The sequence below is a fragment of the Diabrotica undecimpunctata genome, chromosome 1 (genome assembly GCF_040954645.1).
Source record: "Diabrotica undecimpunctata isolate CICGRU chromosome 1, icDiaUnde3, whole genome shotgun sequence".
Taxonomy (NCBI): Eukaryota; Metazoa; Arthropoda; class Insecta; order Coleoptera; family Chrysomelidae; genus Diabrotica; species Diabrotica undecimpunctata.
The window spans coordinates 20,575,838-20,627,383 of record NC_092803.1 but is presented as its reverse complement, the minus strand read 5'-3'; the positions used below and the strand labels follow the sequence as shown (position 1 = coordinate 20,627,383).

At 32.9% G+C, this 51,546-nt stretch overlaps 1 protein-coding gene and 1 long non-coding RNA gene across 2 annotated transcripts; one reads left to right on the top strand and one right to left on the bottom strand.

Moving 5' to 3' along the window:
- The first annotated feature begins 1,675 nt into the window (after positions 1 to 1,675).
- On the top strand, positions 1,676 to 5,906 carry LOC140446072 (uncharacterized). Its single transcript, XR_011951458.1, has 2 exons — positions 1,676 to 2,209; positions 5,836 to 5,906. It is a non-coding gene; the product is annotated as an uncharacterized lncRNA (long non-coding RNA).
- A 4,164-nt stretch (positions 5,907 to 10,070) lies between these two features.
- Ir93a (Ionotropic receptor 93a) lies at positions 10,071 to 49,508 on the bottom strand. Its single transcript, XM_072538582.1, has 15 exons — positions 49,355 to 49,508; positions 48,968 to 49,120; positions 48,809 to 48,904; positions 47,850 to 47,999; positions 47,325 to 47,695; positions 42,326 to 42,493; positions 37,891 to 38,115; positions 35,394 to 35,535; positions 34,892 to 35,136; positions 33,840 to 34,002; positions 29,358 to 29,578; positions 24,407 to 24,590; positions 24,269 to 24,347; positions 13,358 to 13,515; positions 10,071 to 10,277 (listed from the first exon to the last, which is right to left on the bottom strand). The coding sequence occupies exons 1-15, from the start codon at positions 49,452 to 49,454 to the stop codon at positions 10,180 to 10,182; spliced, it is 2,553 nt and encodes an 850-aa protein (XP_072394683.1). The 5' UTR covers positions 49,455 to 49,508; the 3' UTR covers positions 10,071 to 10,179.
- Between the last annotated feature and the right edge of the window lie 2,038 nt (positions 49,509 to 51,546).

The window sequence follows — 51,546 nt, the reverse complement described above, 5'->3', positions numbered from 1 at the left end:
ACTTACCTTACGTACAATTTTATTATTTATTTTATTATTACTGTAATACTTCCAATCAAATTAAGGTTCCATATATTTACTTTACTTACTTAATCAGTAGACCCATTTGTACCTTTCGGTGTTGGGCCGTTTAAAATACAATTCATTAAATAACAATATTTGACAGTCTTCTGAGATATCCTAGCTCTTAACGAACTTTTTCCATTCCTTCCTATTGGATGCCATCTGTGTTGCTTCCTGCCAAGTCTTACCCTTACTCTGCAGTATCTGCGAGATGGCACTGTTCCATTCTTTAATGGGTCTTCCTCTTCTGTTCTTCCCTATTGGTTTGGCGTCCCACACTCTTTTTACTTGTCTATTATTGTCCATCCGGGTTAGATGTCCGAACCATGCCAATTTTTTCTTCTTGATTGACTCGAGTATCGGTTTGATTTTGAGTCTTTCTCTTATTTCTTCATTTCTGATTCTAACCATATATTTAAATAGTATTAAATAAAGGTCATGTTTTTATACAAATAGTTTAAAATTTACTTATACTTTGATCATAAGGTAAATAAAAATCTGAGCCAACGCAGATTTGTTGTAAAATCATGATCCAATTACTCCACTTACCCTACTCGTATATTGATTTTACTTAAAAATTGTTTAATTCCATTTTTTTTAAGAATGGAGTGGAGTAACGAACAGTGCTTACAGTTAATTGACGAATATGAACAACATCCAATTTTATAAAAAGCCAAACATCCTCAGTATTTTTCACCAAATAAGAAATTCGATGCATGGCAAAGTATTGCAAATAATTTAAAAGTAAAAAAACATAAAGCAAAACAGAAAATGAGCAGTCTGTTAAGATCATTTCGAAGAGAAAAGGGTAAAGGAGTCTGCATATCGATTTTTTCGTTTTCCCCCTTTGGGGTCGAATTTCCGGTAATTCGTAATAAGGAATAGTATTTTACTTTTTTACTACTTTCATTACAATTAATTAGTACATTACACCTACCTATTTAGTTTTAAATTTATTTATATTGTTTACTAATTATTACAATAAACATTAATTAATATACCATTATTAAATATATGTTTCCATTAACAGTATGCATATTTTCTAAAAGAAATGCATATTTAATGCATATTTTTGACTAGATTAGTGCATCTTTATGCACATGTTTTCACTTTTTTTGCATATTTGCCGTATGAGACCGTGACACTTACAGAGTTATCGCCAATAGGTTAAGAACAACACAGATGGCCATCGAACGAGCTATGTTAGGAGTTTCTCTGAGAGAACATATACGAAATGAGGACGTGTGAAGCAGGACGAAGGTGGAAAATATAATTTGAAGAATTGCGCAAATGATATGGACCTGGGTAGGGCACGGGGCATGACAAAACAGATGGACGAGAAAAATTATACATTGAAGACCACGTGAGCACAGTCGTAGTAGAAGACCACAAAAACGGTGCCTAGACGACATCAAAGCAAAAGTGGTGAGAAACTGGCACCAAATAGCATAAAAAAGAGAAGAGTGGAGAACTCATGCGAAGACCTTTGTCCAGGAGTGGATGCAAACAGACTAAAGAAAAAGAAGAGAAGTCTGCCCTACAACTCAGGCGTTGTTTTGTACAGTGTTTTTTACCGTGTACGTCTTTCTCTTTAATTTAAAGAATAAATTTGTTTTTTATAACAGACTTGTAAATATTTTAATAAAAACAGTTTAAAAATATTGTTCTTCTTGATATTGTCACGGCTCATATTGCAATCTACGCCCAATAATATTTTATCAATTAAAATAAACAAGAGAGACCTCGCCTTAACATGTAATGTTGCAGTGATCAAACAATGAAACGATCTACGCCATATTTTAACACTTGAATTTTTATCTTTTCTTTTTTTAACTCTTTGTAAGACATGGGTTATTTGAAACCAAACAATACACTGAGATTCTTCAGAATTTTCAGAAAATGCTTCCAAGAGGTTATCTCTTTCCCCGAATGATCATCAATTCCAGGTCAAAAAATCCCTTGTTATCAGTTTCTTTACGTCACATATGCGCTCTTTCTTATAAAACTCTTTGAAAGCTCGGAGTGTACTCAGTTTTAGAATAATATTCACATAGTGCGAGTGGGATTCTTGTGAAAGTTATAAATATTTTTATGTGTCAATGAGAATTTTTGAGTTTTTATTAAACTCTAGACACCAGGGAATAAGGTGAGTAGACAGAAGTAAAAACACCACTGCCATTTTAAAGGGAGCTACTTGGAAAAATATTTTTTCGTCTTAAACCACATGTTTTTACTTATGTTCTGCAACTAAGTTTTTTTATTTCTGCATTTTGAAAATTTCTATTCAATTAAATTTCGTTTAAAAATTATTGATAGCACAGTTTTTCTTATACAGTTCAGGGCCGGACTGGCTCAAAAAAGACGCCAACGTTAACTCTAAATGGAAGGCGTCAGGCTCTCTCTCTTTAATTTTAATTTTAATATTAGCCAATATGAGACGTTTCTCACTGTCTCTATACTTTTTGTACTCCCTGGATAATATAGTGTATATTCCCAAATAAATTTTTAATAAGTGTGAAAAATTTTTCAACGGTTTCAACATTGGGGAAAAACATGGTTATTGATAGTCAATAGATCTCTCTTTCTTAATTTATTTAGATTTTGTAGTGCGCTCCAGGGCACTATAAAAAATACTTTCGAAAATGGGAGTATTTTATGATTCTATATAGGAATCTACTCTTTTACAAAATCTTAAAAAAGTCATATCGATTGGTGGTTGGTATAACTCCTTTTCTGAATTCTCAATAGTTTAAATTGACCATCTCTTTCTCTATACCGTTTTTTTTTTCAAAATTTGCTTTATAAGTTTTTAGAGCTATTATATTCATAACTTTGTTTATGTGCGCTCCTAAATTTTTATAATAGTTACATAATAGCATTATTTCTAAAAAATTTCCATGAATTACTATAGGATCGTCAAAACTGTAGGCATTTTCAACTTGTGCCCTTATTGCAACACCTTGTTTCCCCGTCAACTTCAAAATATTAATGATAGTATGTATATGCAAAATTCCGAATACTTCTTTTTTCCGTTTTACGAATTGTTTTTCAAACAACATTAAGTCAACAGTTGTTTCCTCATTATAAGTTTACTTTCATAAGTGTTTTCATGCTCATTTGCTGTTTGAATTAAATGTCTAAATCCGTTAAAACTTTCAGAAAAAATTGAGGAACCATCAGAAAATAACAAACAAATACTGCAGTATAGCTTTTTTCATTTCAGTTGTAGTAAGCTAGTGCTTACTTTCGCCACAAAAGCAATAGCTTATTATTGGATTTGCTTAGAATAAAATGGAATTAAAAAAGTCGTTTATCTGACACGCGAGGTTTTTTGAAATAATTTTGGGAATTTTTTTCATCAAAAAGTATTTCTTTTATTTCTACTTCTCCTTCATACCCTTCTTCTTCTTCTGAACCTATTTTTTTGTATTTCTACGACATACTGTTTATTTAAAACAAAGAAAAAATTACTATCATCCATATTTTGAACAATGTTTTCTTTCTAGAAGGTTTATAGTAAAAATATAGTAATATAAGATAATTTATTTGCATTTTTTTTATCATGGTGAATGTCTTTTGTGCAACAAAAATATAATATTCTATACGCTATCTGATATCTTCATATATTTTCAAATATACCCATATTATATGAAGGTTTTCCAAACACTCGTTAAATATTTTCCTTTAAAAAAATACAAGTTTTTTTAAAAACAACTCTTGAAATTATTATGTCCAAGGATGCTGCTGTACATCATCGAAGAACGTGATATATATTATGACCTTTGTTATCTCTTTACGTAGTTAATGTTTTAATATCATCACTAAGTACCGATAAAATAGTTTATGAACAATGTTTTCTTTAAATTATTTTGACAAACACTAAAAATGTTTTGTTTATCAAAAAACATTTTGATAAATAACATTTTAATATATATATATATATATATATATATATATATATATATAATATGTATATAGGCCACAAATCGTAGAATCCACAATAGGAACATTCCATTTCTGTCCGCAATTCCGATTCAATTCCTCTAGCTTCAGCTTGATATAGGTCAACGCCATCTTTATACAGGTCACAAAATTGATTTTGTGACCCAAGGTCAAACTAGGCTGTGGTGCCCCCCGTTGACCATCAACATCACAGACCCTGATGGACAGGTTACCAAAGTAATCAAATACCCCGCTTTCTCGTCTACTAGGGTTTCCGAGGACTCAGAATCCCGAGGACCCAGACGCTACTTCACTGGTCACTGATCAATGCATTACGGCTATTAAAACAGCGGACGGTTCATTTATACCGTCGATGATGACATTTTGGGTGGAGTGGAGTGGACATGGTTTGGGTGGAGGATGGCGGGGGTTTGGCGTGGTGATTGATGATTAATTTAAGTATATTGAGATTTCTGGCTCCCCTCACCATAAGTATCTGGGTGTGGTTTTAGACAAAAAACTAACCTGGACACTTGAAAAAGTTTTAAACATGCTTCGTTGCATATGTAAAGCTAGATGGGGTGCTGACCCAAAAATAACATTAATGTTTTATAAGTTGTATATCCGTTCAATCATTGATTACGGATGCCTCTTATATGGTTCATCGTCAAAATCTAATTTATCAGAAATCGATAAAATTGAGTATAAAGCAATACGTATATGCCTTAGTGCGTTTAAGTCTTCTCCGTGTGCTGCAGTTCTAGCAGAAGCACAGGAGCCTCCTCTAAACCTTAGAAGAGAATTCTTGTCTAATAATTTTCTAATAAAGACCAGGACTTCCAACTCACATCAATTATTAAAAAAAATGAACACTCTCACCGAATATAACTTAACACATTCTTATTGGAGAATTAAAACTTCTCCTCCTCTTACAGATGCTTATATAGAAACTAACAACTTTGGAAATATTACTAAACAAATATTACCTATATTATAAGCTTTCTATTGAAGAAATAGTGATCTTTCCAAAGATCATAAAACCTGCATACAGAAACTTACACATATCACACAATATCACAACCAATAACCAAAAAACATAACAATGAGTTGTTATGTCATATTAAGAAGTTAATCTCTCGATTTAAATATAATAGCAATGACTTAGTCTTTATCTGGGTAAAAGGTCATGCCGGAATAAAAAAAATGAGGTAGTGGATGAAATGGAAAAAAATTCGTCTAATTTAAATAAAACAGAAAATTTAATAATCTCCAGCGACTACATTCCAAAATTGCATATAAAATTAAGAAAAAAATGGGAAACTATTTGGCTCAAGTTTGTACAAAGCTCGATTATTCCCACAACTTCCGCAAAACATCCCACGCATATTTGATTATCACGTTAGCTGATTCTACTCATCATCCCTAAGCCGTTTAAGATTAAACCAAAGAATATAGACGCATATAGACAAAAAATATGTATGCATCTATGTATATTCTTTGAATAAACATTTGCAACTTTCCTGCACATTTCGCTAAAATCGGAATGCGTATCAACTATCTTTGTTCATGTAAGAACAACTCTACCGCAGACTTTCATATAATCTTTAATTGCGAACTTAATGAATACCCTATAAAAGTACCTACTAATTGCCCTACTTCGAGAGCAGAATCTATGAATGAAATTATCATAGTTCCTTATAGACTCTAAAATAAATATTTAATATGACATCCTTAACTTCTGAACATACACACATACCCACTCAATATAGAGTTCAACCGCACAATCAAAGCTTTTAATTCTTACTAATTTAGATTTGTTTTTTTTTTCAGTTTGGACAGAAATCTAGGCACAAAGAAAGACAGCAGGAGAGGTAACTCCGGCAACTACAAGGAACAACAAATTCTAACCAGAATACATCACGTACCTTAGATTTTTGTTTCGCTTGTTTAATCTTAACGTCGTCAACATGGTAGTAACCATTTTAACAGCCTCTAAAAAAGCTACTGACAGTTGGTGTGTCACTCCAAAGTAAGTCGATAGCATTAGCACAGAATAAATAACAATCAGAATGCCCACTCTCAGAAGCCGCCTTTTGAAGTTTGTCAGCACGCGATCGCCATATTTTAAACGAAAACATAGACTCGAATTGAGAAATTTGTGACAAGCTACGACAGAACTGTAATTTAAATTTTTAGAGATTAATAATTTAGTAAATTTGAAATAATTTAATCTATTCTTCAACTAAAAGTACCATAAAATAGTGCACATTATGTGTATGGTTGACGTAAATAAATTAAACCAGGTTAATTTGTCTATGCACAACAAATAAAATTTCACTGCACAGCACTGGTTCCGTTTAAAACATGACTGATTCCGTCTGCGCGAACGAGATGCGCGTACTTATCTTGGCAAGCAGAGTGGGCATTCTGATTGTTTATTATTCTGTGGCATTAGTTTTAGTGTTTAGTTATTAAAAACATTACAATGCATTCGTAATAGAAAGTAGCGTTTATCATAGACCGTGCTGTTTTTTTTTTCAAATTCAGTCTCAAAACTTTTAAAATCAAAGTAATTGTTTATAATGTAATCCTGGATCAAAATAAAAAAGAGGATTTACTGCAAAATCAATATCCAAACTCTTTTAAAACTTCACAGTAATTGAATTATCTTGGCTATATTATAATAAAATGTAAGTATATGTCAAGAAGTTTAAGTATATATTAACAATACACGCTTTTCATGTTATGGTCATTATTATAACAAGCCTATGAAATATTTCTCGGTAACTGATTTTGTGCTTTGTCTCACTAACCACTATCTTTTTTTTGCAGCAACTTCAACGAAAAGAAGGAAAAATCAGACCCCTTTCAATCCAAGAAAGACATCAAACCACAACCGAAGACAAACTCCTACGGGGCTTGGGGACCAACTTTTAAAAATAAAGACCATTTTGCTAATCTTCACTATTGTTAGTCTGTAGGATTTTGGATGAAATATAAATTTTTTTGGTTGGCTATGTAATTCAGAGGCTTAGAAATAAATATATTTTTATAAGTTTATAAACTTTATAAATTAATTTCAATTGCAATGTAAAATTAATTAAAGTATTTATGGGCAAAATGTGCTTTTTTGAGGGTATGAGTGAAATAAAAAGAATTTTATCATTATCTGTCGTCTTGTATCATCTGCCATCTGTTGGAGATATATGTTAATATGTTTGAAGAGGAAGATAACAATACCAACTTTTGTCCATAGAGCTGGGGTTCAAAATCTACAAAACTAATTGAAGCGTCATATTACAGTGCTTGTCGAAATCTGGATTCCCTTAAAATCGACCAACGACAATTTAGTAGATATAATTACTGCCTTGCATATTAATACTGCCTTCTGCATCAACCAAAAATATATTGCAATTTATTTTGATTTGCACAAAGCATTTGCTTGGCGTCACAAGATAATATCAATACTGCAATCATGGGGCGATCAAGGAAATATACTGGCTTTTGTTAAAAATTTTCTCTTAACTAGAAAATTTCAAAATAGAAGTAAACGGTCTTCTAGCTGTGTTATATCAAAAAAATGGCAAACCTCAAGGCTCGGTAATCAGTACGAGAATGATCTTATAATATTCTTAAAGGGGAACAATATACAGAGCATGGCCAAGTTACTACACGATCAGCTTATAGCATGGTCTCAAAGGAGTGGTTTTTCGATTTGCTTTATCTAAAACTCGCTGCATCATATTTTCAAAGAGATCAAAGCAACATTTCCAAAGAGATCAAGCTCTAACCTGGAAGTACCACATCAAATATATTTCAGCAACATGTCAAAAAAGACTAAACCTCTCGAAATGTCTTTTGGGTACGAATTGAAGCGGACGGTAGAACTCTACTCACATTATATAAAAATCTGATCCACTTCAAGATCGATTATGGATGCCATGCTTACTCGTCTGCTTCAACAACAATTTTAGACACCATCAAAATAACGCTCTTACGTTATGCAGTGCATTTAGAATAACTCCTATCACAAGTTTTCAGGCCGAACTAGGTGAACTTAGATTTAAGAAGACATAAATTAATACTCTCATATGCAGTGAAGCGGTACTCCCTATAATCTCACCAAACCATTCACTCCTCGAATATTCAGCATGCAAAATCCTACATTCCTTTTTTATGAAAATGCAGACGAATCATTAATGAATTAAACCTTGAAGTATCGAAATCTGTCCTAGCAAGATGCCAACTCCCCCTACCTGGCTAATATCTTGTCTTCTGTTCATATAAATCTGGATCTATTATCATCGTCAATAAAAGAATGAAACCAATCGACATATAATAAATTCCAAATATCAAACCTTAATTTCTCAATGTTCTTCCTTCAAACAGTTATTCACGCATGGATCTAAGACGGAACATGGTGTAGCATCTGCCTTTGTAACAAAGGATAAAATAAATAAATATTAACTTTTTCTTCGTCGTCTTCCTCTTTATAAGAAATCCTGCTTGTTCATTGGCGGATTAATACCTCTATGATCTTAATGATTATGACCTCTACGACACGGGTCTCCTTCATATTCTGCTTGTGTGGTTATTTCATTCCTTTTTTCTATTTTGTGTCCATTTATTTTTACAATGTAGGCACATTACATTTTCTTCTAATGTCTTCACTTCTCTTTCGATCTCTCAGCGTACTTCCTACAATTCTTCTCAGTACTCTCATCTCTGCCGTTTCCAGTAGCCTTTGCGTTGTGGCTGTGTCAGCTAGATAGTGTAATTCTCAGGTAATATAAACTTTCGAAGACTAATACTATCTTAATAGGAGAACTCTTGCAACATATAAATTCTCTAGAAATCGTCTCGAAAATCCATCCTACAGAATGGGAAGAATAGATTTTACTTATTAGACACTTATTAGAAACTTATTAGACAAGAATTGCGCAATCAAAATTATAGAAACATTGCTTTCGGTTAGGTGCCATCTCATATTGGAATCAAGGAAAACGATCTGGCAGATAAACATCCACTAGAAGCCTTAGAGGACGAAACTATTGAGATCTATCCAAAAACTCCAGCGACAGATCTCAAACCATATTTCCACACCAAAATAGTTGACATATGGAATAGCAGATGGCAAAAAAAAAACAGTCGAAATTACTTGTGATTAAACAAACATTTCAACCATGGTCCAATAGTTCCACCAATCGTTTTTCTTAGGAGATCATAAAACGGCTGCGTCTTGGTTATAATCGCCTTACGCATGGACATGTGATGACACTAGATCCCAACCGGAGTGTTATGCTTGCGAGACCCAGCTAACAATCAAACACCTTCTAGTGGAGTGACCGTTACACAGTGAGGAAAGAGGTGAATTCGGCATTCCGGAGAATTTAAAAAATCTATTCTTAAAGTACGGTACCGAAGTAATTATTCAATATTTAAAAGAAATAAACTATTTATAAAAACCTTGTTTGTTGTACCATTCTATGGATGTTAATATTTATTTCTTTCGTTAATAGCTATATAGGTTGATGCGATGTAAATAAAAAAGTACTTGTTGAACAAGATTTTTTGAATTTCCATTTTTGTGAAACATAATATTGTTGAATTATCTCTATCTTTGATCCCCTCTCTTTTAGCACATAATTTTGACAATCCAGTTATTCAGAGGTGACAATATTGGTCTCTATAAATGTTTATGGATCGAAATATGTGGCTCGCTCAACATAGAGTGTTTTTTTTTCAAAAAAATTTCAACTTAAAAAATTAACATTTTCGACAAAAGTTTCACTCGAAAGTCTATAATTTTCAGCACCTGAAATATTACATATTTTCAGACCTTCAGGACATAAAGTAGATTATGAATCGGTTATCCAAATTTTTCTAGCTGTCATAGCGATTAACTTTACAATTACAGTTTTGGGTCACAAAATCATAAAACTAAAACATCGAAATTTTTTATAAATCGTTATATTGATCCAATTAGTACCCTTCTTTATGAATAATCCTGCAAATGATTGGGACCAAAACAAAAACTGAGAATATGTTATTTCTGACACTTTAATACTTATATTATACAATATTTTTTTTTATCTTAATACATCTAAATACACTAACAAATTCCACGATTTCAGTTATGATATCAAACTGAAATTATTAAACTTTTCTAGTAGTTTACGTCACAAATGGCTGAATAGTTTGTTGCTTGTGTTTGCTGAAATGTTTATTCCACAGTTTTTCGAACAATAGAATCAGTAGAGCTGCTGTAAAACCTACAAAACACACAATGAATTCGACAATTCTCTTAACAAAGAAAAGAAAACTAAAAAATAGTTAGCTATACATTATTTATTCCCAAGTCAAAGCCACATCGACTTCACGTAGATAAGTACAGGTTGGCCATTATAGAAAGTATTCGAATAAAACACACGGATGGAAATATTACACAATTTTAATGGGAATAAGCTACAACTGAAGTTTAAGATAAGTTTATTGACGTTTCAATTTCCACTTTGGGAATCGTTCTCAAAATACAAACATTAATAAATTACACAAATTTTGTTTTTTGCTACTTGTGAAAAATTCTTTTAATAATTTTACCCGACTCATTTATATTGACAATTCAGACATATATTATACATTTTAAAGTAGACGACTTAAAAATAATATTGCAAATGTTGCTGAGTTGCGTTCCTGGGACGACTTCATTGTAAGATAGTTCATTCTATTACATGAAATCAACTTTAACTTGAGAATATCCGTCAGAATAAATCATAGCATGTGATTCGTCTTTAAAAAGACAACCACATGCCATGATGACAGTAAATGTTTCGTGTTAGTGATTCCATAGTAAATCATGAGGAAAAAACCAGGAAAAAAAACTCATAGTTCTAGCCCGACATGGTAAGTATTTGGTCTTACATTTAGTATATTCTCAATAAACACCAAATTCTGATTTTATATGTACGTTATTTAAAAATTATAAATAATGTATCCTCGATATGTTACCGAATTAATAGTGGTATTTTCCTTTTATTAACTTCGTCTTTTAATATGGGTAACCAGATCCTACTGCATTCTGCCGAGGAATTTGCGACACAATTGGTCTCATTTAGCATAATTATGCTCATGAATTGAATGTGCGAATGGACTTCAGGAACAGGTTTGAATCTGGATCCGTATCGATAAGTAAGCTTTTCAATGGTTCAGGTGACCATTAACTTCTTGTAGTTGCACTTTTCCTGACGCGACTAATAAATACTGCCCTTCAGGGATGATTTTTAAAAAATAATTATTTATTTAAATTTCAGAAATACGAGAGAATGTCGTGAAATTTAAACTTTCGTTCTTATTGGTTACAATCTGACTGAATAATAATTAATTAAATGAAAAATATCAGGAGATGCTAGGTATTCCCAGACATAACGCAGACGAAATTGTCGAAAACCCGCAGAATATAGACTTGCATATTTCTTGCGAGGCCCCTTCCAAAACGGAGATAATAGCAGCTATCAAATCTCTGAGAAACAAGTCACCGGGAATCGATAACATTGCTGCTGAAATACTTTAAGCTGATCCGCATCTAACTGCTGAACTTTTGCTCCCCATAATCCGAGAGGTGTGGGAAACAAACCACATTCCAGCGGGCTGGAAAAAAGGTAACATTATCAAGCTTCCAAAAAAAGGTAACCTCACACTGTGCAAAAATTGGAGAGGAATAACCTTGGTTACTGTCATAAATAAAATTTTCACTACCATCATACTGAAAAGAATAACGAACAAGGTTGAGTTTCGAGCTAATCAAGCAGGCTTTAGACCAGAACCCTCCTGCATAGACCACATAAATACTGTGAGGGTAACAATGGAACAATCGGTTGAATGGAACACACCCCTATACATGGTTTTTGTTGATTTTGAATGTGCTTTTGATAGCTTGTCTCACGCTGCTGTATGGAAAATTTTAGAGCTAAGAAACATCCCGCAAAAAATAATTTCTATTATAGTCACTATATACTGATGCGAAATGCAGCGTGACACACAATGGGATCAACAGTGATGAATTCGACGTACTTACTGGAGTTAGACAGGGATGCGTGCTTTCTCCGTTTCTTTTTTACATAGCTAGACTATGTTCTCTCCAAACTAGACTCCGACACAAGAGGGATACAATGGACGTTAACCACATGCCTAAGCGCTCTAGAATACGCGGACGATATCTGCCTTTAGGTCAAAGGTTCCAAGATCTGGCTTACCAATTGGAAACACTTTCCACTGAAGCCAATAAAATAGGTTTGAAAATCAATATTAGTAAAACTAAGTCCATGAGAATAAATGCAAGGAACAACACGCTATTTACTATGTAAAATGTGGAAAACTTTACGTATCTTGGAAGTGTCATAACAGAAAACGGAGGTACAGAAGACGATATTCGTATGAGGATACGAAGCTTTCAGCACGCTCAACCCTGTTTGGAGATCTTTCGAGTATACTGCAAGGACAAAGATCCGAATATTCCGATCAAATGTCATGTCTGTTCTACTCTACGGATGTGAAACCTGGAAAGTGACAAACACCCTCACAGACAAACTGCAGGTCTTTGTTAACAAATGTCTACGAAGAATTGTTCGTATATTCTGGCCTAACACCATCAGAAACGAAGATCTGCTACACCTGACCGAACAAAAGAGGGTACAAAATGAAATTAAGTCTAGAAAGTGGGGTTGGATCGGTCACACACTCCGAAAAAATAGTTCCAGTATCGCAAAGACTGCCCTAGAGTGAAATCCCCAAGGGAAAAGAAAAAGAGGTCGCCCAGTACAAACTTGGAGAAGATCCATAATGGACGAGATAAGAGGCCAAGGAAAGTCTTGGAATGAGGTGAAGGCCTTAGCGCAAAATAGAACCCGATGGCGCGTTTTCACTGAAGCTCTATGCTCCACTTAGGAGTTCAAGAACCTTATATATATATATATATATATATATATATATATATATATATATATATATATATATAATGAAAAATATATAGTTTTCGATTCAGGTCGATCCATAGTCCAAGCGCTGACTATGCTAGACGAGTTCTTTGCCCATGTAAGGCCTAGAGCTTTACGAAACTAAAAAACGATTATGATTATGAATATTTTGCCTAACAACAATCTTTTTTGTATTTAAATTTATGAATACAAATTTTTCATTATAATTCAAATTCTTTTTTTTGTCGTTGAAATATTTCTTCTTTGGCTAAATCTTCAGTAAAATAAAAGTTAATAGTAATTTAGGTACTTAATAATTGTTGTAGGAAAATAGTCGCTAAAAAACAGTATTAATATGAAAATTGTATAATATTTCATACCCATGAAGAGTACAAAAAAGCTTCCCTGCATATCATCCAAATTCACTGTATGATTGTTGACTTCAATGAGATGTCTGTTCTTCCAACATCTGTCCCTCTTTGGTAAATAATCCTTCAGCCATTTCTCAATCAATCCCATTTGATGTAATTTTTTAATCCTAAAAATACAAGAGATATATTCGTGTGTTTTATCCAATGGTGGACATTTTTTTACCATACCAAGCACAATACCGGTTGGGGACATAATTGCTAGTGTTTGAGTTGGGAGTTAGTAAATTATCGTAGGATGTCACAGACGAAATCTAAATGGAAACTTCACGAATATTAAGACGAGCCAAACCATCTAAAAGCAATCCCACGGCACGAAAAAGAAAAGAATCAAAACCTAAATGCTGACGAAAACATTTTTAGTTAATTTATTAATTTTCAACGTGCTGCTGCCCAATAAGAATAATAATGTTACCAATAGTTATATTCAAATATACTTATTTAGAAGAAATTTTCAATGTATATCTATCTAAAAAATTTTCAATGAATATGTGTGCTAATTGAAAATACAATAAAACAAAATAAAATATAAACATCACAAATTTAATCACGTAATTTAGGTTTACATATCAAAATGATGACTAAAATTTTTACCTATTCCACAGCCACTCAAATAAATAAATACATGCCTGAGATCAGAAATGAATTCGGCCTTCGGTGCAAAAAAACTAGAACTGGGTGAATATTTGCCCATCTTAGTGCTCGAGATAAGAAACTATTATATATATATATATATATATATATATATATATATATATATATATATATATATATATATATATATATATATATATAACTGTTTTGGATGGGTTGGAGTCAATAAAAGGGCTATTGGTTAACTTTTTTTTTAATCTCGAGCTTTCAATTGTGTTTACAATTATTATCAAGAGCTAAAAAAGACAAAATATCTTACAAGTTTGAACTAAAAAGAAAAAACAATTTTTGTTAACTTACCAAATAAAAATTAGTTTAGTAAGTAAAAATTACTGCTAATACATCTTTTATAATTTGTATTAAAAAAATGTTTTCAAAATTATAAAAATTTTCGGAGAAACATTTATTAGATTAAAACATTTTTATATTAAATATTTTGAAGATGTATTAGCAGTAATTTTTACTTACTAAACTAATTTTTATTTGATAAGTTAACAAAAATTGTTTTTTCTTTTTAGTTCAACCTTGTAAGATATTTTGTCTTTTTTAGCTCTTGATAATAATTGTAAACACAATTGAAAGCTCGAGATTAAAAAAATAGTTAACCAATAGCCCCTTTTATTGACTCCAACCCATCCAAAACAGTTATATATTTGTTCCAAACGAGTCACAAGTACTTCTTTTTTTTCTTATATATATATATATATATATATATACACCTATATATATATATATACCTATATATATATATATATATATATATATATATATATATATATATATATATATATATATATATATATATATATGATATGATTGGTGTTTAAAGAAAATAAAGTTATATACCTACTAGATAATTTTAGATATAACAAGTATTTGGTTATTTTAAGAAGTTATATACTAAAGAATTTAATAAAAATATATTTATGTGAGGGCATTATTAAGAAATTAGCATATAAAAAGTATTTTTTTAGTAATTATGATGTTGTAGATATATTTAAGTGAGCCATGTGACTAGGCAACCAGATATACATACTATGAAGTGACGTTTAAGAATAATTACGAATATAAAGTGGGGTTATAATGATAATATGTTGTTTAAAATGTGTAATTTATTAAATTAAAATGTTTAATTTATATAAGTTACTGATTTAAATGTATACTCTGATCTGAAAAGCCTAAATGCCAACAAAATTCTCGATAGATAAGTAAGGAATTCTCTAGATCACCGGAGATGGCTTTGTTTGCGAAATGGTTTGTTCCAGAAAATTCAGACATGTATTTAATAGAACAAATGGAACATGATTTCTTACCAGATGGTTCTGGAACATCCAAAAAGATATAAATACCCGGTGATTTGGATTCAAAGGAGTCAGAAAGTTTAAGTCAAGCAGTCAGAAAGTTTAGTAAGAAAGTCGATTCAGTTAGTTATGAGTTTTTTTAGTATGAAAATTAGTTAGAGGCAGTCAATCAGTTACAATTGTTCAATATAGTGAGTTGAATCAATATTAAGAAACAGTATAAAGAAAATAATATTGAAGATTAAAAATTATGTTATGTATAAATGATGATAATGGAAGAAGTATTAATTGAATATTAAAATTAAATGATATTTTGGTGATTGGATATTGATATATTGAAAAGAAGAATAAAAATAAATGCTGTTGCTGATTTGCTTGGTGGTTTATAAATGCTGTGAAGAAAAATATCTTAAATTGGTGGAAGCTGATAATTGGAAAAAGTAATTTCACAAAAACAGGGATAACCGAAGCTGAGAAGAAGACATTTGAGTGGTGATTATAATCTATATAGTGGAAAACAGTTCATTTAGGCATTCAGTGACAGAAAGGTACAAAATTTTGTTAATATAATTTAGTTAGTGTCATAACAATTTCAATTCTGAAGATATTTTGTTTAAATTTTACATTGTCTATAGAATTTAATTAGTTTCATAAGAATTTCAATTCAAAGATAGTTTATTTTAAATTTACATTGGCTAGGTTAGATATATATGTGTGTTTCATAATAGATATAATAAAGATAATTTAAAAAAGTACTTACAAACTAATTCTTTGAGAACCGCGATAAAAACCCTATATTATTAAAAAATACTCATTGCTCATCATTCAAACAAACAATACGTCATAACAATATATATATATATGTATATATATATATATATATATATATATATATATATATATATATATATATATATATATATATATATATATATAGATCCAATCCCAAGGTTTTCATTACTCTCTCTATCGAAAACCCACACATACCAATCGTTACTTGCATACCAACTCTCACCATCCACCTTCACAAATTAATTCAGTCATTAATACCCTTGTCTCCAGAGCAATATGCCTTTTCGATGATGCAAATAGATCCGCTGAGCTCTCTTGTTTGAAACAAGCCCTCAACGAAAACGGTTATCGCGAAAATCACATCAATAGGAGCATCCACAAACATCAATCTCCCACTCAATCTCAATCCAAAGACTCAGACCCTTATCATACGAAAGCTTTTCTTCCTTACATCAAAGGTGTCACTGACCAAATCGACAAAATTCTTAAACCAAGAGGAATAAAAACAATATTTATCCCCCAACAAAAACTTTCATCTCTTGTCCGATCAATCAAAGACAATATTCCAAATGAACAGCACGGAGTTTAAGAAATTCCTTGTGTAGACTGTCCCCGATCCTATATAGGCCAAACAAATCGTAGAATTCAAAATAGGATTTATGAACATCTCATTTCTGTTCGCAATTCCGCCTCAATTTCAGCTCTCGGTCAACACCATCTTCATACAGGTCACAAAATTGATTTTGAAAACTCCAGAATCATAGCCTCCATCCGCTTCTATAAACCAAGAATTATCCGAGAAGCCATAGAAATAGAAAAAAGGCCAAATTGCCTTAATAAAAGATATGACGCCATACGGTTACCTTCTACATGAAGACCTCTCATAAAGAAAATATCGCCCCCCTCCATCCTCGAATCAAAATCCCACTATCGGAAATGTTCGCGCCAACTCTCGCGCCAATCCCCACCCTAACCCTCACCTAGGCAACGCCACCATCGACAGTATAAATGAACCGTCCCCTGGTCCCAGTCGTAGTAGTGGAATAGTGAGTGAACTAGAAGTGACTAGTGAGTGTAGTAGTGTCTGGGGGATCGGGATACTGAGACCTCGGAAGCCCTGCAGAAGAAATCGGAGAGGATGTCGAAAGCTCGGCCCAATGGATATCGACGCGGTTCAACCCGGAAGACTGGTGAGTTTAATATTAATTTTTATAATAGTATTAATCTTAGCTCTAGGTTTAATTGTACTAACCGCGGAAATCTTTCCGAAGCTTTAGTTAGTTAGTTTTGTGAAGAGGAACATAAAAAAGTTTGCTTTAATCGTGTTCGACAGAGAGGTACATGCATACCAACCTGCTCAAGTAGCTGATGACACAAGACTGTCGAATTAATCATGCCATAAAGCATCTTTGTATCTTTAATTAATCGTCGGTCATACAATGAGAGAATACCAAGTTGGGTTTCAATTTGATCATAATTTACTTGATTAAATTTAAAATGTATACCCTGTTTATATGCTACATATTTCAAGAACTTGTGTTGGACTGTCACGATTTTTAATATCTAAATATTATAAGATGGAGACCATACACAAGAACAATACTCTAGATGAGGTCTAACTAAAGAACAATATAGCAATTTAATCGCTTCAATATTCTGAAAATTTCTAGTGCATCTTTTTATAAAGCCAAGCATTTGTAGAGACTCGAAAATTATTGACCTATAATGCGATTCAAATAAAAGTTTAGAGTCTAAATTAATGCCTAGATCACGAATTTTGGTAACCCAGTTAACAATAATGTTCTGTATATTATGATTATATTCCATTGGGTCTCTCGATCGTCCAAAAGAAACAGCGTGACACTTAGATGCGTTCAGGGCCATGGCATTCAACAGACACCCTCTCACCCTCACTCAACCGATCAAGATCGTGCTAAAGATTAACACAATCTTCTGTATTGATAATTGTGTAGAACTTTAGATATTTCGCAAAAAGAAGAAGCTGTGCTGGAAGCAATGATGTATATCATTGATGAATATGTTAAATAACAGGGGTCCCAAATGAGAACCCTGGGGTATTCCTGAATGAACCATAATCCCACTGGAAACAAAATCCCTGATACGCACCATCTGAACTCAATCAATCAAGTATATTCTCAGCCATCGAGTGGACCATTAACACCCATTTTTTTAATTTGAATATTAAAATATTATCGTTGAACCGAGAAACAGTGGAGAAATCAGTGTCTAGTGCATGTACCTTACAGCTCCTCTCCAAAGCCTTTCTCAGGAAGTCCAGAAATATAAGTATATTACATTCGGTTAATCTTATATTCCGAAATCCAAATTGTTGGTCTACCAGTGACAAACCTAGGGGGGTTTTGGGGTTTATCCCCCAGGGCCCTATTCCGACACTGTTACTCACAAATTTTAAGGACTTAAATGGAGGTAGCATCATAAAAAAAATTTCGGTGCCCAACCAAAAACCCCCCTCCCCACAGAAAAATTCTAGGTGTGCTACTCTGGTCTACTAGCTGTTTTTTAAGTGAAACTTTAAGATAGTCATACACAAAAAAGTGAAATATCTTTGGTATTACACTAATTATACTAATGGGTCTGTAATTATTCACCAAAGAATTATTTCCCGGTTTAAAAATAGGTGTTAAAAATTATTTTTCCAGCATCCAGCATTTTCTGGAAATTCATTCTTATTTCAGAATAGATTAAAAATTTATGTAAAAAAGAAGTCTGGATAATATAAAACAACAATTCTCGAGAAAGCTGGGAGGTCATCCATCAGGACCAGGATCCTTATTCGCATCCAGTTTTGATAATTTAAAATAACATCAGATATAGTTATGTTGAAACTATTTAAGTTAGTAAGATCAAGTGAAGGTGGGTCACTGGGTATGAAACATTTTTGAGTGGAATAAACCGTAGAAAAATATTCTGCAAAAAGATTTACAATATCTGACCCGTGACTGGATTCAACACCACCATACCTTAACACATCGGACAAGAAAGGCTTTCCCTTCCATGAATTCATAAACGACCAAAATCCAAAAAGATATTTTTTTGGGCTTTCTTTTTCTCAACTATCAGGTCCTTCAACTCTGAGGGAGACCAAGAAGGAAATCTACGTTTTGAGTAATTTTTTAGGGGGATAAATCATTATATAGCCAAGTAAACTATATCATAAAAAATATTTACAATTTGATTCAGTAGTTTTTCTAAAAATAAATTATTCCAACAGAACTGTGACAAAAAATCAGTTATTTTCACATAGTCAGCCGACTTAAAGTCCTTAGAGAAACCATCATTAAACAAACCACTATGATGGGCACCTTTTGGTCATCTTTATCTCAAATTCCAGGGGTGGATGAAGCATACCCTCCCTCAAAAGAGCTTCATCTGACCTGGATACAGTTACATCAGCATTATCAACCAGCACCAAGTCGAGAATATTACCAGTGGAATTCACAATAGTGTTGGACTGAAACATATTGTGATATGCACACATACCAGACACAATGTGCAGGGCAGATCTGCACATTGAATGATCATCGTCAGCGTATGCCATAATTTGCGTTTTTAATCAAAAATAATTCTCCTGTTATATGACTCGACCATAGATAGAATTTCAACGTATTTAATTATTTATATTGATTCTGATTACGGATGGTTATTTCAACAATTAAAACTTAGCTTACAAGAAAATAGCTTCAAAAGAATATAAAGACATTTTTTTTTTAAACAGTAATACGATTAGTTGCTTATTAGGTAATTTGAGTATATTTCCATAATATATTGCACAAACTGTCTTAATTTATTGATAACGCTACAAAAATAACAATTTTAGAAAGATATAACTACAAAAATATGAAATTTTTCTAAACAACAAATCGGAATAAATAAATCAAAAAGTGGAAAAGCCAAGTTCTAACAGAGGTCAAGCTACTGATAAAATATAAACAGATGTAAAAATAACTTAACAGATGTTAAAAACAAACAAATCATGCTATAGAGCATAATAAACACGTTTCTATGTAGAATGAAGATGTCAAAATAGGGAAAGGCGGTGGGTCGGCTTCTGCTCTTACATTTCTCCATTAGTTTTTATTTTGGGTCATATCAATATTAATTTCTTTCATAGATCAAACCGTCTCCCACCATCTCTTCTTTGTGATTGCTCTCCTAAACCGTCCAGTAGTTTGATATTCAGCGATTTTTCATGCTACGTGGTTATTATTTTATCATTGAACTTACCTTAGTCATCTCAATATGTGCTCTCGTTGGTACCCCACCCAGATATTCATCCCGTAGAATATTTATTTTCAATTTTCCTTTTTTTTAAGTTCACTCATCTATCGAAAGGTGCATTTAAATCAAAGCGAACACAAACGAATGAACGAATTCGTAGGTGTTCGCTTGGTCATTTGTACTCTGTTCTCTACAAAGTAAGACCATTTACGTTATAGCGAACGTTCGCATTGGTTGATGATCCCTCCGCAATGTAGGATACAGATGATGTAATTATTAGTGCTGCTAGTTTTATTGTTATTGCAGGACTATACGAAACAAAAAGGAAGAAGAGAGTGTGGTGTTTAAATTTGTTACAAAGAGAAAAAAAGAGATGACACCTTGTTAATTGATTTAAAGACTGAAATTTAGATCAAGGTACAGATTTCTGTAGAATGTCTATGGATGATTTTGAAATGAAATTTAAAAGCAAACTACGTAGAATTATAAATTGTGCCAGTCCCACTACTTGACTTTTTTGAGGAGCCCTCTTTTTGCCTTTCTCGTCTAAATGATTTTAGAAGCGAATTAATCTTTTTTTTTGCTTCAGAGACATCACAATTCATATCAATAGAAATTTTGTTCCAGGCATCAGTTTTTTTGGTCGGTCAGATAGCCAAGCGGGCTGGGCGGCCGGATTCTCATTCGCTTCACTGCGAGTGGTTCAGTGGATGTGGGTTCGGTCCCCAGCTCGGTGTACAGAAAAACAAAAAGTCTAACGCAGCAGTTTAAAACTCTAGATGAATCTGCGGCTTAGACTAGAATATGCTGGTGTCTGATCGGCCTATGGTGGAGCAGTACGGCAAGAGATAAGGGCTTGCGGCTCGGTGATACTCCTCTATAGATCCCTATCGGAAGGGCGTGACGTCTAAAATACCCGGTATATATATATATATATATATATATATATATATATATATATATATATATATATATATATCAGTTTTTTTATTTATTATTTAATATAATTTTGGATTCGATAGTCATTCTTCGTTTCCAAATAATTCGATTAATTGAAGCGTCTTTTCATTCGTACATTCCATATTGCAAAATTATCTACGCATACAAGTTCTGAGCACTACACAACAAACAGCCCTCTCAAACTAATTTGTAAATAAATTAGTATTAAAACAGCACTTCCCAACGAATTCGTTCGCTACGTTCTATCCACTGAACACCGATTTTCTTTGATGATTCGCTGTTTTACCGACATCGGTTTGAACATGTCCGAACTCGAACGACTTCGTTCGGTTGTGTTTGATTCGCTGTTTAATCGAATAATTTTAACGAACGAATTCGTTTGTTCGTTTGTATTCGCTTTGATTTAAATCATCGAGTTAGAATGTATGAAGAGGGTATCACGTGACTAAAAACATATCGACATTAACACTTTTGACATATCGTATATGTTTGTTTACGTTTGTTGTTTTTCGAATATTTTTAGTTTTATAATACTTTTATAGAAACTGTAATATTATATTGTGATAGTGCATAATAATGGTTTCTTGTTCTCAACGTAATTGCAGTAGCAGAAGCAATGTTAATAAAAAATCTTCAGGAATAACGTTCTACAGGTTAGTATACAAATATGTAAACAAAGTAATGGCCCGTACTTCAGAGAATAACTTAATAGTATTTAACTGTATTAATTTATCTTTATGTATAATATATCGTGTTTTTAGTGTTTACCGCGAGATAAATAAATCATAGTTTATTAAAAATGTATTGCACTTTTTTAGATTATGATTAAATCTTCTGAATAACTAGTCATATTTTTATAGTAGTTTTAATATTATTGAGTCCGGCCATGATCCCACCGCCATATTGGTATCATCGTTAGTCACGCCTACCTACGCCGTTTTTAATACACACGTTAATACGCTCATAATGAATGTTGAGGATTATATGGGTACAAAGAGTTACTAATGTTGAGGTACTTCGTCGCATGTGTAAACAAAAAGAATTACTAAGAATAATCAAAGAGAGGAAAATGCAATACTTAGGTCATGTGTTGAGAGGCAAAAGATATGAATTACTTCAAGTTATACTGGAAGGAAAAGTACAGGACAAAACATCAGTAGGAAGACGCCAGAACTCGTGGCTGAAAGACCTGAGGAGATGGTTCGACCGCTCATCCGCAGAGATCTTTCGCGCAGCAGTTTCCAAAACTACAATTGCCATTTGGATCGCCGATCTTCGAAAGGAGACGATGCAATGAAAAGAAGAAGAATATGCTCATAGCTTCTCCATAGATTCTAACTCGATGATTTAAATGCACCTTAAGAATTCTAATTTTGCGTCATGCACTTGTTGTTCTTTCTTTTAATGATGTAATTTTCAGTTTCCACGTACTCTGCCTCATTACAGTTTCTTCTTTCGTGCAACCTTACGCAAATGTCTTAGCGTTTGAAGGTAAGGTTCACATACAGAAACAGCGTTTAGTTTGAAAGGCCCTAGCAATGATACGTTTTAAAGAGTTTTCACCATTTTGGTAATTCGCAATATGATCCTGACAAATTTGTGTGGTATAAACCAAATGAAATATTACATTCTTCGATCATCTTACAAAAGATTAGAGTGCCAATAATCATCTGTGGTCGTTCTGAACAATATCGGGGGTTGTTTGCTCATGATCTCAGCTTTCCTCATACCGCCTGAACCACCGACTCCGACTGAAAAATTTGCCTTTAAAAAGTAAAAATAGTCAAAAATGCTCTAAACTAGATCTCACACCAAAGGTCGTTCTACAAAACAGTTGTAACGAAAGTAATTAAAACGAAAAAGAGACAGTACAATTTTTGTAACAAAATGTGTACAACTAAAGTTGCTAATAGTACTTTGCTTAGTCAATATCTTATATTCTTAAAGAAGAATATCAATATTTTGTTTATTTAGAATTATTAGTACGGATTAGGTAGCTGCAACCAAGTTAGCTCAGAAGTGAGTCTATCCGCCTTTGGTGTCGAATGAAGTGAGTTCAATTTCCACTACAAAAAAAAAGTATTGCTAAAGCGGGACTTCTAAGTCTCATACAAACCAAAATAGTCGTTATATGTCTTGTAGAGCTCCTCCACGCTTAGTCAGACTCGACGTTAAGCTGTAGGTCCCAAATATAGCCATAATATTTCCAAAGCGGCAACGTTTAAGTCCCATACAAACCAAAATAGTCGTAATATGTCTTATAGAGCTCCTCCATAATTAGTCAAACTTGACGTTAAGCTGTAGGTCCCAAATATGTGTTTACAGGTAATGTTTTATGACACATATATATAAGTAGAGTAGCTGCCTACGCTCAAAATTGTGCATGGTACATTAAGAAAAGAAGAAGAATTACTTAAAAAACTCGAACACTGAAGTAAACGCTTCTATTGTAAGTAGTATAATATTTAATTAAAAAATTAAAAAAATACAAATCGACTATAATAAAGTTCAGAACGTTTTCAGACTCATCAGTCAATCTTCACTGAACTTTTGGAGTACTTGCGTAACTAACCGCAAGTTGGTTTGAGTTTCCCAACTCCCGTACTCACGTGTGGATGTAAAAATTCTGCTTCGAGTAGGGACATATGATTTCCGGTTAGTTATCCAATAACATCGGCATTTTGCCGTATAATTTAATACTTTTCAGTATGTTATCTTCAATGTAAAAAGTTCTGATCAATCCGAAAACGTTCTAAACTTTATTATAATCTATTTGGATTTTTAATTTAATTTTTTAATTAAATATTATACCACTTTTTATTTCGATGTTTTTGAACTAATATGGTATACAGCCAACTCCCAGGAATTATCCCATTTTCAGCAAACAATTACTTACTCTTCATTAATTTTAGGTAGATATGGGGATTCTGGAGCCACTACTAGAGATAATTTTTCATCAAAGAACTCCTCAAGACCTAGAATATAAAATTTTAGTAACACCAAAGCAAATAAAGACTATAATCAATATACCTACCTAAGACAAAATCACAGCGACCTGTCCTAAGAAACTGTTTCTTCATAATGAACTGAAGTTTCATCTTCCAATCGATGTAAACATGTTTCCCCTCTTCTATATTTCGTATAATAGTATCATCATCGGTAGATGCATGCTTTGACCTTTCTTCAAAGATAGTCCTGTACCTAGGTTCATTTGATGCCTGGAAACAAACAAAATAAAAAGAATCCCCAAATTGAAGATTACGTAACAAAGGAATTTAAAGAGAGAAAAATGAAAAGAAAGAAAGAGAATAAAAGGTAGATATAAATGTAAATGACCCATAACTTTCGTTAGACAAGAACAATGGTATTAAGAAAAAGTTTCCAAACTTATCGTGCAAAAGTAGGAAATTTCACTACCAGACCAAAAGTATGTTCTGGAAAATCGATGATGCTGGGTACATTTCTCGATATGTAGGAAACATTTGATAATACTGCATACGCAGCAATCTTCTTCTTCTTCTTCCTACTCTTTATAAGCAATTCTGCTTGTTCATTGACGGAGTAAGACCTCTATGGAAGGTTGCCACTCTATCTTTTGCGCGGTCGTCGGATACTTCTTCTGCCGATTGGTGACTTATCTCTTGCTATTTTGACGACACGGGTCTCCCACATTTTGCCTATGTGGTTATTCCATTCTTCTTTTCTATTTTGTGTCCATTTATTTATTCACTGTGCGTTACATTTTCTTCTAATGTCTTCACTTCTCTTTCGATCTCTCAGCGTATTTCCTGTAATTCTTCTCAGTACTCTCATCTCTGCCGTTTTCAGTAGCCTTTGCGTTGTGGCTGTGTCGAGTCTTGTTTCTGAGGCATATGTCATTCTTCTTCTTCTTGTGGTGCCTATCCGTTACGGATTTTGGCTACTAGCATGGCAATTTATTGACTGCAGCTCAAAATAGTCCTGAAGTGGCCAAGGAAAACTATTTTCGTAAGTTCTGGAGCCAAGATATTCTTCTTCTGCCTGGTCCTCTCTTTCCGTAGCCCTTTCCCTGTAATATAAGTTGCAGCATTTTATATCTATGATCTTTTCGCATTATATGTCCAAGATATTCTAGCTTGGCTGTTTCACATTTGTCATTATTGGTCTTATACTGGCTTTATAAATTTTTGACTTCATCTCAGTGTTAATGTGTCTGTTTCGCCATATAGTGTTATTAAGGCATCCTGCCAGTCTATTTGCTTTTTGTATTTGATCTCTTACTTCTTTGTCCAGGTCTCCATTGCTAGACAGTGTAATTCTCAGGTATTTGATTTCCATTACTTGTTCAATACTGATGCCATCAATTGCTATATCTGGTTGGTTCTTTGCTGACTACTATCTGAGAGATTAGTAAATATGAGATTGTCATATTAAATTCTTTTGCTCTTATGTTAAATCTGTGGACCAGTCTTTGCAGACTATCTTCATCTTGGGCTATAAATATTGTGTCGTCTGCCTAACAGAGTATTTTTATTTCTTTGTTTCCCATTCAGTATCCTCTTCCTTTGTTAACGCTTTTGATGATTTCATCCATAATCAAATTGAAAAGCAAGGAGCTCAATGAATCTCCTTGTCTTATTCCGCTGCCAATTTCTATTTATAGGTTCTGTAAGTTGTTCATCTATTCTGACTTCCATTTTGTTGTTTTGGTAGATATTTTCGATAGTTTTTATAATATTTAGGGGAACTTCTCTATTATACAGAAGATGGATTACATTTTTGAGTGTTACTCTGTCAAACGCTTTGTTTAAGTCAATCAGACACAGAAATGCTGGTCTATTATACTCTAGTGATTTTTCAGTAATTTGCTTTATAACGAATATTGCATCTGTACACGATCTTCCACTACGAAAATCCTGTTGTTCATCTACTAAACTTATCCTCTGATTTATTAGCACTTGTAAAATTTTAGTTTTAAGTTTTAGGGTAGTATTTAACAAGTTTATACCTCTGTAGTTTTCTGGCTGTTTGAATCTCCTTTTTTGAATAGTAGATTTAGTTCGCGCGTTCTCCATTATTCCGGTATTTTATTGTGTTTTATAATTTTATTAATTAATGTTGTTAATTGTAATTAGTACAATTCCACTCCACTCCACAATATATTAGTAATTCGTTTGGCGTCCCGTCTTTACCTGCTGCTTTTCTGTTCTTCAGGTTTTCAAGTATTTTCCGAACTTCCTGTACATTTATATTAAGATCTTCATTTGTAGTAATTTTTGGCGTTTCCAGTTCTATCGTCCTGTGTTCTTTCTCTGCATAGAGCTTTTTAGGTAGTCAATCCACGTATCCTTTTCTATGTGTTTTGGTTCTATTAGTTTTTTTACCCCGTTCTTTGACCTCTTATGAAACGCTATACTTATTTCCTTTTTCAGACCGTAAAAATCATGTTCCATTTCTTTCGAAAAGCGTTCCCAGTGATAATTTTTTATTTTTATTACCAGTGCACGTTTCTAATTGTCTTTTAATTATGGTATGCTTATTGTGTTTTGGTTGACATGTATTTCAGGTAAGCTTTTTTCTTTTTTTTACAATTTTCCTTCACTTCTGTACAAAACCATGAAGTTTTCGCCTTGGGAACGATTTAATTTTATTTATATTTCTTTCACCAAGAACTTCCTTGGCGGAGGCTAAGATATTAGACTTAATTTTTGCCCAGCTTTCTTCGACTCCATCACTTTCTGTGATTTATGTGTTTCTGCTTTTTTCGGTTATTCTTTTTTAGTAAAGGTATCTTGTGGAGACATCCTGTAAGCTTTCGACTTTTATTTTTGTAGTGTATTCTGGTGTTTTGTTATCACATATATGTGTTTTTATTCGGATTTTGCACAATACCAATTTGTGATTGCTACCTATTTCTGCTGGTGTTAGTGCTCTTACATTCAAGATTTGAGAGGTCTTTGAGAAGAATAGACGAGGCAAGCTGTAAATGAATATACTGCATGCTGAAGAACCGTGTGATATACTCAACGTTATTATGAGTAAAGTGCTATCAAACCAGAGGCTGTCACAGGGGGAATCTTATCTCCCTTCTTATAACGACAGACATAATGCCGTGGGCTATGCGGATGACCTGGTCATCTTGGCCCAACACAAATTTAATAGCATAGCCAGTGATTATAGCTATAGAAAATACTTTAAACATACGGCTTAACATTAGCCCCAGAAGTCCAAATTCATAAAACTTTACAGAAGGAGAAATTTAAAGGGATTGTGTCCTCTAAATCTTAATAGTACAAATCTAAATAACCATAAGTAAATGGTAGCCAGATGCACTCATAAAATAATGTGGAGTTTAAAACCATACATGTTATATTAGATTTATAACAAGGTGATAAAATCAACAATAACAAGCATCAGTAGTGTGGTTACTAAAGAGGCGGCAAAAAAATGCCATCCTCAACTTTCGCGAGGTGCAAAGATTTGGTTACCGTGGAATTGCAGGAGCCTCAGAAGGTACACTAGCAACAGCTATGGAAGTCCTACTGGACCTCCGTTCTTTTCATATCGCTATAAGGGGGAGGCGATAATGAGATATTATAAACTGAGGGAAAACTGAGCAATCAGTCAATGGTTAGATCAGGACACAATAACATCATAAATCTTCTTCTTCTTAAGGTGCCATGCATTTCTGCGTAGGCGTCCACCGTACATCGTCTTGTCAGGTGAGATGTTAAATATTCTGGATTAAATAATTCTGTTTTTAGCAGCATTGCGAAGCATTTCATAGCTGTGGATTCCTGTCCATTGTCGAATATTGCGCAGCCATGATATTTTTTTACGTCCGAGACCTCTCCTACCCTCTATTTTCCCTTCGAGTATCAGTTGCTGAAAAGTGTATCGTTCTCCTCGTATAATGTGCCCCAAGTATGCAGTCTTCTTACTTTTTACATAATTAAAAAGTTCCCTATCCTGTAAGCCCGCTCTTCTGAGTACTTCCTCATTTCTGACTCTGTCCGTCCATGATATTCTGAGCATTCGACGCAGGCACCCTATTTCGAACACTTCAAGTTTGTTAATGGAACTGGCCTTTAACGTCCATGCTTCCATTCCGTACAGGAAAACAGGCCACACGTAACACTTAAGCATCTTGTATCGGAGGTTGAAGTCCAATTTGCGATCAGTCAGAAACTTACGAAGCCTCAAAAAGCATTTCTGGCTTGTTCAACTCTGCTCTTTATTTCATTCTCGGGGTCCCAACCCTCATTCAGCAAACATCCCAAGTATTTGAATTGCCTGACTTGTTCGATTTCTTCTCCAGAGACATATATCTTTGCGTTGGGGTAATCATTTCTACTTATAATCATTGATTTTGTCTTCTTGATATTTATTTTCAAACCCCGAGCTTCACTTGCAAGAGTTAGATCATTCAAAAGGCACTGAAGATCTTCGATGTTATCTGCCACTATGGCTGTATCATCGGCATACCTGATGTTATTAATAAATATGCCGTTAACTTTAATACCCTTTTTAGAGTCTTCCACTGCTTCTGCGAAGGCTTTTTCTACGTCTATCATAAATCAAATTAGGTATATAGTATGAAAGATAACTTCTGACCATATAGTTGGTATCCAGATACAGGACTAAATTACCTTTCCAGGTAGACATCTGCTCACGAGAGAGATGGGACAGATGATACACACAACTCAGATTGCAGGCTGGTACCTGATACACAGATGGGCCTAAAACTGCAGAAGAGTCGAGTGTAGGAATATGCAGTAGGAGTAAAAATAATAAATGAAAGTGTACAGCAAGCGAATTGGCTGCAGTATAAGTAGTTTCTAATAGACGGCTTCCATAAAAAAGGTAAGTAAAGATCCTCAAAGACAAGAAAATAAGATAAAAGGAAGAAAGGATAACAACTTAGAACAACACCGTTTTAGAAATAAAACTACCATCAGTCACAAAGCAGAGAGAAAAATATAAACGAATGAATTTTTTAGTCTCACCTTCAATTCCCTTTCCAAGTAACTACCTTCCCTGAAACTCCAACTAACTGTATCTTTGTGTGCTATTAGATCTTCCAAGGTAGTTATGGGGATATCAATTTTGGGGAAAGTGAGGAAGGCTACCAGATTACCGCAGTATGTGGTAGCCATTATAAGTACTACCAGCCACCAGGCTCCTACGAGTAATCTGGCACTGTCTGCGTACGGTAGGTGCATTCCGCCTGAAAATGAAATGGATTTACTTAACAATATAGTAAGTACGATAAACTAAATTCAAAATTCAGTGAACTATGTCTTAATCATCGAGCAAAAAGACAAAAGAGAGAATCTAATCGTTATGAAAAGGAGACCAAAAAAGTGGCCTCTGATGGCGGACATATCCGGAAATGCGAATGCACCAAATTTAAATTTCATGATACTTCACAATAATCATACAGTGGTGTGGGGGTTCTAATTTATCTATTTATTTATTTTATATTACATAATATTAATACATAATACACTTAAAATACTTTTTTTAACACTAGAACACAATAAAGTTTTAATTAAATAATAACAATAATAGTCTAAAATGTGAAACAATTAAAAAATTTCAATAGAAAATACAAATAATCTTTCATGTGACAGTTGGGACAAACAATAACATCAGCAATAACATAACCCAACTAAATTTGATTTTTTAAACAAGGAAAGAGACTCTGTTTCCTTGTTTAATGTGGCCTCTCAAGATGGCACTTCCTGTCTAACAATATTTTTGCTCCCACTACCTTTACATTCCCTATTTTGTCTTTCTGCTCGATGGTCTTAATGGACACTTGTATAGATATGGTATTATATATAAAAATAATAGTTACGGACAACTGGTTTTATTTTTCCGTCCAGAGACTTCCCTAAATTTTACTAAAAACAAATTTTATTTGAGTAAATACCTATAAAACAACATGCAGATGGGTATAATGTCGAAAATAATTAGGATTTCCCAAGACATTGTATAGCACGTAATTTATCTATTTAGACGCAATAATAATGATAAAACTGTTTACCTTCTTCTATCATAAATAGAACCAAAATAATCATTAGATGGGGACCATACCGATAAAGAGAGTTTCCCAAGAAATTGTATACGTGTATTCTATAATTACAATCAAATAGACCATGTGTTAATTTCCGAAAAAGTGTACACAAACAATACAAGATGTGAGATTATAGAGGAGCAAATGCGGACACTGAACAAATACTATTAATAACAAAATTAAAGATGAACATAATCAAAACAAATATTAGCAAGGAAAGAAAAAGAAAAAAATGGAACACAGATAAACTGAAAGCACAAGAAACAAACCAAAAATATGAAACTGAAAAGATGTAACAATAAGGATATAGAAAAAGAATGGAACAATATAAAAAACAGCATAATACAAACTACAGAATAAATAATAGTACCCAAAGAAAACAAAAAATCGAAAGCCTGGTTTGATGAAGAATGTCAAAAAAAAATCTACTTAAAAACCTCGCGAGAAATAAATGGCTAGAGAATGGAAGGCAGGAAAAACTACAACAACGCCGAACAGAAAACCAACCAAGAAGTCTTGCTTTTCGTCTATAGACGAAAAAAGAGACATGGATCTCTGAACAACTGCAATATCATCATCATCATCATCACCCAGCCTTTTGCGTCCACTGCTGGGCATAGGCTTCCCTCATTTTTGTCCATTGTGCTCTATCTTGAGCACTTTTCATCCAATTTCTTTACATTTTCTTGAGATTGTCAGTCCAACGAGCCTTCAACGAAGGGGTTTTCCTCTACTTCTTTTGTCTAACTTCGGCCTCTACTTAACCAATCTCTTAGTCTCCTTTAATCACTGAATCGGACGATGTGTCCGGCACAGTTCCATTTCAGTGTGGCAATTCGGGAAATTACATCGGTAACTTCTGTTTTTCGTCTTAAATCTTCATTTCTAACTAGGTCACGAAGCGGTATACTCAGCATTGACCTTTGCATTTTACTCTGAGCTATTCGCAGCGTTTTAGACGTTGTAGCTACCAATATCAAAGTTGTCGACACCATAGCTCATCACAGGCAATACACATTGATCAAATGTTTTACGTTTTAAAGAAATTGGTATATCGCTTTTAAAGATGTCTTTGAGTTTTCCATAGGCTGCCCATGCTAGGTTTATTCTTCTCGTAGTTTGCACGTTTAGTTGTTTCTTGTGGTCTTTATTTCGTGTCCAAGGTATATAAAACAATAATATATTACCAAAAAACGACAAAAATAAACAAAAAATATTGGGAAAAACATTTATGGATCTATAAAAACCAGCTAAGGGACACATGCAGGAGAGGAAGAAATAACAGATAATAGAGATGCTGAGGAAGATGCACATATCTATCCAGAATTCATAGATGTCGTAAATCAACTTAAACTCGACAAAACTCCGGGACCAGATGAAATTAACGAACTGATCATAAAGGGCTGAGAGGAACTGCTGAAACGGATGTACAACCTAATGGTTAAAATTTGAAAGGACGAAAAAATGCCTGTAGAATGGAAAAATTGACACATTACACCAATTTTTAAGACGGGGAATCCAACTAAGTGCAACAACTATAGAGCTATTATGTTACTGAATATAACGTATACGATCCTGACGACAATCATAAGAAATTGACTTAATTGTTACATGGAAAAAAATATAGAATACTATCAACAGGGATTTAGAAAAGCGAGATCAACAATAAACGTATCGAAAAAAGCTACGAACATGACAAATCTATCGTCGATACAATGTGTTGACGGTCTACCTCTATTTCTTTTGTCCACGCGAGGTTTCCATCACCCGTCATCTTCGAATCTCGCAATTTGTTCTACCAACAGGTATCATAATTCGCTGTATTATGTTTTGTACTATTCTCCTTTGACGGGTGTATGTATGCCGGGTGTATGTATCTGATTTTTAAACATCAACTAGAAATTTGTATGTAGTCGTACGTCTACATATTTTAAGCTTATATATTTTATTTTCCCCCTTTAACAGACACTTTCATTTGTCGAACACTACATGCGACATAACTGTTGTCCGTTCAAGAGAGAGTTTATTAGATTTAATTCATAAATTCATCATTCATCATTCATCATGCATCATTCATCATTCATCATTCATCATTCATCATTCATCATTCATCATTCATCATTCATCATTCATCATTCATCATTCATCATTCATCATTCATCATTCATCATTCATCATTCATCATTCATCATTCATCATTCATCATTCATCATTCATCATTCATCATTCATCATTCATCATTCATCATTCATCATTCATCATTCATCATTCATCATTCATCATTCATCATTCATCATTCATCATTCATCATTCATCATTCATCATTCATCATTCATCATTCATCATTCATCATTCATCATTCATCATTCATCATTCATCATTCATCATTCATCATTCATCATTCATCATTCATCATTCATCATTCATCATTCATCATTCATCATTCATCATTCATCATTCATCATTCATCATTCATCATTCATCATTCATCATTCATCATTCATCATTCATCATTCATCATTCATCATTCATCATTCATCATTCATCATTCATCATTCATCATTCATCATTCATCATTCATCATTCATCATTCATCATTCATCATTCATCATTCATCATTCATCATTCATCATTCATCATTCATCATTCATCATTCATCATTCATCATTCATCATTCATCATTCATCATTCATCATTCATCATTCATCATTCATCATTCATCATTCATCATTCATCATTCATCATTCATCATTCATCATTCATTATTCATCATTCATCATTCATCATTCATCATTCATCATTCATCATTCATCATTCATCATTCATCATTCATCATTCATCATTCATCATTCATCATTCATCATTCATCATTCATCATTCATCATTCATTATTCATCATTCATCATTCATCATTCATCATTCATCATTCATCATTCATCATTCATCATTCATCATTCATCATTCATCATTCATCATTCATCATTCATCATTCATCATTCATCATTCATTATTCATCATTCATCATTCATCATTCATCATTCATCATTCATCATTCATCATTCATCATTCATCATTCATCATTCATCATTCATCATTCATCATTCATCATTCATCATTCATCATTCATCATTCATCATTCATCATTCATCATTCATCATTCATCATTCATCATTCATCATTCATCATTCATCATTCATCATTCATCATTCATCATTCATCATTCATCATTCATCATTCATCATTCATCATTCATCATTCATCATTCATCATTCATCATTCATCATTCATCATTCATCATTCATCATTCATCATTCATCATTCATCATTCATCATTCATCATTCATCATTCATCATTCATCATTCAATATATTATTTTCATTTGTTGGCCCCTTGGTCACTGGGTACTTACCTTGTTGTAGTAAAGCCCCATACATGTACCATATGCAGTTTTGGATAGATGCTAAACCTCCCTTCATAGCTATTCCTTTATATTCATAAACAGGGCTATGACGATGGATAAAGTACAGTAGCGGACCCATTGATACGATAGCAGCGGCTAGACCCAACCATGTCTACAGATTACAACATAAACAAAGTATTTTGTGAAAACAATGAGATTTGTAGTTCTAAAATAAAACAACAATTTGTTTGCAATGTAACAGAACGTCAAAAGGCTACTTATAAGATAAAATATCTTCGTAGGCTTTTAAAAAATATTAATAGCGTTTTAATTTAGGGCTAGATATTTATGTTGTGGACGTTAGGTGGTAAAACAATGGGGCATTTGAACTCAACGCCCCACGTTGGGCGCCAAGACTGTAAACGACATTATTTTGCCTTCTGCATTAACTCAGCTATCAAACGATGTGCGCCTGTTCTTGTATAAAGGTAAATACTTACAGGGTAAAATGTAGAGAAAAGTATAAATGACAAAACTTCAAGTAATTTAACAAGTACATTGGTTGGTTTCAAATTTTTAGACCCAGATCTCACCAGTGAAATCTCCTTCAAAATAAATAAATTTTAATTTCCAATTTAAATAATGAAATATATTATATCCATATTTTCATTCTTTACAAATTTGCAATCTTTTAAGACCTCATCATTTGTATTCTAAATTTTTGACCATCAGCTTTTTTTTTGCTTTTTTATAAAATATTGTAAGTTAGAGACGAGACGAGACTTGTTTACAAGGACAAATTTTGTTTAATATTTTAATATTTTTTTAGGTAAACTATACATTTTTCTTACAGTTTACATTGTATTTACCTTATACAAGGACGGATAACAATTCTATTTGAAAATTCAGCTGATGCTAAAGACAAATGAACAAGGGCTATACGTTGCAAAAGTTAGCTAAACTGCAATATAATCATTTAAATAAAATTTACATTAGACAGACGTTCTGTAACATGAAATACGATTTTATGATCATAAGTAAGACTATTTTTAGAAACTTACGTCCATAGTGAACGGCGAAATAAAGAGCAACGCTCTGCTGAGCTCTTTGGGCCTAGATACCAAAAACGTATAGGTCAAAATAGTGATCGGTCTGGTGAAGTTCACCATTAGCTTTAAGTCTTCGGTGACTGTGACTGCGCATGCTCCCAAAGCTACCGTTTTGTTTTTTATTAAATCTATTAAAATTTTTGGCACTTCATTGGTCAAGTCGTTGTTTGTATCGTAAGAAGTAGAGTTAGAAGATCCTAAAATTACACGAAGTTAAATTATAGTTACTTTAATTGATAAGTAAACTATAAATATAGTTTTCTCTACGTTCCTCTAACTGTTTCAGCATATTCAGCATATATTCTTCTTGATTATTTCATTAACGAGAGGGAGATATATAAGCTAAGACAAATTTACATTCAAGCCAGTCATGTTGGATCAGAAAGCATTCAGAGACTACAAAAAGTGCTGAATATTTCCAAATCACAAGAAAACTTTTGTAGTCTTTGCTTACCTGTATTTGTTTTGTTGACAATTTCAAGGCGGAATGTGAAGTTTAAATTTCTGGACAGCTCAAAAATGACATCAAAAATTAGTCCACTGTACTCTATAACATCCCCAGTTTCATTGAATTTTAGAATTTGCCATGGGGGATTCTGAAAAAAAGATAATATAAATTTAAATTTTCATATTATTCAATAGTCACATTCAATGCTTGTTTGTGATGTAATATGTAAATATCCTTTCTTAGATAACTGAATGCTATGCTGGAACAGCGTTGTAACCCCCAATACTTTCATATGTGGGTTTTCCATGAAACAACGTTCTATATGTGCAAAATAATGTACTGCTGACTGTGGGAAATATTATGAGACTTAACTTGCCTGTTTTGGTAGTTTGAAAATTAGTCAACCTTCAACTTTCGATGTAACAACATTGTATGTGTTAAAGTGGGTCGTGTTTCGCGCCAAATTTTCTGCACGTGTTTTGTAAGTCAAGCTAGAATGGATGTTAGTATAACCAAGTCAGTCATTACCAAATTAACAGAGGGAAAACACGAAAGCTTAACATTGATAAGTGGAAGCAGAATATTAGAAAACGTCGCAGAAATGCTGGTGATTCGGACGTTTCGTCTAGAGAAGTACCCAAAGAAGCTCTAAGTTGCCAAGATGAAGTAAAACTATTTAAAACGTTTAGAGAACTGAGTTACAATGGCCAATTAAAATTTTTATCTCAGTCTCTTTCGATGCAAGAGCCAAAAAGAAGAAGGGTTGCGGAAGTAACATCTCGTCTTCAGTGTAAAGTGAAATATACAGTAGAAAACATGAGGGTATGTAAAGTAACGGTATGGTATATATTTTTAATAACCGCTAGAAGACTCCAGTACCTTGTTGATAAAATGAAAGCAAGAGTAAATCTAAATGATCCACGTGGCAAAAATACTAATTCTCCCATAAAACTCGTGATAACAGATGCAGAGAAAATATGCGAACATATTAGGTATAAATGCTTCTTCTAAAAGATGACTTCCAGCTGATTTAAGCATCTTAAAAATATACAGATTATTTTTAAAAATGTACCCTGATACAAAAATCTCTCTACAAACCTACCACGACATTTTTAAAAGTAAATTTAACTTGCGTTTTAGACTTCCCAGATCAGGTACTTGTTCATATTGTGACAAGCTCTTTATCAAACTTTCTTCTGCTAGCGATGAATGTGAAAGAAAGAAAAGAGAAATTGAAAGTAAAATTCATCGTATGCGAACGGAAGCAGGTTACAAAACAATAAAACAAGATACTGAAATTGCAAAAGTAAATGCTAATTATGTCGTTTTATGTACTGATTTGCAACAAGTTCTTTTTTGCCCTAATCTGACTCACTCATCAATCTTCTACCAGCGACAACTTTCGTCGTATAACTACGCTGTTCATAATATGGAGTATTAGCAGTATTATACTCCATATTATGAACAGCGTAGTTATACGACGAAATGTTGCTCAGCCTGGATAGAAGATTGCTGAGCTGCAAGCCTCTGATCCAGGGCCAACAAAGAAAACTTGTTATTTGGTTAGATAGATGTGTCGGCCAAAATAACAACTGGAAAGTCATAATATTACTTCGACTACTACTGTTAGAAACATACTTCACCCAAATCGAGCATTTTAGTGACTTTCTGCCCTTTGATAGAGACTGTGCCCTCATAGAACGCAAAAAGAAACTTTCATCGGTTTATATCCAGTTTCAGTGGACAGATGTAATTGCAAAAGTTAGAGTTAAAAACCCATTTAAAGTTATCTACATGCATCAAACATTTTTTAAAAATTTTATCAACGCAGAAAATGTAGTATGGAAAGATCCAAAGTGCAAAATAACTCAGTCAGTCTGGATACAAATTAGCTCAGATGATCCAAATACTATACGGTTAAAAAAATCCGACAACACTATTCAACCACGATCATCGTATTCTTTAAAGTAAACTAAAACGCATATAACTGAAGTAACTCTTGCTGAACTTACAGAAGCCTATGAAGGGCCACTACCAATTAAAAAAGAAAAACATGCCAATTTATTAAATATTGCCGAATATATTCCACTACAGTATATAAGCTACTATCAAAATCTTAAGAGTAAATAATATTATTTTGATATGTACGTCATATAAAACATGTTTATAAGTAATTTGTTAATAATATGTACGTTTCTTAATTTCACGTGTACTTCATTTTTATTTCTAAAACAACGGTTTAACCGCCTTACTTCATTGTTTTGTATAACCTAAGGTTATTTTTGTTGATATTAATGTTATGCATACTATAGTCTATCATATTACACTTATAAATATGTTTTTTCAAAATAATCAATTATAAGTTATTTTTTTCAATGTATCGACAAAATATGATTTGGCGTTTACAACTTTGTTCCAGCAATCAACTGTGTAGTTAGTTCAAGCTTATTTAATCTAGTACTTCTATCGACTGATCAATAAAAAACTGTAATAATATACTTACATGAAATGTTATCATGGGCAGAACTTTTCCTCTAAATCCATGAGCAACGTGTAGAAATAACTCGTCAGTCATTTCGGCTCCGTCGCTTGGTCTCCATGTTCCTACAGAAACCAGCCTCGGTTGAGCTTTTTGGTCAATTGTCTGGTATTCTACACCCCAAGTTTCACCTGTCTTCATTTGCCAGTAAGTGCAATTATCACATACTCCATTCTTAGAAAGGTAATTCTAAAAACAACAAATGGCATAAGTGTATACTTTCTAAATAACTGAAGATACAAAGATAAACAGAGCAACAAGGGGGCATAGAAGGTCTAGAAAAGAATGATATATATATATATATATATATATATATATATATATATATATATATATATATATATATATATATATATATATATATATATTATTAACGGAAAGTACCTAAATCACCTTAGATATGCGGATGATATACTCCTGATCTCCTCGAAACGACAAGAACTAGAATTAATGCTGAATGAACTTCATGAAAAATCACTGCAAAAAGGCCTAAAAATTAACTTCAACAAAACAAAAGTAATGACAAACACGGAAGACCAAGAGGCAATAAAAATACAAACAGAAAAAATAGAACAGGTAAATGAGTATCTAGGATATATCTAGGACAAGCAATCAGAGCTAACAGAGAAAATCAAACAGCCGAAATATCGAGACGAGTAAGAATGGGATGGGCAGCGTTCGGCAAACTTTCTTACGTTCTAAAAAATCAAACAATCCCTCTATACTTACGAAGCAAGGTATATAACTCCTGTATAATACCGGTGCTCACTTACGGAGCACAGACATGGACATTTACACAGGCCAATTTGGAAAGGATAAGGAAGGCACAAAGAGCGATGGAGAGACAAATGTTGGGTATATCACTTAAAGATAGAAAACGTAACCAGTGGATCAGAACCAGAACAAAGACAGTAGACGCGATAGAACAAGCAGCAAAACTGAAATGGAAATGGGCTGGACACAATGAACGTCTCCAAGACGGACGATGGAACAATGCCATCGGAAAGTGGCGTCCATACAATGCAAAGAGATCAAGAGGCAGACCACAGATGAGGTGGAAAGATGACATCAGGAAACAAGGAGGTCCCACATGGCAGAGAACAGCTCAAGATAGGGAAAGATGGAGAGAACTGGGGGAGACCTACATCCAACAATGGAAGATAGAGAATAGGTTCAAATATATATATATATAATACGAATGGAAATATTATGATGATAGAATGCTACAGAAATCATAAGATATAATGATAGTTCTGTAATAAGCATACAATAAGAACTACTCTAATCAATGAAAACGAATATTAATAAGTATATATTAATAAGTAATTGTTGGCATGCCAACAAAATAAAATGACATATAAACAGTAAGGGAGGCTGTAAGAAGAAGTGGAAACGCAATGCATCGTTTGTGTGCCAACTTTTCAACATCTAATTCAGCTTGTAGCAACCGCCTCTAGAGGCGCAAGTGTTGTAAAGGGTCACAAGGTCAAAGGTGCAAGTGTTACAAATACAATAGTGTTTTATATACTTATTAATTATTTAATTATGTATGTATGTAATGTATGTATGTAATGTATGTTTTTAGCGTTATTAGACATTAATTTATTGGTTGATTAGTGCCGAATATGTTTTTATTTCAACATTATAACATATCGACGTGTGGTCAAAAGTGTATTATTTCTTTACCAAAAATTTAGATGTGAATTAAAACTTAAATTTGCCATTGCTCTATTTTGGGACAGCTTATTTTGAAGTGGAAATATTTTGTTACATTATTCTCTAACTGCCTCATTTATATACCAATAGAATTTCAACTGCAAATTAATGGATATCAAATCAAAGGTTGAAAATATCAAATAATTATTATTCTTCTTCTTTAAGTTCCATCTTCTATCGAAGGTTGGAAATCATCATGGCTATGCGGACTCTGTTGACTGCCGCTCTAAAAAGTTCTGCACTACTGCATTCTAATAATTATTAGTGAACCAAATTAATATTTTTCCAGGAGTACCTTCGTCTGAGTTTGGGGATACTAGTAGTTATACAGTCAAATCTATTCGTTATTTATTGACTACGGATTACAACGATACTTTAACACTTTCCTGTAAGCATCCAACTGCGACTGGAGAAAAAGTAAATCTGAAGTAGATAGGTATATATTTAATAAATCTCTCTCTTTGTCAACCATTTTCCATCCACTCCTGAATGTAGGTCTCTCCCAATTGCTTCCATCTTTCTCTATCTTCCGCCAATCTAATCCACTGTTTGCCTGCCACTGCTCTTATGTCATCTACTCATCTTTTTTGAAGTCTTCCCATGCTTCTTGTTGTCGTCCTTGGTCTCCATTCTAGAATTCTCCTTGTCCACCTGTTGTCATTATATCGGGCTACGTGATCTGCCCAGCGCCATTTCATTTTTGTAATTTCTTCCACAATATCCCTAATCTTCGTTCTACGTCTTATCTCGGTGTTTCTAATCTTGTCTCGCAGTGATATCCCAAGCATGATTCGTTCCATTGCTCTTTGCGTTGTTTCTAATTTTTTAGCAGATTTTTTGATAAGGGCTACTGTCTCCAAGCCGTAGGTACAAACTGGTAGTATGCATGTGTTATACACCTTTTTCTTCAAGTTTACAGGAATGGAGGTGTTTTTCAAGATATATGCTAGTTTGCTGAAAGCGCCCCATGCCAGTTGTGTTCTTCTTTTAATTTCAGCATCTTGATTTGGTTTTCCTAATTTGATGACATGACCTAGATATACATAACGTTCAACATTTTCTATGGTCTGGTCTCGGCTCAGTATTTAACAAATATTTGTTAAAATCTCAAGCCAAATTAATAAATTTTGATCTTAAATGTAAGTAATTATTTTTAAATCGTAATTAAATTATTTGAAGTTTATTGACCAAAATTTTATGAATAATTCTTTTTATCAAAATGTAAAATGCCTTTTCTTTTGAACACATCGTTTATATTCTGTGAAGGCTTCTACAAATATAATATGTTTAAGCTTAATAAAAATATATGTAAATTAACTATTAACGACAGTCTGAGTTTTATAAAATTAATGGTAATTTTTTTAAAATACTTTTGTCTCAAAAAAATATCTCAAAAAATGTATTGTTTCGACAGAAAAGTTCTTCTTACTAATATTTTATTCATAATATTCAGGTTGAAATAAAAATCAATAATTGGTTAAACACAAATTTTATTTACACTTAATAAAAATAATATCTTACAAAGTTTTCTAACAAAGAAAATAATATAAATACGAAAATAATCCATGAATGTTATAAATAACATAAAGACCTATAAAGACAAATCTTTATAAAAGAAGTCGTAGTATTTCCGTGTTAAATACAAAACATTTTCTTTTATAGGACTGAAATAGCACACATTTTATAAATATAATACTAACTTAACATAGTTTCATGCCAAGATTGAAACGAGAACAAAAAATAAATAACAAATAAGCCAGTCAGAGTGACAATTATTGTCAATAGGACCATTTTGAACTAAATGGTACACAAGAAATTTGCAAGAATATAATATTTTATTAACATCAAAATGAAGCTTATATTATGCCACATTACAATCTAATTAAGTATGGAAAATAATGTCATCAAGATGGTGACCATCACGTTGGATGCAGTTTTCGATCCTCTTTATGAAATCCTCCATAACACGCTCTAACATCGCTCGATCAACGGTCAGGATTTCCTGGCGAATTGCGTTCTTCAACTCGATCAAATTAAGATGCTTGCTAGCATATACACGACTCTTTAAATACCCCCATAGAAAAAAATCACAAATTGACAGGTCTGGAGACCTTGGAGGCCACGGCAAACCCCCAAAACGTCTTTAAAGCTATCTTCTTGTGGCATATTATTTACTATTTTTATTGGGAATTAACGACAATGTCAGTTTAAAATGCGTTTATTTTGACGTTTCGATTTTCACTTTGGAAATCGTTCTCAAAATACAATTTTATTAAGAATTTTGCTTTTTTTTAATGTGTATTTTGAAAACGATTTCCGAAGTGGAAATCGAAATGTCAAAATATACGCATTTTAAACTGAAATTGTCGTTAATTCCCAATAAAAATAGTAAATAAAACGATTGATGCTTAAAAAAACATTCCCCAAATGATATTTTGAGAAACAATTGATTTTTCGTTCTAATATAGTTAACATAAGAAGATTAAAACTGCTTAAATACTTTATCATTCGAATGTTCATTAAGTTTACAGTCAGATAGACATAAGACATTATTTTACTTCTAACTTTAAATAAGAAGGTTTTTCGATTTTGTGATTTTAAAGGATCAGTCCAAAAGATAGCAATTATCTATATATCTAGATATAATTAAATGATTATGATTATATATCTACTAGATTCTTACCTTCATATTCTTTAAAAGAAAATCTCTTCGTTCGCTTTTGATGGGTCTGATTGCTTCCCACTCCTCCTCAGAGACTTGACTCGCAGTGTCGAACTCTTCTTGAATTGCTAGATCTAAGGCTCTAGTGAACGATTTGAATAGTTCCTCCATATGACATTTTCTACCTCCCTAGAATAAATATTGTTTTGGTACATTACAACTTCGCTTTGCGAACAATTGTAACAGACATTATCAAAGCCAATGCGGCAACGACCAACACTGTCTGTCATATATAGGTAGATATATACGTCTAAAAAGAAACAACTGTAATATCGGCTAAAAATAAGAATTCCGCCCATATTAAGAAATTGGGACAGGGGAAACACACACCATTTAGAAGAATATACCTTTGTATTAGAGGCAGAGAAGGCAGGTGTAAGAGAAATCAACTAGAGGGATTTTGAATTTACTTCTGAGATCAATATACAGGGTGAGTCATAAGTATTGGGACATAGACAAAGGACAGGTTATTTGGACCAAAATATGGCTATTGGGCCAAATATGCCTTAATAAAACGTTGCTGAGAAAAAAGATACAGGTTGTTAAAGTTAATTTTTGTTTTTCGTTTTTTGCTAATAGTGTCCCTGTATATTTATAAATTGCTATCAAAATTGGCACAGAGGCATAATCTTAGACAAGAAATAGTATTTTATTTACAATTTTACGTTTTGTCATAGAGGGCGCCACGTGGATCATTCCTAATGATCAAATTGAGTCTAAACTTTTTCTGATGAAACTTTTTAGTAATTTTTATTAGAAAATATGACGTAAACATCATTTTTACGTACAATTGGTACTCTTGTTTAAACATGATAATTTCAACCGTTTTTGATAAAAACGCAGTCGAACTGCTTAGAGTCTTAAAAAAGGGTTTCAAATATTATTTCATTTATGAAAAGTATGCTTTGGACTGTCAGATAATTGTTGTTGGTAAATGTCATTTGTTCAGAGTAAATTATTTTTGATGTGACAGTGTAGTGTAATGTTGCATTTTTTAAAAGTAATCATTACTTTTTTTGATTGAAATGCCTCGTTACAATCATTTTACTAATGAAGAAATGCGAGATATGATTTGCGTATACGCACAAGAAAATTTTTGCGGTCGCTCGGCAGCCAGAAGGTATGGAATGTTATACGCAAACAGAAGGCAACCAAATCACAAAACTTTTGCAAGATTATATCGTAGTTTAGGTGAAACTGGGTCATTTCACACTAAAAATCGGGGTGGTCGACCGAAACAAATCACACCTAATCAAGAAGATGAACTTTTGGTTCGAGTAGATGAAAATCCTGAAATAAGTTCACGACATCTATCAGCAGCAACAGGAGTAAGTCAGTCGTCTATTGTTAGAATTCTAAAAAAAGAAAACCTCCATCCTTATCACTTCACTCCTGTTCAAAATTTACTTCCAACAGATCTTCCACGACGGTTACAGTTTTGCCAACGTATTCTGAATAAACATCGCAATGACAGACACTTTATTAAGAATATTATGTTCACCTACGAAGCAACTTTTACCAGACGAGGGGTTTTTAATTGGCGAAATAGTCATTATTGGGAAGAAGAAACCCCGCATGCTATTAAAGCTAGACATTTTCAGCATGAGTTTAAATTAAATATTTGGTGTGACATTATAGGCGACCAACTACTAGGACCTTATGTTCTTCCTCCGAATTTAAATGGAGATTCTTATTTATTCTTTTTGGAAAATACTCTTAGTGATATTTTAGATGATCTGTCACTGGATGTAAGAAGAAAAATGTGGTTTATGCAGGATGGAGCGCGACCTCATTTTTCATTAGCTGTTAGAAATCATCTTAATGACGTATTTCCTCAACGATGGATTGGCAGAGGCAGTGATTTTCAATGGCCACCAAGAAGTCCTGAGTACAACCCGCTAGATTTTTATTTTTGGGGACATATGAAGTCCTTAGTTTATGCCAATGAAATTAATACACGAGACGAACTTTGAAGATACATTCAAAATGCAGCTAATCTTATAAGGGGACAGAATAATATTTTTTTAACGTCCGAAAATCCTTTATAAAAAGAATTAGAAAAGGCATAGAAATCGGAGGAGACCATGTAGAACATTTAGTTTAAGTTTTTGTGAGTGCTTTTACGTTAAAGTGTGTTTAGTTTTGATTTATCGTCAAAACGGAAACCTTACGTTAGTTGCAACTTTGTTTATTAGTTTGGTATTTGATAGTGGAATTGTAAATAAAATACTATTTCTTGTCTAAGATTATGCCTCTGTGCCAATTTCGATAGCAATTTATAAATATACAGGGAAACTATTAGCAAAAAATGAAAATAAAAAATTAACTTTAACACCCTGTATCTTTTTTCTCAGCAACATTTTATTAAGGCATATTTGGCCCAATAGCCATATTTTGGTCCAAATAACCTGTCCTTAGTCTATGTCCCAATAGTTATGACTCACCCTGTATACACAGATAGTTATGCGGCTTTGGGCGTTTTTAGGAGCCTGAATTGTGCTGGGCTGATGTGGAAATGCCGAGGAGAACTGGGGACACTAGTGGAGCATAATTGTCGTACTCTTATAGAATTACAGGCCATTGAGGACCTGGAACGAAATAATTATTTCCGTCAACGAAATAGTAGATGAACTTGCTAAACGAGGATCAGTTACAAAATACTTCGGTCATTACAGCACATCAGAATCATATTAGTTTACATTCTGCACAACATAAACATACCCTCAACATACCAGAAGACGTCTCTTTGTTACATAATATACCCCAAAAATTTTTTCTAAAATTAGATCTATATGAAGACTTGGAAATAGTCAAAGAAAAGCAAAGAAGCCCCAACTGCGTTAATCGCCACGTATCTTTCAACCGTGACTTTCAACCCTTACACCGACAACTCTTCTCATAACCCACACTTCTCAAATTTACCCCATCTTCTTTATCTGACCTTCCTCTATAAACGTCAACACCTTAATCCTTCTCAACAATTGTTGCTTTTAAAACAACCATTCTCTCTACACTACTGTCACAACACTCCCTCCAAAAGAATTTTTTCAGCCCCCTATTGTTAACATCATATCAATTATACCTCACTATTTCATTATTTTACAATCTTCACGTTTACATCATATTCCTGTCCATTCTTTTTTCTTTTGCTATTTCTCTGTCATTTCATATATCTACCATCCACTCATTAGTTCTAAACTCAGTAACCATTTAAACACAATCCAGCAATTCATCAGAATTCACTTTCTCCCACTTTGCCAAAACCCTTAATCAACCATTGCTCCCCCCTCTCTTAGTCAACAACTTAGTACATCATACTCACAAATAAAATTTCAGGCTTTTATGTACCGAATTTAATATAACCAAAATATATTTTGTTCAGGGTGCTAGATGCTTTAAGCATGAAGGACCTCTATCATCTCTAATTTTGTTGATTAACTCATTTATTTTCCTTTAACCCACTCTCCTTTATTATTTAGTCATTTCATTTACTTTTATTCCTGCCAAGTCTCTGAGGATCTCAGCCTTTTCAATTTTTTAAAATTAATCACATATATTATAACTTTAATTCCTTCAGCCGGAAGATTTTTAATCCCTTTTCTCAATCTATTGGACTCACTTATATTAAAATTTTTTACGATACGAGCAGTATTAAACAATTTCATTTAAATACGAAGTCTTACATTAGCTACAAATATATACTATTTATTTTTCCTTGTTTTAGATGTAAGCAACATAAAAGGACATTTCCATATATTTAAGCTAATTCGTCACAAATTACACTTTTTAGACCACACTCCATACGATAAAGAGTAACATAAGCTGCCTAATGCATACGTCATTCTCTTAAACATGACCTTCAACAACACCAGTAATTTACATCTTTTATATCCAATATTAAATAATTATAGAAAAATTTTTAAATCCCAACACCTGGATTGCTGTTATCATTTTAACATCATCAAAGTTTTTTAATCTTTTGGCTGTACAGTAGTAATACTATGTTTAACTAATATTGTTTCATGGTACATTGACATTTTGTTTTTGACACCGTTTATGGGTATCTTTATCTTATCAATCAGTTACCAGCTGAAGTCCGTTTGAAGAGGTTTACTCTCCGGACACTGGAACTCACTTAAGCATGGGTGTATGTTACCTGAAGTAAAATTTAATTAAAATATTAAACATCATATAATATTATCAACATCATGTACAATCTTTGGTAACACATTACATTTTAAAGGGTTTTTACCCAAATATTTTGGTGGCTCAGGCATGGTAACCTGTAAGTATAACCATTTTGCTTTTTTTTTTTTTTTTAACCTTAGTCAAAATTTTAAGCCACGTTTGCTGTAATTAAATGGTTTATACTTATTTTAGGTATTTTAACCTGATGATGGAACAGTTGTTCCGAAAACGTTCGTGCTTTTAATGTTGCCCTTTTAAGGGTTTTTATAAAATAAAATATACCCACATACAAAGACTAACCTCTTTTTTTTATATATATATATTAGTTTCTTTAGTATACAGGTACTTAGTAATATATATATATATATATATATATATATATATATATATATATATATATATATATATATATATATATATATATATATATATATCATCAATGGCGCTACAACTCTTCGTGAGTCTTTGCCGCGTTTACTAGTGCCTTCCATGTTTGTCGGTCCTGTGCCAGTAATTTCCATTGTCGCACTCCCATTTCCTTCTTCCCTCTGGCCTTTCCCAGAACACATTGTTAATAAGGCGATTATCGTTACTGCGTATCACATGCCCTGCCCATCTGAGTCTATTGGCCTTTATATATATGATATATATATATATATATATATATATATATATATATATATATATATATATATATATATAGATATAAAAATGTATACATATTTTGATATTAATTTGAATGACGTGAGCTATATAAGAAATATATACTTACCACACATTTATTGGTAGCAAAGCTAGCATTATACAGGTAAGCTATGTTATCTCCTTCTTTCAGTAGACTCTCAAACATCTGAATGTCTTGGAAATTTCTGTTAGTATTTGAGATAATATACATCCACTGATTGGTAGTACTTGCTAGATTCAAGGACTTCGCAATCTCCATGACGATACCGACCAAGTAGTAACTGGCGATCACCAAGTAATTGTTACCGAGAACTTTTGGATTGATGGTTGAGAGAATTCCTCGTAGATCACTCCTCGACATATTGGCTTCCAGTTTCATTAGGGATATACCAGTGGCTTTGTCATTGCTGGATCGGCTTTGAGTGATCGATTTTATCACGCGTGTGATCATATCTCTATCTAAAAAGTATGATTATGAGAAATTATTAAGCAGAATTGATACGGTTTGGTGCACATAAAACAGGTGACTTAGACACTGACAGCGGTGAATTTTCAATATCTTGTTTTTAAATAGATGAGATTCCGAACCGATTCATACACAAAAAATACTTACTAACTGTGGCATCATATATAACCACTAATGTTTTCCATATATAAATATCAGACTGGCGTAGATCAAGAATTATCTGTGGTAGTTCTTCACCGCTTATTATCAAAGGGATGGTGATTGCATTAGCTGGAGGTAGACGTGGGCAGTCCGGCTCTAAAATAATACAAAACACTTTCAACAACTTTTCACAGGTTCAACTACAACTATCGCCGTAACAAAAGGGCAAAAACGAAGAAAATAAAAAATTATATCTATCAAATTATGAAATGATGAATTGATGACCGTGGGCAAATCATAAAATACAACAATAGATTAACATTAATAATATATTTAAAACACTTACAGAGACGTAAGGACATTTAAACAAGAGTCCAAGCAACAGAATAAAGGCGTGGCTAAGGAATTGACAGTTAGGCTCGGTCCATAGGCAAGGAGTAAAACGTAACACTAGTCGGCACATCCAGAGTTGATCTATTTTTTTTTAAGAAGAAGCATATATTGTCTATTTTTAGAGTAAAAGATATCAAGTTTTAGTGACAGTTATAGCGAGAACAAATTCTATGAATTTGATAGAAATTTAGATCCCTATTATCCCGATCCGAAGGAGGCAGCGAGTACAAATGTAGCGAAAATAGTGATAATAATCTTGAGAACGACTCCACCTTCGAAAATTTTGATATTTTGATGTAGTTGTTCGCAACTACAACAATTGAAATATTTTGGACATGTCATTAGGACAGACATAGACAATATGGAGAGAATAATCATTCAAGAGAAGGTAGAAGTCCGAAAACCATGAGAAAGATCCCAACAAGATAGATTGAAAAGATTAAAAAAAATTGTAAAAGACCTATGCCTAATAGAAATAGCCAGAGATAGAAATCTATTAAACACACACACATACTCACACACACATACTATTTTATCGATGAATTTAAAGCTAATATAGAAATAAATTTTACCTGAAATAGCCATATGTACTAGATCTTCACCTTCCGAAAATTTGAATAGCTTCCATGTATCATGACACGAGGCTATGCTAAATATTGCCGTCAAATCTAGAAGAAAAAACGAAACCTTTATTAAAGACGTCTCAAATTAATTCAATATTGTCTACATGCCTTTCCTAACATTTATAGCTGTCCATGAATAGAAATAAACGTTCACACCTCCATGTTTTAGAATTTCTCTTTTGGCGTATACCAAAAACTCGTCTATTTCTGCTTTGGCTTGTTCGTATTCTTCAGCAAGAAACTCGCGATCAATAACTATAGCTAAAAATAATTGAATCGTTTATCTCTAAATAAAAGTACATATCCAATAGATATATGTGATGTTATCAACACAATTGTACTTCAAATACAAGATCTTTTAAACATAGCTTCAAGACTTTATTCATTTTTATGAGTTTTCGAGTACCTGCTTAAAATTTAAGAAAACGATTGGTTTAATGTACAATTTCGACGTAAAAACTTTAAATATATCATTAACACTAATGACTAACTCACCTATGGATGCATTGGTAGTCAGCAAAGAAGGAAAATTCTCACAAACCCCGTACCTCACCAAGACAAATAAAGAAATCCACACGTAGATCCTAACAGCCATCTTGTTAGCCACCTTTCCTGCAAAGTTCCGATACACATATTCTTTTCCAAACCTTATTAGACCCCTTTCTTGGAATCCTAAATATTAATTTCTTTATCTGTGCAGGTGTCGATGTAGAACACCACTTATTTCTGTGGTAATATACGATTTTTCTGATTTCTTAACAAGGGCACTGAAAGGTCAGTGTGAATTTTTAATGATGGAATGGAACAGACACGACATGATAAGAAAGTAATCGGATTGGGCACTGGGTTCGTAATTTGTGGGAAATTTGGAGCATTTAAGAATACAGAGTGTTTGTAATAAACAGAAAAGAAGATAAATGATGCACACATATACTTCAGAAATGGTCTCAGAATAAAGAATAAGGTAAGGATACGATTTGCGGTAATAAATCTATATATATATATATATATATATATATATATATATATATATATATATATATATATATATATATATATATATATATATATATATATATATATATATATATATATATATATATATATATATATATACGTCTTCATAACAAGGCGAGATCCGATTAAATCGAGGACAACCCGAGATCCACCAATAAGAAATTAATTATTTGAGTATATTGTTCATAACTATCTTTATAATTAACATATTAATTATGGCAAACTTAGAGGGGAAAAGATTTTTGAACTTAAATTTTTCTGATAAATTAAAAGCGAAACGAGATCCGTAGCTGAAAAGGGAAGGGGAAGACATATACAAAATTTTAGATATTTTCCGATCAACGCGAGATCCCACACTGTTGCCAGCTCTAAAGGGTATTAGTCGAGCGACCAGAGCTCGTCTTGTATTGCATATTTCCTACTCAAGGAGTAAAGTAATTTGCGGTTACCGTGTTTTATATTTTAAAAATGTCTCGAGGGCAGCGGTTAGTTGAAATAGTGAAACAAAATTCAAAGATAACAGAAGGTAAGTAATGATTATAATTTTTCTGTATATAATCAAATAATTCAACATAAACTTTATAAACCGAATAACTAAAATGCTCTGTTTTATTGAATTTGTTGAATTCTATTCTCAAAGCTATTTTTGTTTATTATTTATGTACAAAATTAAAAAGGAGAAATTATTTAAACTTAACAGTTTATCTGTATAAGACAAGCTATCATTGTAACATTCTAATCGTGTTTTTACATAAAAATATTAGTTTTGCACAAGAGTAAATACGTTCCATATAGTAGAGTAAATCGACTGACAAAAATTTATTATTTACTTATTTGTCAATAAATTTGTTCTGTCTTAAATTAACTATGCTGTGGCTTTTTAAATGTTGTAATTTTTTAGATATTGGTCAGTAAGAATTTCTCACTGTGATTTGTTTTAAATAATTCCCTTGACTTTAGTAGACTGATTTATTTTCTTTTTTTAATAGGTCAGCACTTCGAAGGGCAAAAGTGTAGAATGTAGTCTGCGGAAAGGAAGGTTGTGGAACAAGAGAGACCGCTGCCTATACTGCAGTTTGGACGTAACAAAATTTTCGAGGCATATTTTTAGAAAACATCCTAAAGAGAAGAGTGTTTTAAAAATAACCATGTTACCCAAAAGAGATATTGCTAGAAAGCATATGTTAGATCTCCTAAGAAAGCAAAGGAATTTTTCATATTTGCATGCAGCCGATACCATTAGACCTGTCCAGAGACCTTCGTCTTTTTTAAATTCTAAACTGTATCAGCAGATTACTTACCCTGTATATACTGCAAAGGTTTATATAAACAAAAATCCCTGAAGCGACATGCAAAAAAATGTTATTATAATAAGGAAAACAAAGCAGGAATTAAATATGCAAGTGAAGGCCAAACCATGCTTTCATTCACAGAATCTCGAAAGAGATTTTTGGATAAATTAAGATTGAAATCTGAAATTTTTAATTCGATGCAGGCTGATCGAATTTCATTAAATGGAAAGGGAGATGTAATAATATGCCAATATGCGGAAGATTACTTAAGAAGGCATAAAAGGCCCCATATAAGAAGTGCTGTTTCAAATTAAATTCGTGAATTAGGCAGATATATTGTTAATTCCTCCACAAGATTTGTATGGCATTAATACTATG

Bases quoted from the DNA above. Each gene is read 5' to 3' on its own strand.
- Ir93a (XM_072538582.1), bottom strand. From the start codon at position 49,454: ATGGCTGTTAGGATCTACGTGTGGATTTCTTTATTTGTCTTGGTGAGG. The intron at 48,905-48,967 runs GCATGTAGACAA...TTTTTCTTCTAG, and splicing joins AGCTATAAATGTTAGGAAAG to ATTTGACGGCAATATTTAGC. The intron at 35,536-37,890 runs GTAAGTATATTA...TCTTTTTTTCAG, and splicing joins TGCCCATGATAACATTTCAT to AATCCCCCATGGCAAATTCT.